Genomic DNA, 70,942 nt, shown 5'->3' on the forward strand with positions numbered 1-70,942 from the left:
ATAACACTGGATTTGGAGCGACGGCACAGGCAGACAAGAATGAGATGGTGGACTTAAAATATTGGAGGGGGATAAATGTGTAATTTTGGTTGAGGAAAGAGGAAGCTTAAGGCCGGGTGGGAAGTCTGAATATGAAGCGGGACGCTTTTTGGATTTGCATCCCAGTTTGAAGACGACATGTTTGGAACTTCACTATGAAATCGATTGACATGGAAGGAGAATGAAGTTGAGTTTGCACACAGAGTTGTGAGCAGCTTCCCGTGAGTTGAATACTAATACACACATGTGTATAATGAAGTTGTCAGCAGCTAACCCAGTAACATGAACCTTTCCCATTTTCTTTTCGAATGTTATAGTATTCTGTTGATTGCAGAATACACTTGAGTAAAATTCATGTTTTTAATATCTCCTTCTTTTGAAAGTAATCAAATTACATTATTAAAAGTCATAGTAACTTGATTACAGAATAGAATTTATATGTTACATTTTGTTTTTGACTCTCCTCCTATACCTGCCATTCTCTCTCTCTCCTTCTCCTTTTCAACCCAGCCAATCCAGACAGATGGCCGTCCACCATGAGCTTTAGGTTCTGTCCAAGGTTTCTGCCTGTTAAAGGGAAGATTTTCCTTGCCTCTGTTGCCAAAGTTCTTGCTCTTGTGGGTCAAGTTGGGTTCTGTCTTTCCCTGCAGGTCTTTCCATGTTATTCCAGATGACTTTCTGTTGTGATCTGGCGCTATAGAAATTGAATGAACAGTTGCATAGATTTTGCTGCTTTGCATTTTCATCACCCTGAATAAGAAGAGTCCGTACAAGTTGCATGTTTTTGGAGGTGGGAGGAAACTGAAGGATCTGGAGAGAACCCACGCAGACACGGAGAGAACATGCAAACTCCTCCCAGACCGGACATTTAGACCATAACGATGGCGGTCTCGTACTAATTGTGACACTGAGCAGTAGCGGATTCCTTGTTTCGGTCGGATATTACACAGAGCGTGGACCGTGGAAGGAAATCAGTGGGCTGGTTATGTTTTTGTAAATCTTTTTTGGGGTGATTCTGGAGTTCCCAGCAGTTCAACCCAGACACCTGACGGATAGTGAGATGGATATTTTGCTAATTCTGTTTCACACACAGAAGCCCTTTCCAATCCTTCAATCCCTCAGGACTGGAGGCCTGAAAGAAGGTGGTGAACCGAGGCCTTACAGGCTCCAGAGCTGGACACGCACCGTCTTCTACTCGAGAAACACACACACACGCACACACACACATTGATTTCACCATCGCACAGCCACTAAAGCCTTGGCAGCGAACGGTACAGGCCCTGCCACCATTTGTTTTAATGAGTGGCAGCTTAGAGTCCATTGCCACTGCCTAGTGGCCAAAAGAGAGGCACAGAGGGAAATGGAGCGAGAGGCCTGATTGAGCGTGGCTGAGTGTGAGATTGGCACGTTCTGTGTGTTTGTGCAAGGCCTTGGTCTGCAAACTGGCCACTGAGCTCCCTCAAGTGATGCTGAGCGGTGATGAAAAACAAAGAATGGAAAAACAACATGAACACAATGGGCTGGGGGGGGGGGGGTTGCTGGTCATTTGTTTGGACAATTAAATAAAATCAATTTCCTGCTGCCTCTGTTCTGTTAAGCCCACATCTCAAACGCTGGCCAGGGAGAGTCCCGAATCCCACGTAGAGAACGTGGCCCAACCGAGGCCGTCCCATCCAAACCACAACCGGCGGGCAGCCTTCGAAGACCTGCTAGATGGAGAAAAAAGACTGCTCTGTGGGCGCTGCAGACAATAGATGGTCTCTCCAACTCGTCTGTAGCGCTGCAGACAATAGATGGTCTCTCCAACTCGTCTGTAGCCCTGGGTAACCAGATATTTAACAGTCATGCATGTAATCAAGGCCAATCCGTCCACCAAATAAAAGCTAAGTATCCAGTTATTTAGAGAACAAAAGAGAATTTTTTCAGAAATAATTACAAAATGAATTATTTTAATGGTTTCTTAGATTCACAGCAGAGGGATGAGAAATGGTGCCCAAGAGAAAAGGAGTGATTTGCTGCGTGTGTGTGTGTGTGTGTGTGTGCGTGTGTGTTTGCTTGTGCGTGTAACAGCAGTGGACTCAATAATGCTGTTTTCTTTGTAACACCTTTTCAAAAAATAAATATGCTTTTTTCATGACAATAGAGAGGATTTGGCCTCTTCTATTTTCTGCTAATTTATTCATTCAAGTCTTAATATCTATGCAATGTGAAAATTATAACACAACATGCAGTAAGCATCCTCGCTGCCACGCAATGCTTTTTCTTCTTTTTATCTTTTTTGGGGGGGGGCGTAATGTAAAAGTCTAGAGATTAGATTTTTTTTTAGTCTTTTTAATCAAAGCTTCCCAAATGCCATTCTACTATTTCTAAGAAAGATAAAATGAATAAAAAAAAAAAAAACTTGGGTTCCGTCATACAGTTAGACTCTCGACATCCCTCAACTCAACGGTGATATTATTATCACGGTATTTGAAGTGGGTTTCAGGGTCCTCAGCTAATGCCAGTGGAGTGGAGACAAATGCAGCGGCAGGGACAGCCAGGTCAGACAGAGGATCATAGGTCATAGCAGACTAGCATAGCGGGTCATTGCAGATTAACAATCTGCTACCCCCCCACCCCCATCCATGCCAGGTGTGTGAATACGTATGAATTGTTTAGAGGGGTCCACCATAGTAGGAAGGTGAAAATGCATAACTTCAGATGCAACTCAATGCAGCTCCCAATCAGGAGGCTTCTTCAGTTCTGACCGGTAGAGACTCCAGATACTTAAACTCCTATTGGAGCAGAAAACAAAGAATGGACCGAAACCACCAAGACAGCTAGAATCCCCAGGAGTATTAGCTGTTCGCCTTATGAATGCTAATGCTCTGAATTATGTTATGTTGTGCTGCTCAGATATATTTTCCCAAGTTAGGCAGGTCTGCTTAAAGTTCACCTGGAGACCTTTAGTACTGTCCTGCTCTCTAAAATCCTCAGAGTGCTGGTAAGGCAGGGTTCCGAAAGCGTGACCCACACACACACGCCTCCATCCGTTGGTGCCCCTTCTCTCCACAGGCCCGGGACTGCTCCTGTGTGGCCAGATGATTAGCAAAATAAACTTTAAAATCACGTAAAGAAATCCCTACGCTTAGCTCCACATGTTAAATCCTGACCCTACGCATGCATATAATTCATTAGCACAGCTCTCATAATGAGCATTAGCTCTGCTTAGCACGGCATGACAGCAACAGCAATTCACTGTAGGGTGTAAGCGTTATGCAAGAGTAAGAGTGGGTGTTCTATCTTTTGGGTTTTAAAACATCTATTTGAAACCTGTGTTCCCCAAATAGAACCGCTTACTGTAGACACATTCAACGTGCTAAGGGCAGTTGGAATCTTCACAGATCCCCCTCAAGTGGACTGACAAATTAATTAGCATGCTCCCATCGGTTTGTGCCAACAATAATTGAAAGAGAACAGAAAAAATAAAATAAAAGAAGAGGAAGCAGGGGGCTGTTTGGGCTTTCTGTTTTTAATCAGAGACGGAAGACTGACACGTCCAATCACAACAAATCATCAGCAGGAAAATGGGCCTTGACAATCACTGTCAGTCCGTCTTACATTGGAAGACCCCCTTCCCTGGACATCAATGCTTTATGGACTGATTGCTTCAGTCATTATTTAATTACAACTATTCATTTATTCAACTACTGAAGACATTTCTACAAGGCCTAATCACTTCTTTGTTCAGAATTTTAAAAAATACTTTTTTATTCAAGTCATTTTTTTTACTTTCTTTTTTCCTTTTTGTTCCTCCATTCCATCTTCAGTGAATTAAATCCGAGTGAGCAGAGCTTCCTGGGTCCTACCACTAATTTCAATAACCAGCCGAAGCTCAGATTATTAGAATCATGTAACTTTGAATGCGAACATCAATGTCATTTAGGTGAATACAGCATAAATATTAATAATGCAAAAGTGGCAAGCTCTTTACAGAAATAATATCCAAAATATCCCTCTCTGAAATCATTTACTGAAATTAAGCCCATTAACTGTGAAATTATTTGCTTTCATTTCAGATGACATACAATCCAATTTGGGCGTTTCTGTGCACAGAACATATTTTTCCAATTTCCCACTCATCCTGCGGAACCAAACCTCCACAAAGAGGTGGCTCGGGTCGCCTAAGTATACAACGGGAATAAGGTAGGTTTGTTAATCAGAATTAGATTGGAACGTTGTCACCATGCTCATTCAAATCCCCTTGAACAACATTTATATTGGTTAACATTCAAAGGTTTTGCAAAAGAAGTCCTCTTCAAACGGCTTAAGCCTTTGCACCCGTTCCTCGCTCGACCGGATCCTGCTCGTCAGTTTGCAGTGGAAGTGGATGCATCCGACACTGGAGTGGGTGCTGTCCTCTCCCAGGGGGACCACACCGACCAAAAGATGCACGCCAGGAACCAGGAGGAGGCCTCAGGGAAGACCATGCTGGACTGGGAACGCCTCGGGTCGGAAATATGGATTTATCCTCAAAATGTTCTCCCTTCGTCTCTTGCTTTCTTTCAGCCCCCCCCACGCCACCCCCCCGGAGGTGTCTGTGGACAGGGAAGTCTGGAAATCCCTGCTCCAGTGTCTCTCCGAGTTATTAGTGTTTTGTCCACATACAGTTTTGAGCTACGCAGTCAATGCAGCGATATTGTAGTTTGACAATCACTGATTGTCTGGAATGAAGGCCGTTGTGTGAAGAAAGCCGATGCTTGAGCTGCGACATTCTCAGGGTGGATGTGAAATTGGTGGTTCAATCATCTATTCTAGGGCACTTTTCCAAATGACTGCAAGTCAGGATATGAGGAAATCAGTCGTGCAACATAAAATCATGTATGCGTTCATCCTCCACCTCAATACCACAACCCCCCTAGAAATACACATTTCCCTCCTCCTTCCCGATTAACTTCTTTTTAAAATTATTTCAATCGAACAGAAGCCGGCAAGAATGGGAGGACGCACTGTTTCTCCAATCGGCGTTTCTCCAATCCTCAAAATGTTCTCCCTTCGTCTCTTGCTTTCTTTCAGCCCCCCCCCCCCTTCTCCACCAATGTGACGTCTCTCCTCCCTCTCTTCTCCTTCATATTTTCAAAGCTTAACTTCTTTGTCTCAAGCCTCACTTTGCTTTTCATCTTAAGACAAAGATTTATGTAAATCTCCGGGCCGGGCTTTAATGCGACGCGCCATGTGAGAAATAGCATCCCTAAACCACGGCATTGTTGCTGAAAATGACAAGGCAGGGCCGTTAATCCCACAATGCGATCATCCAAATGTGCCATAATGCCATCTGTGGGCAGAAGAATCTGAATATCAAAATGATGGCATGCACCTCTTGTACACTGCCTTCAGTGCTTCCATCATTAACATGCTGCCTCCCTCTCTCTCTCCCCTTTCTTTCTTTCTTTCTTTCTCAATCTGCTTGTCATTTTCCTGGCATTGAAAAATATTATAATAAAAGGAACATAAAATGCCACAATCAAAGTTTAATATAGAGCAGAAATCACCCTTCCATTCAACATTTTCTTTCATTGTTTTGCTTGCTTTTACTCATGAAAGCTTGGATTATTGCAGTAAATAGCAATACATCTGTCTAATTGCCTAATTAGATGCATTTGTGGAGGGGAGAAAAAAAGACGGCTTCAGTTTTGTCATCAAGATGCATTCGTTTTAGAAAACAGCAGCTTTGTCATGGAACAATATTAAGATCCAATGTGAAACAAAAGGTCCGGTTTGGTCACTTCATGCACGGGGCAGTAAGCCTGCATTTCTTTATTTAGGATTAAATGTGTCTATTATTCCTCTTTTTTTGTGCGGCAGCATTCTCCACAGGGATCGGACTGAGCCCAGCTGAGGAATGATGAAGCTTTCATTTCTGAAAAGAACTGACAGTGAAAGAAAGGACGAGACCAAAAAGAAACATGGCTGCCATGAAAAGCTGCTAGACATGCCGATCGATTGGACGAGGATGCAGTCAAATTGGACTGTGATAATGCGAGCCAGATCCTTGATTGGTCATGAATCATCTGTCACAATTAAATGCCCCAGCTTCATTGAATTCAAGCATTTGCCTCCTTCCCCCCCCCCCCATCTCCCTACTTACTCCTCTGCTATCCAGCCATGCAAGAAGGAGCCACGCTGATCTTGAAGGCTTAAGACCCCTCCCTACCTGTCAACAGTGCGGCTCTGGCACTGACGACCAATGGCTTAAGTCATTTGAAGTTGCTTCTTTTCTAAATGAGGACGGGAGGAAGCGCAGCGAGTGCTGACAGCCAGTTAGCTTCTTGACATAATTCCATACCTCTGAATAACCAGAGGTGTCTGTTTGACTTAATCCAACCCCCCCCCCCCTCCCACACACACACACTTTAACAGTAACTTGTGGCCCAATAATGAGAAATGGCGACAGAGAGAGAGTCACAATGCAGACTGTAATTCCAAAGCGGATCAGTGAAACGAACAGACTCTGCCCTAATTAAAATAAACACCACTGTTACTCTGTCATAACGAAAATATAAGACTGAAACCGAGGATCCAAAAGAAATATGACGAAACCTGCCTTCGCTATTTTTTCTGGTAATCCGCTGATTATTGTCATCCATATTTCTTTTTTTTTGGGGGGGGCCTGAAAATCAGAAAATTGGATTTAAAACTAAATAAAGGATAAAATAAGTATGCTTGAAAAAATATATGTCAATCAAAAAATCCTGTATTTTACGACACAATTGTTGCTTTATTTTAAACCTCTTAGATGTTGTTTTATTGGTGTAACTGGGCCCCAATGCTGAACATTAGTAGTTGCTGGGCGCATTATTTGATAGGCTGGTTGGTCGAGTATTGTGGAATCTGCTCCCTGATTGGTTCCTGAGACAAACACCATCTCTGTGTTCAAGAGTAGACTAAAGACTCCTTTTAAACAAAGCTTATGGTTAATCAATACAATAATCAATATGCTGGCATAGGCCAGCACTGGTGGCTTAACATCATGACACACTGAGCTCTTCCCTCTCTGTCTGATTATTCATGTTATAAATATATGTGAGTAATCTCTCTCTCTTCCCCGTAGTCTTGTGCTCTCTCTCCCTCTGTTTGTCCCTCTTCTGTCTCTGTCTTCTGTCCGTGGTGCTGCAGAACCTGGACCTGTGACCCTCAACACTGATGTCCATATTGCTGGCAGTAGCATTCATAGCTTTATAGATCTTGTTTTTGTCTGATCCTGCTCTGTCTCTCTATCACTTCCCTATCCATCTTGTTTTTGACTCTCCTCCTGCCGGTCATTATCTCTCTCTCTCTCTCCTTCTCAACCCAGCCGGTCCAGAGAGATGGCCGCCTACCATGAGTCTTATGTTCTGTCCAAGGTTTCTGCCTGTTAAAGGGAAGTTTTTCCTTGCCTCCGTCTCCAAAGTGCTTGCTCTTGTGGGTCAAGTTGGGTTCTGTTTCTCCCTGCTAATCCTGTAAAGTGCCTTGAGATGACTTTCTGTTGTGATCTGGCGCTATATAAATAACATTTAATTTAATTTAATTTAAGTTGAGGATAAAAACCATGTCGATTGAGGTGCTATTCAATTTATTTTAAATATTCTTATTTAATATTTCCACTTGCACTAGTCCAAGTCCAACGTGAAAAAAGTATTTTATTTATTACTTGACGGCTCAAGCTACGCCACAGAAGTGCTCTGTTTAAGAGTTAAATGTTGAAATATGATGATAAAATAAAAAATAAGGGACATCCTTGATCTGTTTCTTCACTCGTCTTTATTTATGTTTACAAATGAAAATATGTGATTAACCCTAACATAATGAGACTGCAAAGAGAGCTTGCATGTCGTCCAAACAAACATTAAATTGTAATTGTTTGACATATTATATATTAAGTGTCTGTTCCATCACATTAAATAATGTATTATTACATTAAATGTATGGTATGTACATGTGTGCAGTAAGATAACATGGCCTAATTGTTATAATTTAAAAAAGAAGAAGCGGACAGGAGGAGTCTGAATGTCATGTTTACTGAAAGAAGTCAATGGCATCCACGACCACACCTCAGTGACATCATCGAGAACATAAGTCATAGCCCATAAGAGTCAGGTCAGGAAATAAAGTGACATCACAAACGTCATCACATCTCTACCCCCGTATCCAGGTCTCTGCGTCGAACATTTACAAATCAAAACGTACATCTTCTCATCTCAGCCCGTTTCTGTTAGCTTTGGATCCAAACGCAAGGAATAAATAAATCCAAAATTGCATGTGGAATTTGCTTGGTTTCTTTGGAATCACCCGGAATTTCATCAGGAAATATGACAACTTCAGGAAGTGTCACTTTCTCACTTCTCTGTAAAAATGCAACAAACTGAGATAGCATCTTTCAAGAGGTGCCGCTGATGGGAACTTCAGGAGGATTTCAGGATTCATCAAAGCATCGACTATTTCCTGTGAGTCAAAGGGCCGTGTAATCCGTACCATTATCAGCATCAGGTTGCTTTCTTCTTTGTCATTGTAGCAGCGGTAAATAACAAAAAAATAAAAGGGGCCCAATGTCGCAAACGAAATTCAAAATTTTAAAAATAATATTCTGCTTAAATAAAGAGTAGATAAATAACAGCGGACGTTTGTTGATCAGTGTGCTTCCATGTTCGACTCAAAGCACCAAGTTACACGAAAGGGACGAAGAGTTCAAAGAGCTCGAATCTGTGTTCTGTTCTTCAGCCAAGGAATACTGAGGGAGGCATGTAGCACAAAGCTGACATGAGATCATAAAGGTCAAACAAACTGAACCCTCGAACCCAACACCCACACACAGGAAGTCACTGCCAGGGGCAGGAAGAAGATGATGAGTAAACAAAATGAAGAGTAGTCATAGAAAACTATTTACATCCAATGGAGTCGTAAACAAATCATCGACCAGTGATTTCTCTTAAAAGGTTTGGAAGAACCTTTTAATCCCTTTCTGTACAATATGATAATTTACAACAGTACAAATTTATTATTATTATTTTTAATCATTTTAAATCATTATCCCTTGAGAAGAAAACAAAACATCATGACAGTCTACTTTGTTGTCACCTTCCCTTTTCCGATATAAGACACACAGTACCGAGGTACGCAGAGAACTCTACTCACAAAAGGATGCACAAAACGGACAAGTTAAAAAAGACAAGCTGCTTGACATAGACAGCGTGTGTCTACGCAAACCGTGAAGAGTAGTCTGCTCGGGATGAAGAGAAGTCAGACTAATGACCATCGATGCACCGAGGCCAAGCCAGCCATGCCACCACCAGATTTAATTTGTTACGGCTCAGTCGCAATTGATTTGAATAATTTAATTCCTTACACCCAATTATAGTTAATAAAACGCAAGTGTTATACAGTATTAGTGACAAAAACAGTTAAGAGACACATACTTCAAATTTTGGGGGAAAAACCTTTAGTATTTTTGTAAAAGACCCAGGAATTCTCCATTATTACAAATACCAGTGTACCTTTATATATATATTAAAACCCCACCAGTTATGAAAAGAAAACATATACACTTTGCCAATTTTGACATTCAGACAAATTTTTGGAGCAACCCTGAAATAAATTGAATCTGTTTAAATCACACATACGAACAAATATTATTTGAACCTTGTACTTGTTTCAGTTATGTAAACGTATCTTACGATAGAGTGCAATTAAATCATTTTTCGCTTCTGCATTTACTGATTCTTGACATTTTTTTGTGGCTGTTGTCAACTCCTGGAATTTTTTTGTTGGGTGACAAGCTCTTGTTCTTATGAATGAGGAATCTAAAATATATCTTTATATAAGTGTGTGCCTTTATATGTACATATACATACATATATACATACACAGACAAAATGATGGGTCGGGAACGAGCTAAAACCTTTACCCAGAATTGTTTGATTTGCATGTATTTAATTTCAAATTAAAGATTTTATTGCAATATTTATTCTGTCGTTTAATTTAGTGTTTGTTGTGTTGCATTTGTCAGAAACCATAAATATAAGGATAATTTTTCAAGGCACGCTCATGTTTAATTTAACAAGTGGGATAAAAACAATTATTTAACTGATTTAATGGCAGCATAAGAAAAATCTTGCCTGCAAAAACAGTGGGCACAATATCCCAAGTTGTGTCTGTGTGTGTGTGTGTGTGGGGGGGGGGGGGGGGGGGGGGTTACAAACTGTTGCTGCTTTCTTCCTGTTCTTACTAGGTCAGGACACTGATAGATCTTTCCTCAACCCAACGGAACTATCGCCCAACGGCAGTGATGCTTGGATCGATTGGGTGACGAATCAAATTATAACCAATTATTTAACAGTAACATCCAAATGCACTGAACCAATGCCCAGCGAGTATTCTAACATAATAATGGATGTGGATTTTTATAAGTGGCAAACATTGTTTTTCTTGTGTATATATCATGTACATGTATACACACAGATTTACCCTTGCTTTGAAGGTAAATTATACTAAATTTAAAATCATGATAAATCATGACCATAAGAACTACTGCGCCTAATAACTTAAAAACACCTGGTGAAATACTTTTGGGAGTATCGGAATAAATGGGGAATAGAAAACGTAGTATTGTTGACCCTGAGATGTCGTTGTGATTACCCTTGTCATGTTCTTCTATCTCTTTTGTGCATACTCATCTTGCATCAATATATATGTGGGAATATATGCAGAAAAGATGATAGATGGGCGAGGAGGCAGGGGTGGAATATCGAGGGATGGGTGTTGTAGCACTGTCAAGAGTCGGTCAGCAGCTGCTTTACCGAGAATATCCTTCTTCTGGCTTGCTGGGAATGATGGCACCGGACACAGAGTTTAGAAACCTTGGGATCGTCTTTGATTTTAGATTTCCCGTCCAATAAAACAACGACACACAGTGCTACACATCCAATTACACCTAAGAATCCGTTTACACTCATTCTCAAGGATTGTTGTCCGCAAATCATCGTCACGTAAATAATTCTAGTGTTTCAAATTGAAGACTGAATTCAGCTTCTTTTCAAGAAATCACACATTACCTGGATACACAATTTCCTACAAGCAGCGACCCAAAAACAATTTGTAAAATTATTATTTTTTTCTTCTTCAATAAAACACCCAATAAAAAAACAGACAAGATAACAGAAATTAAAAATTAAATACCTTAATTAAAAATGGACCTGCACATGCCAAATACAAAATCCAATAAATACAGAAATTATTGCACAATTATATGATCCACATAAGTTAGAACTCAGCTGATTGTTTAAAAGTGAACCCCAAATGAGGCAGTTGTGACGGCTTTCACGTGGTGTTAAATATTTTTCACTTGTCTTCTTAGTTGGCAGTTGTCAAAAAAAATTAGAAAAAAGGTATCGAGCTACCCCACTTTATTTTGTTTGTTTGTTTGCTTGTTTGCAGTCAAATGTTGCTTCAGGTTCTCTCTGCTTGTTCGATTTTGACCTCATTGGTCATCAAATGTTCCCCGTGCCACTTTTTCATATGTTTCTCTAGAGTGCTGTAGACGCTGAAGGGCATTTGGCAAATGTCGCAGCGGTAGACATCCTTACCAAACTGGCCGTGCGTCTTCATGTGGCGCGTGAGCTTGGAGCTCTGAGCGCAGGCGTAGTTGCACAGGTCGCACTTGTAGGGCCGCTCTCCAGTGTGGCTGCGCCGGTGCACTGTCAGGTTGCTACAGTTCTTGAATATCTTTCCACAATATTCGCAAGTGTCAGACCTCCTGCTGTCCTTGGAGCTGGGTCGACCAGGACCAGGGCCACAGCCCAGATGGGGTGTGCTGCCTCCACTTGCAGTGCCACTACGACCTGACAGACCACCATCCAGGAGGTCGCACGGCGGTGTTGAAAACCGGAGGCTGCCGTTCTCAGAGGAGTGCTCAGAGGAGGTGGCAAAGGGAGATTGTCTGGAGTCAGTGAATCCGAGGAAAGGGTCTTTAATGAAGTGGCGTGAGGCAGCATAGCCCACCAACCACTGGGAGTACACATTCTCAGATGGGATGTGGGGTGCTGGCGGAATGTCCAAATCCTTCTCGAGCTTGATCCTCTTCATAGATGAGATAGACAGGCTAGGGCTGGCGACGGGATTGGGTTTTCGGGGGAAAAGACCTGAGAAAGAGTCACCAGAACCACAGTTACGGCCATTTATTCTTGTCCTTTCTTCTTGCTGATGGTTGTCCATCTCCCCAGCCACAGAATCCTCACCCCCCATGTCCCGCTGGGCATCCGAGCACCTCTTGGAGAATGGAATCCTTTTGCGATTGTCAACTATCAGATTATTGTACTGCTGTATGGAATTGAGGCCCACACCTTCCACCATCTTTTCGAGGGCAAACGAAGACTTTTGTGATGGTGGTTTGCAGCAATTCTCCTTGTGTCGGTAGAACTCAGACTCCACACTGAAGTTGGATTCTGGTCGGCTCTCATTCTCAAGTTCTTCTTCCTCCTCCTCCTCTTCTTCTTCTTCTTCATTGCCTTCTCCGTGGAAGTCTCTGTCACGATTCTTTGTGCCCTCGCCTGTGACGTCACTGGTGCCTGGCTCTGGGGAGCTTGTGGTGGACAGGCCATCATCTGAACGCCCGGTCAGGGATCCAGCCTTGTGCATGTGGGTCTTCATATGGCGCTTCAGCTTACTTGCCTGAGAACACGCATGGTCACACAGCTGACACTTGTAAGGTTTTTCTCCGGTATGGCTGCGCCGATGCACCACCAAGTTGCTCTGAAACTTGAAAGTCTTACCACAGAACTCGCATGACTTGCTTTTGTTTTGTGTCTGGGGAGGTGTGGTGCTGTTTGGGGGCATCGGTGGTAAGGGAGGAGTGTTCAGAAAGGGTGATTTCGTCCCAGGCTGAAACGGGTTAGGATTTAGCAATTGATGCATAGGGTTGGCCCTGCCGGGTGACAATGGGGGTGTGGTGCTGTTGGAGTTCCCTGCCAACTCACGTAACCGCCTGGAGAAGTCCATGGACTGGGACTCCATGGCCATGGGCGTTAGCCGCATCACCCTCTCAAAGGCACTGGGATGCTGCGCAATGAGCCCCATTTCCTCTGCACTGAGACGCTCCAGTCGATGGGGGTCAAGATGGTGACGGGGAGGTGGGCTGACAAAGGGTGGCGCGTTTGGCATCCGGTTGTCCATGAACCCTGGAGGAGGCTCCCGGAGCAAAGGGGCCGTCATTCTCAGCAGGTGGAAGGGGTTGTTGTCTCCGAGGAAGTTGGTGAGAGGCGACTGCGGGACGGCGTCACTGACGATGGGTGGCGGCATGGCGATGCGTGGGGTAAGGGCAGCGGTGGAGGGGTTTGACTCCAGGTATATGCGAATGCCGTGGTTGTTCTGAGCGTGCTGCAGCAGGAACCAGGCACTGGGAAAGGGCTGCTTGCACGTGGTGCAGACGTAGCTGGAAGGCTCATCCCTCCCACCTGCAGAAAAACAGAAACAAATTTAATATTACATCCGAGTGCTCGTTTCAATACAAACTGCTGAAACGTCAGTGAATCATTGACAAGCGTGTCTGAAATGAAACGTACTTCCCAAGAGTACAATTTGATACCTTACCGTTTATTAACAATATTCATTATTTAACAACAGCAAAGCGGATTTTATTTGAGTAACAGTCAAATGTAATTATTCTACTTAAATCTTGTGTGAAAATCCTCGTAGCTGGAAAGGATCTGACTCATGATGATGCTGATCGTCTACTTTACAAGTGCGTTTTCAGCAACACTGGATTGAGTGCGTGTTTTCAGGGCAGTGACATTTCTGCCTCCACTACGAACAAACCTTCTGCAGTGCTAAACGTCACGATGAGACGGATTCCTTGACTCTCTCTCTCTCTCTCTCTCTCTCTCCAGATCCTGTACATGGTATTTCTCATCTGCTGAGATGAGTCACTAGAAAGGCAGCTAATGTTGAACAATTAAGAGTATAGGAATGTGTGTTTGTGTGTGCGTTAGTGCGTGTGTTTGTGTGTGTGTGTGTGAGAGAGAGTGGGATAGTCTGTATGCAATGAAACATCATTTATTTCTGATTGCTGTGCAAGGAGTGGCTTGTTTCGTTTTGTTTGGGGCATTTTTTGTGTGTGTGCGTGGGTGTGTGTGTGTGCGTGTGTGTGTGTGCGTGTACGCACTCCCAAGGGAGGGGGGGGGGGGTCCAACACAGATGGCAAATAAAGCATGCAGCCCGAGGCGAGAGCACATTATGTTAATTCTAATGTCAGCTGTACTTTAATATACGACTCTATTTAATCACCCCATTATTTCCTATTTCCATATTATAAAAAACACCGACAGAGGGATGCTGTGTGCACGTGTGTGTGTGTGTGTGTGTGTGTGCGCGCGCGCGCATGTGCGGGTCAAGCTTTGTCGCTGTCCTGTTGACATCGGTAGCTCTGGATTCTTAAAATCGTCTTGCAACTCAGATGCTACACGTCAAACTCCACAGCTTTAAAATGGATTTAAACAGTGAAAAAATAATACAGCCCCCCCCCCCCCACACACACACGCGCGTACTTCAGCGTATTCTGTCCCCTGCATTCGTCCTTTCAGGTTCAGGTTCACATGGAATAAAACTCCCATTAGTGCCTGACTCCAGTTTTTATTCTGCTATTATAATTTCCCATAATTACTCTGGTTGCGCCTCATCAAAAAAAGAGAGAGAGAAGAAAGGGAATGGCTGGAAATCAGTGTGAAGGTCAACCGCTAGTTAGCGGCGTTCATGTAAGTGTAATGGCTCCATCTCCACCCCCGCTTGTTCCTCAATAAATATTATTGGGTTAAACAGGTTAAATAGTTTGATTAAATCACAGCAATTACCCATTAGGGTGGGAGAGAGAGAGAGAAGCAGAGAACAGAAGAGAGAGAGAGAGACAGAGGCAGAGAACAGAGGAGAGAGAGAGTCTGTACGGTTGCTTTTAAAATTAGAATCACTACAAAGTGCACAATGAATCGAACGCTGGAGACAAACGCTGGAGACAAACGCTGGAGACAAACGCTGGAGACAAACGCTGGAGACAAACGCTGGAGACAAACGCTGGAGACAAACGCTAGAGACAAACGCTGGAGACAAACGCTGGAGACAAACGCTGAAGACAAACGCTGGAGACAAACGCTGGAGACAAACGCTGGAGACAAACGCTAGAGACAAACGCTGGAGACAAACGCTGGAGACAAACGCTGGAGACAAACGCTGGAGACAAACGCTGGAGACAAACGACAAGCGGCAGCAGCATGAAACCCGACTGATCTTTCATCTTCCAGTCTGCTTACGTTCTAAAATCAATTTGACGTTTCACTGCCCTCAGATATTCTATATACTCGCTCAAACTGCTGCTCGTTTTGTGGGAGTTCATTTAGTATTTTACTGATATTTAATCACAGAGCCAAGCAGTACAAATTCACGGTTACGTCTGAGTATATTTATCCGACTTCAGTGTCACAGATCCAGTAATTTAGGGACTTGGATGGAACTTAAAGGAAGGAGGGAGCGCACATCTCCGAGTGTCCCGGATTGAATGGTCGCTTTGATCTTGAGATCTTAAATTTAAATTAAATCTCTGTACAGTAAAGTAGCCTGCGTTCACCTGACCAGTCAAAGTGGGTGTGAGTCATCAGTAAACTGTGCAGCTGTGCAGGAATTAAACTCTAATACTGCGTCTGTGATGAAGCCGTTCTGGCCTCCGGCGCCTGGCCAGACGGAAACCCCCGAGTCGTCATCGCTGAGGTCACGGCACCACACACACACACAGCTGGCTGAAGAACAAGAGGGATAACCCCTGAGTCATCGCTGAGGTCACGGCACCATGCACACACAGCTGAAGAACAAGAGGGATAACCCCTGAGTCATCGCTGAGGTCACGGCACCATGCACACACACAGCTGGCTGAAGAACAAGAGGGATAACCCCTGAGTCATCGCTGAGGTCACGGCACCATGCACACACAGCTGAAGAACAAGAGGGAGACCCCAGAGCGGCGCTGCCTTACATGGTCGAGCGGCGGCGTGGAGCTTGTTCAACGTGTGGCTTCAGAAATACGATTCATTCCGCGGTTATTTAGTTTGTCACCGTAAAGACAAACAAAGACGTGACATGGCAGCGTTGGTTTCCAAGCAGGGGATCATGTTTTATTGGTGTTTAATAATTATAACAAATCAAGTAAGTATGATAAATGAGTATGTTTAAATAGGGGGGGGGGGGGGGGCTACCGTGGGACACTTCAGCAGGTCTGCTCACACGGTCGTACACAGAGCGGTCCATTTATTCCACCCTGTGGCGTCCTTGCTGAGGCTCCTCCTCCTTCTGATGTCATCGATTATAAATGCTCTGATTCGGTAAATCCTTGTGTCCGATGAGAGTTTGTCGGCTGCCTCCCTCCAGTGTTCACCGGGAGGAGACGGCCGGCGGTCGGAGCTGTGAGCCGCTCAAAGTGTGTGTGTGTGTGTGCGTGTGTGTGTGTGTGTGGGGGGGGGACTTACATCCCTCCTTCTTTCTCTCTTCCCCTGCCGCGCCTGCATAAATTACCGTGCCACACACACACACACACACACACTCGTCTTCTTGGTGTGAAGAAGTAAAGATCTCTCTCTCTCTCTCTCTCTCTCCCTCCACGCCAGCGTCACCCTTTCAACTGTCTTTAAATGTCACCGAGAGCCGCCTTTGATTTAAACGCATCACGATGACACAACATGATCAGAGAAGACATGTTTGAGTCGACTGACTTCACCTGTGGAAGACGGAAGCAGGCAGAAATGGTTTGCAGAGATGGAAAGGGCGGGGGGGGGGGGGGGAGTATATCCTATGGTCTGAGTGCTATGGTCAGACTCCACTTGTTTACACAATGGCAGCAGGAAGGGAGTCTTGGTGAGGGGGGAGCAGGTCGAGGACAAGAGCAGATCCAGACCAGATGTAGATTAGAGAGGAGCATGGAATGGGGGGGTCCGTGTTGGAGGCCTTATAAGGCCTGGGTGTCTTTGGAACCTGCAGAGGCTGCTGAGCCACAGCAGAAGCATAAATACCTTCAACACAATATTCACGATGGCTTTATTGTGTTTTTCTAATGGAGGAAAACGGAGATTTGTTTTTTTTCCTTACCCTGATGTCCATTCCGTTGCTCTTTTTCATGACGCAGCATAGTATACTTACTCCTTTACAGTATTTCTACTGTAATACTGTGTTTGCGTGTCTCGTGGTTCTGTCTGCACTGAGGTCTGCAACACACAACCGTTTGAGCTATCGGCTAAAATAAAGCCAGGAAATCCCCAATCATTCTGATATGGCTTCATTTTGATACCGTCCGAGCGTGCAGATCCACCTTCATCTTTCTGACCACCTGAGTTTAGGACTGTCAGTGGAGGAGAGAACGCTCTGATAGCAATGAAAGGGTTCGTCATTCAGGGGAGTAGCCTAAGCCCCGGCTTCATCGAGAGCACCTGATAACAGTCTTCCAGGTGAGTGAAGAAGAGCGAGCAGAAGCGGGTCGTAAACTCTGAACGCATCGGAATCATTGAAATGAGATTGAGCCGACAACCAGCAGCAGCTCGTCGCAACGTGCTGAGGAGACTTCCAGCGCTTCTTTAAGACCAGTGGAAGCATAACTTTCTATGAAAGAGAAACTCTGTTCAGTGATTTGGTCCTTAGAGTAAATTAGATTTGGACTTTGAAAGCTTTTAACAGAAGCATAGGAATAAGATGGAATTTTTGATGCTTGAGAATTTAGTTCCCTTTATGCAATTTTTGAGAGCTGCCATGTTTTTTTTCTTTCTTTCAACTGCGCTGTCAGTCCTGCACTGTATTTAAAACGTTGCCACACACTTACACGGCATGGTGTCATGTCGGAAATGAACAGTGTCATTTTGCGGGGGAAAAAATGCCAGATAAATTGGCTCGGCTTGTTGATCAAGCATTTCTGGCTCAATGCATTCCTGGTAGATCGAGCGTTCGCCATCGACCCTGACGTTACAGCTAATTGGAGGTTCCTCTAATTACAGCAGTGCTTGCAAACGCTAAAGCATCACTTATTGCGTGGATAGAAAATCATGAAGTTCACCGTGGTCTTTATTCTGTAAAACTCATTGCTGCTTCCAGGGAAAATTTGACCTTTGCAATCGTTTTATTTTATTTAAGTGCTCCATTGTCTGTTGAGTCAGTTTTAGTGAGTCCATATTTTAAATGACGATAGCAGCATGTCGTGCTTCATGTCCACTTAAATCGCGATACTACAGGGTCAACGTGTATTTGCCATGCTGTACCAGTCTTGGCTGCATGCACATGCACACATACCAATACACAAGTACAAGGCAGCAGACAGTAGAGCCGATGAACCTCAGCGCCCCACCTTTGCCTCGGACACACAAAAGCCTTCGATTCCTTGTAATTGAGCTTTAAATCCTTTCCTAACATCCTTGAATCCATAACTCTTCGCCAAACATGGCTTGATCCAACACAAGGCTGCTAATCCAGCCCAGTTCAACCAAGTGAGAAATTAGCTTTTGTTAAGTGGTGATTTTGGCTGGTGCTAAATGCCAGCAGCCCATTGTGGAGGAGAGGGGCGGTCACGCAACCGACCCTGTGCAGCAAAAATACGGTGGTAATCCCGTCCTGTCCATGCAGCAAGGATGGAGGTGTTGATCCTGCTATTACACAATAACATTACATTCATATTAATCCAGACAGTAAAGACGTCCCCAAACTGAGCATTCGCTCTAAAGTTACAGTCTTAATTATATGTATTCACCATGAATTCACCACGGATTCACCACGGATTCACCAAAAAATCACCACGAATTCACCACCGATTCACCATGTATTCACCATGGATTCACAACCGATTCACCACGAATTCACCATGGATTCAGCATGGATTCACCACGAATTCAGCACAGATTCACAACTGATTCACCATGGATTCACCATGGATTCACAACTGATTCACCATCGATTCACAACCGATTCACCACGAATTCACCACAGATTGACAACTGATAATCTGATCAGCTATAAATTAATTAATTGTCATTTCCCATCTACTTTTAACACTTACTACATATTTCCATCTTCATACATTTTTTTATTTTATTTTTTGGGGCGGCGTGCTTAGCAATTCATTTCTCTTCTCATTTTGCTAAGAATGGAAAACATAACCTTGCAATGGGCGAGAAGCGAGGAACACCCCGGAAGCGTCGCCAGCGCATCACGGGATCCACACAAAAGACACTCACACCTCCGGACAAAATTTGGTCGGACCTGATCCGATGAGGTTCTAAACTAGCAGGTCGTTTTACCCAAACGCAAACTGACAACAACTCAAATAGCTGCTAACAAGCCCGTCGGAATATTCTTCTTCTGGATATTCTCTAAGTCAGAATTCAATGCCGTCTGTTGGGTAGGTGGGTTTCCCAGCATGCCTTGTGTTTCAGATCTCCATCAGTGTTACTAGTTGTGCAGCATTTGTTTATTAGGTTTGAAAATGAGCAAAACTTTACATCTAGAATGTGCAGGTGTGTGTGTGTGTGTGTGTGGGTGTGTGTGTGTGTGATAAGTGTAGACACAATTAGCCGGAGAGAACACTGCAGTGCATCAGAAGCACATTTTGTCAGAGTTATGGGCCGACGTAGAACGACGCTTCCTTCTGCCTCAGGAATTAACCACAGCAATCGGTCATCAATTTCACAACACTTCAAGCCAGCACGCCGCTCTACCTCTCCTGTCTCTTTCACTCCTGTCCAGTCTTCATCCTCATTCACACACACACACACGCACACACACACACACGCACACACACACGCACGCACTTACGCACACACACACACACGCACGCACAGAATCTCTTCCCTTCTGCCAGGACATCAATTTCTGCAAGTTCCCAGAAATTACCATGCGTGAATGCAAAAAAAAAAAAAGGCTGATCAGGAGTAATTAACGTGGCTTCATATGCAAATTGTATTAAAGCAGAACTACAAAGTCATTATGCAAATGAGGGTTTCATCAAGCCTCTTGACAAATACTCCCGGCTCCAGCCATCCAGCAGCCAGGATGGATGATGTGTCTCAGTTTAGACTGGAGGGTTGCATGTGTGTTTTATCCTCGCTATCGGATTAACACTGGTTAGCGCTCTTGGCTAGCTGCGAGTGTGTGTTGTGTGTGTGTGTGTGTGTGTGTGTGATTAGAGAAGTGGCTAATGGCTCCGTGGCAGAGTAATGAACTTGAGATCCAGGGGATGCAGGAATGAGGATTGAGGGGGGGGTGCATATTTATTTGCAAAGTGATGAATGTGGCAAAGATGCGATGCAAAAATCACAAAAAGTGGCCTTTTGAAAATGCTAAGAGGCGCATGAGACGCCGGCCGGCCTCCCGGTGCTCTAGAAAGGGCAGGAAGTCTCTCCTTGAATTGTTGCAGATCGCTCTGCCTCCCCAGACGCCTGGCGAGATATTTTAGTATTTTTGCCATGTTTTACTGTATATAACAACAACAACAACAACAGTAATAATATTCATCCATCAATCCATCTTCTAGCGTTTATCCGGACTCAGATCTCGGAGCCAGCTGTCTGAGCAGGGATTCCCAGAATTCCCTGTCCCAAGACACCCCCTCCAGCTCTTCCGGGTGAATGCCGAGGCGTTCCCAGGCCAGCTGAGAGACAGAGTCTCTCCAGCGGGTGCTAGCTCTTCCCTGAGGCCTCCTCCCGGTGGGACATTCCCGGAGCACCTCCCCAGGGAGGCAGCCAGGAGGCAGCCAAAACAACAACAACGGCAATAATAATAATGTTTGTATTGATTAACACACCGGAATGCACAGGCTGACCTTAAAATTCACACACACACAAAGAATTTCAACTGATGATACTCTGTAAAACTAGAAAATGCTTATTTTATTTTATTTTTTCGGAAGCACAGGATTTTATGCCAGTGTTCGGATTTTAAATTATGAGAAGCTTGACAGAATGATGAAACGGGAAAATGCCAAAGTCAGACGGGAACGACAACGGGATGCGAGGAGGGGAAAGCGGCAGTAAGGAGCGTCACACAATCACACCATCACACCATCACACCATCACACAATCACCGTGCACGAATGGCTTCCTTTCTACTCCGACTGGACCTCGATGAATGTCTGCATTAACCCCTCGTTGACGAGGCCGTCCTGCAGTGAAGCACGCTGCTCATTCATGTCAGCTATTTTCCTCTCTCGTGTTTGTTCCTTCTCCAGAGTGTCAAGGTTCCACTCCTGATGAGCGCCCTAACTGGCATTCACCCGGGAGACTGCATCGCATGCGAATGAAACACACTCGACAAAGGCAAATGTCCTCATGAGCAAGGAGAGCCTCATCTGTGCGCTTGTGAAACAACGGCCTGCTAACGGAGAACAAGCTCTGGTGGCTCCAATAAAGTATTTACAGTATTTGACAGTAAAGACTAAATAAAAATACGTGCTGTCATCACATTTGAAAGAGTATAAGCATCTGAGGCGACCTGCTTCTGCCTGCCGCTGATTTGGGCCTGTTTGTGCACTTGGCTCTCCTTAAAACGAAAAGCGCCTACCTGCCACTGCGTTTTCCTGCTTGGGGAAAATTCCTTTGGCCGGCATCCTCTCTCTCCTCTCCCCTCCTGCCACCTCCTCTTCCGGCGTCACCTGGATGCCGACCTCGACCGGCTCCACCACCTTCCGGTGCTGGTGGAGGCTCTGCAGGCCTGGGCTCCCTCCACCTCCGCCCCCATCTCTGTTATTCATCTTGTCGATGCAGCCATTGGCCAGCGGGGGTGTTTGGCACTGCTTCTTCTTGTGCTCGATAAAGAGGAGGATGTCGCCCAGCGGCAGCGTCATCTGACACTGGCCGCAGGTCAGCAGGTCCAGGTCGGCGTGCAGGCCCGGCGGCAGAGCGGGGGCCAGACCAGGCTCCAGCGGGCGAGGAAGCAGGCCGAGCGAGTGAAGGGGTAAGGAGGAGTTGGAAGGCATGCGGCCATCTGGATAGTGAGCCTCCGCTGTCCAATGAGAGAGGGGGGGGGGGGGGGGAGAGAGAGGGAGAGAGTGAGAGGGAGAGAGGGGGGAGAGAAAGAGAGAGAGAGGGGGGAGAGAGAGAGAAAGGGGGAGAGGGAGAGAGAGAGAGATGATATAACATTAATTGAATTATTAATCATTTCAATCATCTTCAAAACAAACTGAAAAATAAATACATGAGAGGAGATAACGGTTACATCTTCTTTTATATCATTATTATTATTTGTTTATGTCGTTGCCATGGCTACAGAATTCATTTGTGGGTATGAGCAGGTGTAAAGTGTCTGAAACTGTTCACCCCACATTTCCAGTTTCCAAATCCAGTACATTGTCTGTTGCATGTGCACGTATAGAAGTGTGTGTGTGTGTGTGTGTGTGTGTGTGCGTGCACACGCCTGTGGCCTGCAGGCTGCAGCATCTGTCTGTCATGTTGGATGTAATTTTACAGCAGCGTTCATTTTAAAGAGAAATGACAGCGACCTGCAAAAAGTCCGTTCCACAACAAGAAACAGTCGATTATTGATTATTGATTATTGATTATTGATGTACTTTAAAGCAAAACAGCCACATTTCAAACACACGGCCGACTTGCTCTCTGTGAGGCGACACGCCGTTAACTCTCGACGAGACGATGCAACCAGAGAAATATCACACACCTACACACACGCACACTCACACGCACACACGCACACGCACACACACACACACACAGGAGCAAATGTTGGCAACACACACTCACACACCTGCAGATTAGATCTGTCACAGCTCTCAGCACACACACAAACACGAACACACACACAGAGAAAGAGAGAGAGAGAGAGAGAAAGATCTAAAAGGTTAATAAAATGTGAACTGTCTGTAATACTCATATATAATCAGCTCCTGAAGTATTTAACAGCAGAAACTTCACGACTATTCTTGTAACTTTTATTAGAATAATTTTGATGAACTAAAAATCACAACATTTTCTTGATGTTAAAAGTTCCGAAGTTCTGACTTCAAATTTGACCTGATTTCAAATGAAAGTCTGCGTGTCAAGATGAAAGCAACTCTCCCAGCCGGGTCCAAGTCAGACACGGATCGGCCTGATTGTGGTGAGAGGATGCAGGAAGAGGAAGAGGAAGAGGAAGAGGAAGAGGAAGAGGAAGAGTCCCCTCTGGAGTGGAACCAGCAGCAATTCTCACAAAACAACAGCAAAAAGAAAAGCTCCAAGCAGCAGAGCACGTTTCCTCGCAGTAATAAATCGACATGATCAATTACTGAAAGAGCTGATCGTATATCATCGAATAATGTTTGATTTGATTGCTCTGAGACAGAAAGAGAAAAGATTCACAACTTGCAAGTTGTAAATAAGGACAGACAGGAGGACAGACAGGAGGACAGACAGGGGGACAGTCGTCTGCGTTGTCCTGACAGCTAAGAGGACAACGTGCTATTGATGGTTCTGAGGACATCTGATGTGATTAACACACTCACACACATTTGCAGTCTACTCCCAAAATACACAAAATAAACACAAAATAAACAGACATAATAAACATAAACACCACACAAAATAAACACAAAATAAACATAAACACCACACAAAATAAACACAAAATAAACACAAAATAAACACAAAATAAACAGACAAAATAAACACACAATAAACACAAAATAAACACACACAATAAACACAAAATAAACATAAACACCACACAAAATAAACACAAAATAAACACAAAATAAACACACAAAATAAACACAAAATAAACACACAATAAACACACAATAAACACAAAATAAACACAAAATAAACACACACATCCTGCAAATATTAAACTGCTCATTTTCATCGTGTTGTGAAATCCAACTTCAGAACGCTCCGACTGAACTCCCAAGTCCAACAGATCTCAGAACAGTCCAAGAAAAAGACATTTATGGGAGGGTGATTCCTGTGAGTGTGTGTGTGTGTGTGTGCGTGTGTGTGTGTGTGTGTGTGTGTAGGTGTGTGTGTGTGTGTGTGTGTGTGTGCACTCAGGCATACTAACGCGGGGAGCGTCTCATTGGAGCAGTGAAACATCACACTGACAGCTTAGACACCCCCCAAACTACATTTACACTTCACACACACACACACACACAAAGCAACAGCCTCACTCTGCACAGTCTTCTGACTGTTGTTTATCCGTTGCCATGTCAACACAATGTGACCCCAGGAGAACCTCGGTGTGTGTACCAAGTGTTCCACTGATCTATGGGTTCCCAAGAGAACCTCTGTGTTTGTACCAAGTGTTCCACTGATCTATGGGTTCCCAAGAGAACCTCTGTGTTTGTACCAAGTGTTCCACTGATCTAACAGGGTTCCAATGAGAACCTCAGTGTGTGTACCAAGTGTTCCACTGATCTAACAGGGTTCCAATGAGAACCTCGGTGTTTGTACCAAGTTTTCCACTGATCTACGGGTTCCCACGAGAACCTCAGTGTGTGTACCAAGTGTTCCACTGATCTAAGGGTTCCAATGAGAACCTCAGTGTGTGTACCAAGTGTTCCACTGATCTAAGGGTTCCAATGAGAACCTCAGTGTTTGTACCAAGTGTTCCACTGATCTAACAGGGTTCCAATGAGAACCTCAGTGTGTGTACCAAGTGTTCCACTGATCTAACAGGGTTCCAATGAGAACCTCAGTGTTTGTACCAAGTGTTCCACTGATCTAAGGGTTCCCACGAGAACCTCAGTGTTTGTACCAAGTGTTCCACTGATCTAACAGGAAACACAGCGTCTAACGGAACGTCCAACGCCGTCCTTTACGGTTTTACACCGGGAACGGACGCCTTTGGAACCCTCTGTGAGAGTTGGTGCCTTTCGGCAGTGTGGCGCGCGCGTGTGCTGCTGCACGTGGGCGCGCGTTTACAGCCACATTGGTGAAAGTGATCTAAGAAGTTCAGCGGCTGCCCTGAAAGAAGAAGAAGGCAGATCTCTGGAATCATCGGCTCGGTCTTCAGATTTGTTCCATGGAAATGTGCTGATTGTGTTTCAGAAAAATAAATTGTGAGGTCTTTCATTTCGCCAAATCAAACACACAAACACACAAACAAACACCATATTAATAATTAATCACTTGAACTTATTATTTTTTTTTTTTTTACATGACACGCTGCTACGCGCACGGGGGATATTTTACTGTCAATGTTTGCGTTAATCCAAATCTAGAAATAATAATCTGCAACCACGGAACGTGGAGCTTCGGGATTCATGCACGCGAAAAAATATCGTGAAAGAAATAATTAAAATGAAATAGAAACAGGCCGTGAGGAGTCTACTTTATGTATCCAATAATAAGTGCTCTGATCCTTTATTTTATTATTGATGAATTTTATCTGTTAAAAACTGCGACATAAATACAGTTCATGAAAATATCAAACTTTTAACTGAAGCGAGAGACGCAGATAATTCATGAGAACTAAATCGAATTATTTTTATTAGCGTTGTGAAATCGAGCCGCTCGTCGGGAATGATCGATTTCTGAACATTATTTTAGCAGTAAAATTTGTAAAAGTATTTTTAAAATGTGATTTAATAAAAAAAAAGAAACAAATAAAGCAGACAAATAAAAACGCCACGACTCGATCAACTGTCGGGACCGACGCGCTTCTTCTTCCAGCTTTAGGAAAGGACAAAACGCGAGGACATCCGTCCATCCAAAACGCGAGGACATCCGTCCATCCACGATTACAAACCAAAACAATTATTAAAGTAACTTAAGGCCTTTCTTTCATTTCGCCATTCTTTTTTTTTAAAGCACTTCGTCAAACTTTCTGCTCCAAGTTTGAAATATTCACATTTCCACGCGCTGATCGAACGTCCTTCGTGAGAAGTGAAGTGTCTTCCCGTGGCGCTCGGGGGACACGCCTCGCTGTCCTCTGGACTTACCTGTTGTCTCTCTCTGGGACAGGTGCTGCGGCTTCCCTTGCTTGCGTCGGGACATCGTCCCGGCATCTACTCTGGCATCGCCCGGAGAGCAGCGCTGGATGGTCGGCTCTCCTCCTCCTGCTCCTCCTGCTCCTCCGGGACACCGACTCTCCCAAACCGGTCGCTGGCGGACCAAACGTCCCCCTCGGGTGACCCTCCACGCCCCCCCGCCCCCACCGCCCCAGCCGGCTCTGCTGCGTCGGAGGTCGGTGAAGATGTCGCGCTCCGCTCGTCCTCGGTCACAGAGATGGGCAGGGAGGATAGTCCGACTCTGTGCGCGTCGTCTTCACATCATCTGGGAGCGTGGGGAGGTGCGGGGGGGCCGGAGCGGGGGGGGGGGGGGGGGGGGAAGCGGCACGGCGTCCACCTGACGGTCAGTCGCTACCTGCGTCCAATCTCGGACCACTCCGGAGTCCGCGCGTCCTCGTCTGGAGGAGGCAGATGAAGTGTCACCAGTTCACGCGTGGAAGTGAACACGATCCGGATCCAATGTTCTCCTCCGCACTTCTGCACCGGTCGCGTCGCGGGCACTTAGTTGATGCTTGATGCGCAGCGTCCGGCGGCCACGCGCGTGGGTCAGACTTTTAACTGGATGAACCAAACACGCGTAAAGTGTTGCGCTCCTCTGTGCTTCGTGCGAGCGGCAGGGTCCCGCATCCCCCGGGCTGCTCGCGGCTCTGTGCGGGTCTGTGCGGGTCTGTGCGGGACGCTGCGGGTCTGTGCGGGTCTGTGCGGGTCGCTTCGGCTCTGTGCGGGTCTGTGCGTGTCCGTGCGGCTCTGTGCGGGTCTGTGCGTGTCCGTGCGGGTCGCCGCGGCTCTCCGGCTTCTGCGACGGCAGAAAACTCAAGTTCAAGTGCGGACGTGACGTTCAGTCTGTGGTGAGGAGGGAGAGTGGCGACTGAAGAGCACTGGGGGCGACTAGTGGTGGCTTTCACACACACACACACACACACACACACACACACACACACGCACGCACGCACGCACGCACGCACCATTAGCACAACCTCTCGGGCGCGCAGACCGCAGTGGTCTGATTGACTTAGTCTTTGCAGGAGTTCAATCAATAGTAATGAGCTTTATTCAGTTTAATTTCTACCTGGGGGGGGGGGGGGGTCGTCGTCTGGTCACTCCCCACACGTTGGACTGCGTGGCTTCTCACGGGTCATTACTCGCGTTATTGTTTATGATAGCCAGTAATTATGAAATATGACACGTGAGAATGACACGACCAGAATGACGTCATTTCCGTGTTCTTGTGTGAACATTTTGTGTGGACCATGGTCTGTTATCAAAAAAATAAAATATTCAGGGCATTTGATGGAAGGCACCTTACAGCTACTGTATTCAGATTTGCAAAATAAATTGCAAACCATGAAATAAAAATGACAAATTTTTATTTCAAAAAACTAGAAAACATGAAGCTGAATTAAGAGTTCCTTCTTGGTATTGAAACGGCGCAACGGGGTTCAGACAAAGTTCAGTTCTGTTCATCAAACTGCTGGAACGTTCAGGTGTTTCAGGTCTGTTACCCGAGTTACCCGAGTTACCCGAGTTACCCGAGTTAGACGAGTTACCGGTTTCTGATCAGAACAGTATTGATCCACATCCACAAGTGACGTTGCGGTGACGCGGGTTTCACCAAATGAAGGAAACGAACTTCAGGTCTGAGTGACAGAAAATCTGTAAAATGATCAAATCTAAAAATATATAATTTAGCAGTTAATAAAGGAAAACTAAACTATTGATGAGCTGACAACAGATCAGCTCTCAGGATCCATGACGTCATCGTCACCTGTCAAAGAGTGAATCTTTTTAGTTCCGTTCGGGATAATGAAAAGCAGAAAGTCAAATGGTTTCGAGCTCTTTGTACCCAAATCGTGATGCAACAGCGCCCTCTGCTGGTCATCCGCTGCTACATGCAAGCAAGGAGCCTGTTCCCATTGTGTGTGTGTGTGTGAGAGAGAGAGAGTGTGAGGACACAAGCGTTACAAGACAGTTTTATGCACCATTGTTAGAAACCTTTACTTGCGAGTGTGGCGCCGCAATTTGCTTGCCAAACTGAAATTCTTACCAAAAATAGACTCATGGGCGGTCTCCAAGCCGTCCAGCCGTGACAGAGAAACCAGACTTTGATGGTTTGGAGGAGAGACAGGGACTATATCGGTAGAAGGATGCTGAGGATGGACCTGCCAGGGAACAGGACTAGAGGTCGACCCAGGAGAAGATATCTGGACGTAGTCTGTTCCGACAGGTCTCAGTCGTGAAGATTTCATGAACTCCTTCAGCACCAAAACCGAATCTATTAGGGACGACATTCATCAGCATCCGCCTTTGCGTGGCATTGACCCCTCCCTGAGCGATGGAAGTAGAGATACGACTGTTACTCGTGATAGTTACTTGGGTAGTTTCACCCCCATTAACTTGCAGCAACACAGAAGTTTCAGTCCCAGATAAAGCACGCTTCAAGGACTGCGTTCTTTCACCTTCGGAATATTTCAAAGGGCAGGCACGTACTAACCCGAAAAGATGCAGTCAAATTTGTCCCTGTTTCTGTGACTTCCAGACTGGACTACTGCAACTCCTTCCTGTCCGGCTGCTCCAAAAGCTCTATTAAACATCTCCAGCTGATCCAGAACGCAGCAGCTCGTGTTCTGACAGGAACCAGACATTAGCATTCATAGTTTTATACATCTTGTTTTTGTCTGCTCCTGCTCTGTCTCTCTATCACTTCAGGTTTCTGCCTGTTAAAGGGACGTTTTTCCTTGCCTCCGTCTCCAAGGTTCTTGCTCTTGCGGGTCAACTTGGGTTTTGTCTCTCCCTGCTAATCCTGTAAAGTGCCTCGAGATGACTTCCTGTTGTGATCTGGTGCCGTAGAAATAAAACCGAATTGAATGAGGGAGGACATGAGAGCGGCTGGCGTTGGGGAGGACGATGCAAAGGACAGGGTGAAGCGGCGACTGTTGGGTTGCTGTGGCGACGCCAACCTTCCCATCTGGGAAGCGGTTTGATCCTCGGCGTGATTATAGGCAACTTTAAACGTGCCAAAGCAAATCTCATCGGAGCTCATCGGCTTCCCGACATCCTCGTTCCTCCACCTCCACCTCCACCTCGCTGGTCATCCTCCCGGTGACGGTAGGACGACCTGTCAGGAGACGTCGCCGGGAGGACAGCGGTGACACAATCAGCTCAGCTCAGATCACGCACACACACACACACACACACACACACACACACACACACACACACACACACACACACACACACGCCCTGCTGACCAGCGAGCGATGAAGAGGCCCAGTGTCTGTGTCCCACCTTATCTCCATCAGACCTCCCAGCCCTGACCCAGAATGTCCCGGCCCGGTGAACCTGGTGTCTGATGTGTGAGAGACGTGATGTCCTTTGGCGTGGGGGGGGGGGGGGTGGCTCTCCTGCCCAGCAGCCTGACTGTCAGGGCAAATATCCAAGGAGAGAAGAATGTCAGGATGGAGGAGGTGGTTATTTTGGCCGTTGGGGTCCTCCCTGTCTCTCCTCCAGTCCCCCCAGTCCCCCCAGTCCTCCCAGTCCCCCCAGTCCCCATGCTAATGTAGAGCACGATGCTAAACTGCAGCTCATTCCAGACGGGTCAAATGCAGGAAAGAATTTCCCCTCCAGAGGTAAAGTCTCCAAAGTTTATAAAATGTACAAGCAAACCGTGATCTCTTTGCTTCGTGTCGAGGTCGGGACGTTTAACAGGCTGACTTTGGTGGCGCTGTTGCACACATCAGATGCCCTGAGGCGACAGCGCTACCCGCTGCGCCACAGTGCTGCCCCAAAATAACTTTTTTTCCTCGTGACCATGCCCCCTGCAGGGGGGGCTGCTTCGTGTCTCTTCCACTACCGTGTCCCCGACCCTGAAACTGCTCCGTGAAGGAAGCCTCATCGCTTCTGACCTCGCTCTTCTTCCTCATCCTCAACCTCTCTGTCATTCAAGTCTTCCTCCACTCCACTCAGACCCTCCTCTTCCCCTTATTCATTCTCCTCTTCGTCATCCTCACCCTTGTCGTGCAAATATATATACACACATATACACACATATATATATATATATATATACATACATATATGAGCTCACACACCATTAACCATATTCAGAGATTAAAGGCTTTGTTTTAGAGACCCATAAATTAAGCATCTGAAGTCTCAAAACTCGATTGAACAAAAAGAAACGAGCGTGATCGATGAGGCTTCCTTCAAGAAACAGTTTCAGGGTCGGGGACGCGGTCGCCGCCCCCCCCCCTGCAGCAGAAGGAGAAGAGAGGGAGGATCCCTTTCTCTCGGGTCAAGGAGAGATTCTTGATTCACCAACGGACAGATGAAAGACACGACACGTTGCAGGTGAGAAATCAGACGCCGTTTAATCTCTGCCAGGCGGCGACGCCGCGTCTCTCTACGTCCACGGAGGCCGGAAGTACGGCGTGCAGTGAAGCGGTGGAGCGTGGCTCAGATAGCTAGCGATGCGTCTGACCGAGACGTGTGAAGCGTACGCGTGAAGCTCGCTCAATCTCTCACACACACACACACACACACACACACACACACACACACACACACACACACACACACACACACACACACACACACACACAGAGAACCTTCCACAAGTCTTTAGAAAAGCGGCGTCCAATCAGAACGTTCCAAGTAAGTCCGGCTCAAATTACACGATTCATTTAAAAATACTTTTAATGGAAAACGAGTGACGCCAAGAATCCGATGCCGAACCGGAGCGTCATGCGGTTCGACCGGGTCAGCGCCCGCCGGACGAAGACGCCACGTAGAGAGGGAACAACACGGCTTTAGAACTCCACTTCCTGCCGGCAGCACGGCGCCGTTAGGCTCGGCGTGTGCACGGCGACCGCCTCGCCCAAACACGGAACCCTCGGACCGCACTTTGGGTGCAAACCTCTAGAGTTCATAAAACGCTGGTGCCGCTGCTGCTAAAAGTCCACACCAGCCTTCAGATAGAAACGATCTGAAGACGCTGGAGCGACTGAGCTCTAATCTCTATATTCATTTCGCACTTTTTGAAGCTCTGATTCATCGTTTTTGAGTTTTTTTCCAGACGTTAAGTCGTGTTGAAATGAACAAATGAACAAACTGCGGCGCCGTCGGATCGATCGGCTTTACTACCAAAAGGTAACGGAGAGTCTTTTGTTGCCGTAGCGATGCCCGCCGGCCGCCGAGTCGCTCCTGGCGACGTCGTCAGGAAGTCACTGCGGCACACAGGTTCACCCAGAAACAGAAAACGACGGACAGACGGACAGACAGGCGGTTTGGCTGCAGGTGAACAAACGGCCGGAACGATTGTCGACACAGACTGCGCTAACCACTGAGCCAGGCCGGATTAACAGTCCGACTACATTATCATTGAACAAGTTTGTCGCGTGTCCTTTTTCATTTCTTCTTAATCTAACGTCGATGAAAGTTTCAAACTAAAACCGAGGCCAAGGTCAACCGAGGGTCACGCCGGAAGCGTCCCATCGAGGGTCACGCTTCCAGCGTCCCATCGAGGGTCACGCCGGAAGCGTCCCAATCGAGGGTCACGCCGGAAGCGTCCCAATCGAGGGTCACGCCGGAAGCGTCCCATCGAGGGTCACGCCGGAAGCGTCCCTTCGAGGGTCACGCCGGAAGCGTCCCATCGAGGGTCACTACGGAAGCGCCTGAATGGAAACCGGAGGGAACGCCATGCTGAGTCAGGACAGTCTTTTTAGCTTCTATATATATCTCTCTCTTCTGTTTTAAGGGACAAAGGGAACTGAATGGCGTCGCCGTGGCAGTAAACAGACTAAACGTCTTCTCTCTGGGGGGACGTCCTCAGTTCCACTGGACTCCTCCCCCTTCGGCCCTTCTAGGGCGGACTTCCAATTAAGTCCAGAGCTGAGTCACCGTCTTCCCTGACCTTCTCCCGACCCTCCTCTTGCTCCGACTGTCCGTGGAACTCCATATCCATTTCATACGCGGCCTCCGCCTCGCTAAGGCGCCGGCTGCGCTCCTCCAATGGGATCGCCCGGCCTTCTTCCACGTCCTCCAGCTTGCGTAACACAATGGGCAGCTTCGCGCCGGCGTCCGCGCCCTCCGTCGACGCGACGTCGCTCTCCTCGCAGCGAGGCAACGGCGCCCCGGCCTCCAGCTTCTCCTGGAAGTGCAGCCGTTTGTCTCGGCCGCAAGCCGAAGCGTTTTCCAGGATCTGCTTCTCCGCCAGGCGGAGCTGGATCACCATGCAGGAACGGAGCGACAGATCGGGCTTCTCCAGCGTGGAGCGGTCCTCCTGCGAGACGCCGGGGCAGGGGGGGGGGGGGGGGGGCAGGGTAGATCAGAACAGATTAGACATCAATTCATGATTTCAGCTTGGAACAGAACTCGCTTTCCGCCCCCCGACCTCCGACGTGGTCTTGTAAGTCTTGAGAAGAAGAGCGGTCCGGTTCTCGAGGAAGGTCCACAGCTTGATCTCGTTCTCCCAGCTGACGGGGAAGTCGCTGTTGCCCAGGGTGGAGATCTTACTGGCCGCCTGGTCTCCAAGGAGACACTCCTTCAGCTCCTCTGAAAGCAGACGGGCTGTTAGCCTCTCAGCCAGGGGCGGGCGGCGGGGGGGGTCGTTAGGCGAGAACCAAACGGGCTGCCAGTTCCGTCGTCAGGGGAGAGATCTTGCAATGAAAGTCGGACTTCATGTGAATGCGCTCGGACCCAGCCGTGCACAACCCCGCCACGTGCGCGTTCTCTTCCATCTTGCCGCATCAATTACTAAACGGCAGCACAGACACATGAAGTATGTGCCGCTCCCCTCACGCAAATCTGCATCAATAATTCATCTGCAGATTAATTCAAGATTACGGCCCGACTACGGGAGTCAGGCCGATGAATCCTGCAACCCCCCCACATCCGTTTGCCTCCCCCCGGCGTCTTACCCTCCGTCATGCAGAAGACTCTGAGGAAGGCCAGCAGCTGGGATGAAATGGGCGGCTCATTGCAGTGCAGCGCAAAGATGCAGGACCTGCAATCGTAAAGCACAGACGGACGTTAGGATCCAGAAGCCCCGCCCGATTCTCCAGCTCCACAGCTGGACGGAGAACAAAGGCCGCTGACTTCACTCCGGCTTGCGTTTCTTAGTCTAGATGTTGTTGGAGTATCTGTGCAGTTTTCAGGGACTTCAAATATAGATTCATAGTTTGGTGTAAACTATTGGGTTTAAAGGTCCCATATTCTACCCTTTCTCCACAAGTTAACGCAGTGGAGGCACTCAGAATTATCTGTGACAGCCTTCGGTCAAAACATCAAAGACGCTGCAGGACAGCGTCCCTCATTTCTGTCTCAAACAGAAACGGTCGCAAAATGGGGAGACTCTCACACACACACACACACACGGCACGATGATCCGCCAATTATCTCAGCACGGAATAAAAATGCCCAAGCAGGGCAGCCCAGACTTCTTTTATCACCCTGCAGCGTCCTAAATCGTACTTCTATTCTATATATGATTATAAGTCTGTTATAACACGTACGCTTCTATGCTATATACGATTATAAGTGTGTTACAACACGTACGCTGGGATGCCGGCCCGAGCCAGCACCTCGGCCTTCATGGCGTAGAGCCGTTCGCTCTTACTGACGCCCAGCTTGATCTTCACTCGGTCGTGGATGTTGTCTTGGTAGAAGAAGCCATTGTGGATGACGAACTCGGCGTTCGACCTCGTGCCGTAGAAGATGTAAATCTACGGTGGGGGGGAGGGGGGGGGGGGGCATCAGTGTCAACAGCATGAAACAATCATTCTGGAATCTAATCTGGACTGAAGCGCCAAATTCACAAGACTTTTACACTTTCAGTTTGACAATTGACGTGCGATGACGATTAAAGATGATTGTGCAGGTAAGCGAAGAGGGAGGAGCTAACTGGAGGACAGCAACGTTGCCGTGGAGACGCTTCACCTGCTCGTTTTCCTTGTAGTCCTGCAGCGCCACACATTCACAGCGATCGTCTTCCAGGTTGTAGCCGGTGGTGATCTGCAGACCGAGAGTCTCAGTGGATCAGTCCACCCCCAGAGACAGTGTGTGAGCGGGGGACGGAGACATTACCAGTCCAGTGGTGTGGTTGCACATGTCCCACAGGGGGATGAGGGCCAGAGTGACCTGGCTTCCGTCCTCAGTAGGGATCTGGTTCTGGCGGGTCATCACCGAGGACACGGCCCACCTTTCACACACACAATCCTTCTGCAGCTCACACAACAGAGGATACGACACGAAACGAAGGCGAAGCGTCTAAAGGACGCGACTAGTAACCGGAGCTGAAGCGGATCGGCGATTCTGCAGCTGAAGGCCGAGTAGCGACGGAGCGTTGGGTGGCAACATGCCTGAGACGTGACGGAGGTGCACGTAAACTACAATTATTCATCCGTATGTGCAGCAGATCGAGCTGCGCACACACTTAAACACACACAAACACACACAAACACACTCACCTGTAGTCGTCAAACGTAAAGTTGTCCTTCAAGGGCAGTTTGCTCGCTGCCGGATGAGTCTGAGGATGGAGGGAAGGATGTGGATGAGAGGAAGAAAGGGGACAAGGACATGTGTGAGTGCGTGAGTGCGTGAGCGTGTGAGTGTGTGAGAGTGTGAGTGTGTGAGTGTGTGAGAGTGTGAGAGTGTGTGTGTGAGTGAGTGTGTATGTTAGTGAGTGTGTGTGAGTGTGTGTGTGTGTGCGTGTGTGAGAGTGTGTGTGTGCGTGTGTGAGAGCGTGTGAGAGCGTGTGAGAGCGTGTGTGTGTGAGTGTGTGAGTGTGTGTGTGAGAGCGTGTGAGAGTGTGTGTGTGAGTGAGTGTGTATGTTAGTGAGTGTGTGTGAGTGTGTGAGAGCGTGTGAGAGCGTGTGTGTGTGAGTGTGTGTGTGTGTGTGAGAGTGTGTGTGTGCGTGTGTGAGAGCGTGTGAGAGCGTGTGTGTGTGTGTGTGTGAGCGTGTGAGTGTGTGTGAGTGTGTGTGTGAGTGTGTGTGTGAGAGCGTGTGAGAGCGTGTGAGTGTGAGAGCGTGTGAGAGCGTGTGTGTGTGTGTGTGTGTGAGTGTGTGTGTGAGTGTGTGTGTGTGCTCCTCGCTCCATTCCAACATACATCACTCAAAAAAAAAACACGCATCAAATTCAAAAGTCTGCTTAAAAGCTAAAAACAGGAAACGGCTCCGGGCATCAGGGGACACGAGCCGTGCCGGATCCGGATCCGGAGCCACGTCGGTCTCCAACGGTCTCCGGATCTGATAGACGTTATGACTGATCTGCATCCACATAAAAAAAAAAATCAGTCACACGGGATGTCTTCAAGGGCTTGCATCAAGGACGGACGCCCAGTTTGTGAGACACGAGGAGACACGTCCAACTACGCTGCTCGCTCGACTCCGTGAGTCGTGCGTCGCCCGACCGGGCTGCAGGAACGACCTCGTTTGACGAGGACACTGAAGTTGCACCGAAGCAGACGTAAACGATCCACAAGGACTTGGATTGGACGGACGGACGGACGGACGGACATCGACACCGCGGGGAACAAATGCTCCCCGACTTTGTTCCTTTTTCTGGACTCACTTACAGATTGGTGCGTCCACATACCTGGAACAGCTTGTAGAAGTAGGCGTACTGGCGTGCCGTGTTCTTGTACTGGTTGAGAATGTCCTGCATGGCCTGCGTGCCCAGCAGCAGCTGCACCTCGGCCTGCTGGCAGTACAGCGGGGTGTCGTATTCCTGGGGAAGGCTGCGGATGTACGGCAGCCAGAAGGTGTCGGGGTCGGCCCGCTCGCACAGCAGGTGGAAGGCCAGCGTCACGTTGCCCATGGCCTGCAGGATCCGGTGCTGGCTGCACAGCGGCCCTGAGGAGGGAGGGGCGGAGCTCAAAGGAGCACGAGGCCGAAATCACGCGTTGCTGAAGCCGACCGTTAAAACACGCCACAGTGACGTCATTTATACGGAGTTAAAATATAAAGATGGCGCCTCCTTTCTTTCTGGCGCTTCTCGTTTTCAGGCCCGGGACGTATCTTCATTCGGGGTTCTGTTTTACTCGCGCAGCACGCGGCGTTCGATCGTCTGTCTTTACCCAGCACAGAGTTCTGGGCCGATTCCACCGTCATTAGCATCTTCCTGGGAATCCACAGGAAGAGTTCCTCCGCCTGCAAACGCACGCACACACACACACACCGGGGTTAACCGGCCGACTTCCCGTCCACGCATCACTGTAACCGTGACTACTAAACCGGTTGAGCCCACTTTGATGTCTCTCGTGGCCCGCAGGCCGAAGCCCTCCGTCCCGAAGTTGGTGACGGTGAAGCAGTCGCAGGAGGCGCCGTTCTCCTGAGCCCAGGACATCAGGTCTGGGAAGCTGTCCTCTCTGCTGCCCTCAAAAACGGCAGACATACCTGCAAAGAGACGGGAACCGATAATCCAACCCCTAGTTACAAATCGAATTCTGCTCATCCTTAAATGAGTCGTCCGTGTTGTGGAATAAAAAGACCTAAATGGGCGTGGCCGTGTCCTCACCTTTCTGCTTCTTGCGGATTTTCTCCACCAGGCCTCTGATCTGGATGTACTCCTCCCATTCTCTACCAGCGGAGGGCGCTGCACTGCTGCATTCTGGGAAACGCACGGAGACAATCTCCTGAACTTGGTCATTCAAATCACAGCAGGGTAAATCGGGTCCAGATAACTATTTGTCACATTTGAAGCCCGAACAGAAACAAACCAGAGCAGCTCCCAGAGAGCTCAGACCTCCCCCAAGCAGCTCGCTCCCCTCCTAACTGGATCTGCACCGTCACCATGGTGATCTGGATCAGCACCAAAAGGTTCTAGATTGTTCTTGGTATCTTTAAACCATGAAAAGTAAACGTGAATCAGCTGATTTTTGAATCTATAAATGAGGTTTTCAATGTTAAAATTATTATTTATTGGCGCCATTCTGGATCCAACCCAGATGAAATTCGGTGGCGAGGTAGAGACCCCCCCCACCCCCCCCCACCCTACATGACCGTGTCAAATTCCATAAACATCGGTCAATAATCAACGGAGATATTGAGGAACACATTCTGAAGCTCCATTGACTGCAGTGTTAACGAAGATTTCAAAGTGATCCGGAATCCAGAATCTCTTCTGGATCATCACCAAAATGGAATAATCTGTTCCTCACAACAGCCTCAACAGTTCCTGGAACTTCCAGTAGGTTTTGAGTTATCCCGCTAACGAATGGACGGACGGACGAACGAATCCGGACGCTGGATCGGATGGACGAGCAGGACCGGAACAGGAACTCACTCTGCAGCAGCTCAGAGATCAGATTCATCAGCTCCTTCGGGGGCGCCACGGCGCCGGCTCCTGAACCCGACTTCTGGATCTTCACTCGACTCTTCTTCCCCATGACGACGGACAATCAGGCTGAGGAGACGAAGACGAAACGTCAGCGACGCGTCACGGAGGCACGGAGACGGCGGCCATTTCATCAACGTTAAAAACGTGAGGCGAGCAAACGCGCCTTTCATTCGCCGTGATGAGACCTGCTCAGTACAAACGGTTCAAACTCCACTAAACTGACATCCATTATGGGATGTGAAGGCAGAGCCTGCTTCAGGTCCAACCTTCATGGGAGACCAGCAACGATTACTGGTTTGACTGGTTCTGATGGATCATTTAAATCCATTTGCTCTAATCATCAACCACACAAAGAGTCCAACGCAGAATCCAACAAAGGTTAGAAAGACACGAGATGATAGGGAGACCCCCGGCCCCCGGGGCGGAGCTACGCCAGAGGGGCAGAGCTACGCCAGAGGGGCAGAGCTAGAGCTACGCCACCGGGGGCAGAGCTACGCCACCGGGGGCAGCGCTACGCCAGAGGGGCAGCGCTACGCCAGAGGGGCAGCGCTACGCCAGAGGGGCAGCGCTACGCCAGAGGGGCAGAGCTACGCCAGAGGGGCAGCGCTACGTCAGAGGGGCGGAGCTACGCCAGAGGGGCGGAGCTACGCCAGAGGGGCGGAGCTACGCCAGAGGGGCAGAGCTACGCCAGAGGGGCAGCGCTACGTCAGAGGGGCAGCGCTACGCCAGAGGGGCAGAGCTACGTCAGAGGGGCAGAACTAAAGCTACGCCAGAGGGGCAGAACTACGTCAGAGGGGCAGAACTAAAGCTACGCCAGAGGGGCAGAACTACGTCAGAGGGGCAGAGCTAGAGCTACGCCACCGGGGCAGAGCTACGCCAGAGGGGCAGAGCTACGCCAGAGGGGCAGCGCTACGCCAGAGGGGCGGAGCTACGCCAGAGGGGCAGCGCTACGCCAGAGGGGCAGAGCTACGTCAGAGGGGCAGAGCTACGTCAGAGGGGCAGAACTAAAGCTACGCCAGAGGGGCAGAGCTACGCCAGAGGGGCAGAACTAAAGCTACGCCAGAGGGGCAGAACTAAAGCTACGCCACCGGGGCAGAGCTAGAGCTACGCCACCGGGGCCATGAGGCAGGAGCCACTCCCTTGACAGCATGCCTGCCTTGAAAATATTCCTGTACTCATCAGTAAAATACAAATACTGCATTTAATATTCACTCAGCTTTGCAAATAAGGCGTCTCTTTCAACCTGTTGGATCTTGAGATGTGTAAAACAAAAGGAAAATGTTCAATTGTTCCAGAGAACCCGTTTTGTTTTAAAGCTTTTTACAGTCTGGGCCTGTTGGGCCTGCTTTCTATGGGTCACCAACACGAAGCAGGATATTATACACAACCAAAGTGGCAGATTAGCTTGTTGTACAACAAAAACCCAAAAAACAGACCGGTCACCTGAAAATCCTTATGTCCGGTGGTTTTGAGCTTCTTTGTTTTGACCTCTCACCTCTCTGAAGCGGTTTGATAATCAATAGTGGCTCATTTGAAATGTTCTGGTAATCAGAATCACTCAAGCAAATGTCAATTACTGCAGCTAAAAACAGACAAACACGCCTCGGAATTCTCCTGAATCCCACATTTTAGCTACAAATCTAATCTGAGACCGGATTACTTTCAGAAGAACAGAAGTGATCAGAACTACTGGCCAAATATTAGTGGATTTCAGGGACGAGGTTCGACAGCGATGCCCCAAGTCCAGCTGCTCCTGACCCGAACCGGCCCGGTCCGGTCCGGTTCTGTCCGGTTCGGTTCGGTTCGGGTGATCTGGGTCCGTGTAGTCACTGCAGCAGAAACAGCAAAGGCGCTGATCTGCACCTCAACTCACGGATGATCTGTTAGCTCAAGCAGCTAACCTGCTGTATCAGCCGGCTAGCTGGCTAGCTAGCTGGTGCTAGCTAGCCAGCTGTCACTCCATTCACTCAACCACGGTGACACACAACAACAACACAACAACAACACAACAACTCACAGCTGCACAAAGCGAGGCGCGTTCACTTTATCACACTTTTCTTTAACAACAGCGGCAGAATACCAGAATATCCTTCAGTGACACAAACCTTCTTCTTCTGCTTCTCCTCCTTCTTCTTCTGCTTCTCCTTCTCCTTCTGCTTCTCTTTCTTCTTCTGCTTCCGCTGCTTCTTCGTCGTCCTGCCTTCGGTGTGTTTTACCGCCCCCTACTGGAGTGGAGTGTGATTAAACACATGAATAAGCAATTTTATGTCCAGGGTTCAGCTGTGGAATCTTTTCCCAGTTTGCTTTGCCTCTTTGCTTCTTTGCCTATGATACTGTAGTATTAGTACTGTAGTACTGTTGTGTATTCTAATCCAGTGGCCTTCAAATTAAACAGGCTACGTTTGTTAAAACTCAGATTATACGAATGATTTGTGCACTCTCCATCCTTCTTTAGGCGTTCGGCTCTTTAGAAAACAACAACACATTAATCTTTGTTTGTTATTTATTTCAGACCCAGGGGGGGGGGGGGGGGGGTCTAAATCTGTGTTTTACATTTATCCACGTGGGTTGTTTAAGCAGCCATTAGTTTCCTGCCGTCCACGCGTCCCTGCTGCTGCGTCACCGGTAAACAAAGGACACAGCTGACCGTGACGTCAGAGGAGGGACATTCCGGGGGATGAGTGGAGTCGGGACAAAGTCCAGACAGGAAGCTTGTTCTTCCCCGAGCTCCAACAATGCGGCGGCTGTCCCTCTGGCCGATGGGGGTCTTCTCCGTGTTCCTGTTGAGTCCCGGACCCGTCCTGCCGCACCCGCAGTGCCTGGACTTCCGGCCCCCCTTCCGCCCAGTGAGGGAGCTGCAGCTCTGTGTCATGTACAGGGAGTTCGGCTGCTGTGATCACGACAAGGACCAGAAGCTCATGTCGAAGTACTACCAGATTATCAATCGCTTGGATGACAGCGGATACGCCAGCTGCGCTGCGTCCGTCCTGGAGCTACTCTGCCAGGTAGGGCGCGTGGACAAAGGTCGCTTGTCTTCAGCCAGTAGGGGACCGGTGTGGTCAAAGCAGCAGGACGATGTGTCCTGTATGAGGACACAATGGTCAAAGATAGTCTCTCTCTCTCTCTCTCTCTCTATCTCTCTCTGTGTTTATTATGTGTGTGTGCGTTATTTGAACGGAATATTCTCATTTAAAATGTGATGAAAACGCTTCGAATGAGTGGGTGAAGTTGGGCGGGGGGTGGGGGGGGGCAGCTCGGCTCCCAGCCTCCTTCACTCCGGGGCCACGCTGAATGCGGTTTGGCACCGCCCGGGATGCAGGTCCCTCTCCTCTTTAGCTCGTGTAACGCAGCGTCCGAGGTCACCCTAAATGACCTCGGGGCCTCTCCTGAGTCTCCAGCTGCGTTGCCCCCCCCCCCTCCTCACTTCTCTTCCTCTGCCCAGGAATGCTCTCCCTACGCAGCTCACCTCTTCGATGCCGAAGACCCGAGCACCCCGCTCAGGACCATTCCTGGCCTCTGCCCCGACTACTGCGCCCAGTTCTGGAAGGCGTGCCGTTCCACTGTCGCGCACCTCACCGATGACCCAAACGTAATCGGCGTGGTGGACGATCGAGCGAAGCTGTGCGCGCAGCTGGAGCTGGACGACGCCGACTACTGCTACCCGCGGCTGCTCAGCGACCGGCGGCTCACCGGGGGCCTGGGCCGCGTCCAGTCCGACCGGCGCGGCTGCCTGCAGCTCTGCCTGGAAGAGGTGGCCAACGGCCTGCGCAACCCGCTGGCCCTGGCGCACGCTGGCGACGGCACCCACAGGTTCTTCGTGGCGGAGCAGCGCGGCTTGGTGTGGACGTACCTCCCGGATCGCGCCCGACTGGAGAGGCCCTTTTTGAACATCAGCGACGCGGTGCTGACGTCATCGTGGGAAGGCGACGAGAGAGGCTTTCTGGGACTCGCCTTTCACCCCGAGTACAAATACAACGGGAAACTGTACGTGTATTACTCCGTGGAGGTGGGCTTGGAAGAGAGGATCCGGATCAGTGAGTTCCGCGTGTCGGCGAATGACGTGAACGTGGCGGACCATCGCTCGGAGCGGTAGGCACGCACGCACGCACGCACGCACGTGGTCTGAGACTTCTCAGAACAGAAGTTTAACCTCGAAGCATTTGTTCGTGCCCAGAGTTATCCTGGAAGTCGATGAACCGGCATCGAACCACAACGGGGGGCAGCTTCTGTTTGGGGTCGACGGCTACCTGTACGTCTTCACGGGAGACGGCGGGATGGCAGGAGATCCGTTTGGAAGACATGGGAACGGGCAGAACAAGTGAGACCCTGCACAGGAGGGCTCTGAAGCCGGACCCGCAGCTTTTGGCTTCACGTGCTTTCTCCCGATTTGCCACGTTGCCTTAGGTCGGCTCTCCTGGGCAAGGTTCTCCGCATCGACGTGGACGGGAACGAGAAAGGCCCCCCGTACAGCATCCCCCCCGACAACCCCTTCATCCGCGAACCGGGAGCCCGCCCGGAGGTTTACGCGTTCGGCGTCCGCAATATGTGGAGGTGTTCCGTGGACCGCGGCGACCCGGTCACCAGAGAGGGCAAGGGGCGCGTGTTCTGCGGCGACGTGGGTCAGAACAAGTTCGAAGAGATCGACATCATTGAGAAAGGCCAGAACTACGGCTGGAGAGCCAGAGAGGGCTTTTCCTGCTACGACAAGAAGCTGTGCGCCAACAGCTCCCTCGGTGAGTCGCGCCGTGCAAGCGAAACGCGTTGACGCAGACGGCAACTATCATCTGGGTCGGATCCAGAATGGAGTCAGCAACAAATATTTAATTTTAACATTAAAACCCCATTTACAGATTAAAAATCAGTTACAAATACACATCAACTCTGATTCACTTTTACTTTTCAGCATTTTACAAAAACAAATGTCTGCACAAAACTCTCGCGGGCCACAAAAAATAACATGGCGGGCCACATTGGCCCCCGGGCCTTGAGTTTGACACATATGGTCTAAAATAATGTCATCTTTTGCGTAAAGACGGCCGTGTGAAAAAGACTTGGGGGATAATGGAGGTGAAGAAATAAAGCTCTAGACCAGCAGCAGAGCAGGAGCTGAAACCAGTGACGGTACTGGTTCTGTTCCACAGGCGACGTTCTGCCCATTCACGCGTACCCGCACAAGGTGGGGAAGTCCGTGATCGGCGGCTACGTGTACCGGGGCTGCGAATACCCCAACCTGAACGGCATGTACATTTTTGGAGACTTCATGAGCGGGTAAGGCCCGATCTCGTAAATATAACAGGTTCTTTTTGTTTTTGCATGTGCAGATGCAAGATGGCCTCTTTTTATTCAGTGATTCTCTTCTTAGAATATCTTATGTAGATATTGAAGCGTGGAAAAATGCTGATTCAGGCAGTAATAAAATAAAGATCATTTTGCCCAAGGGGGTACTTTGAGTGAAAAATTATTCTGTATTATTATTAGAACCGTCTCCAGCCTGCTTTTTTTTTTATATCTCATTTCATTCTTACGCCATCTTTGTGGCCTTTTCTCACTCGTCCTCGTGGATTAAAGAGTTTCCTCTTCCAGGCGTTTGATGAGTCTCCGGGAGGACGCCAGCACGGGGCGGTGGAAGCACAGCGAGATCTGCATGGGGCAGGGCCGCACCTGCGAGTTCCCCGGGCTCATCAACAACTACCACCCCTACGTCATCTCCTTCGCAGAGGACGAAGCCGGTAAGACTAAGACGCTAAAGACAAAAAAAAAAGAAAAATGGCCGCTTGACGTGACGCTTTGTGTCCAGGTGCGCTGTACTTCATGTCAACCAGAACGCCGAGCGCTGCGTCAGCTTCGGGAGTCGTCTACAAAGTGGTCGATCCCTCCAGGTGAATGCTCCTCTACGTCTCGGGTTACTCAGAGCCGGGTCCCCGTGCTGACGGTATGTTTTGGGTGTGGGGTTGGTATGGTATGGTATGTATTTATTTCAGGCAATGACAAAAGCACACAAAACAAAACTACCCGTGCCACATCGCACGAGCCACATTTAAACAATAAGTAATATTCAACTCCTCCTGAGGACCTGGGGACTCCAATTGTCCACTGGTCTCTCGGGGTCCTGTGATGGACTTGTCCGAGGCGAGTCCCGACCTCCCAGGAGGGGCCGCTCTTCTAAGCAGCGGCATTTAAAACGTCTTGCTTTCCAGACGCGCTCCACCGACTCAGTGCCGCTACGACCCGCTCCCCGTCAGAGTCAGAAGTCGACTCCTCCGGTTTGTTCCTCACGAAAGTGAGTCCACTTCCAGAACACTTTTGACCTCAAGTTAAAATCCTAATTAAACATTTCACATTCCTTTTCTTCCCATTAGCTTTGATCGGCCTTAATACGCCAAACAACAACGAGCCTGAACCACAACCCACAGAGTCGTACAGCTGGCTCCAAAGGCTCATCGGACCGGCACCAAGCCCGGCGACCACCAGAGCACCCGGGCACAAAGGCCGGGGCAGGAAGAACAAGTCCAGAGGACAGGGAGCTCCCAGGGTCCATAATGGAGCCGTGAGACTGGCTGGAGACGGGCGAGGACGTCCCGACCGTGGAAGGGTGGAGGTCTTCATCGACGGGGAGTGGGGCACCGTCTGTGACGACCTGTGGGGCGTCCAGAACGCCGCCGTGGTTTGCCGCCAGCTTGGATTCTCGCGCGCTCTTAAGGCAGTCAAGAACTCAGAGTTCGGGGCCGGGAGGGGTCTTCAGATACTGTTGGACGACGTCCAGTGCGAAGGGACCGAGTCCAGCCTGCTGGGCTGCAGACACGCCGGCGTGGGGACGCACAACTGTGCTCACCACGAGGACGCCGGGGTGATCTGTGGGGACGCGGGTTCCGCTCCGGAGGTCTGAGAGTCGGGCCGATGCTAAACCCCCCCTGGGTGTACTGCAGCGGCGCTAAAGGCTAAAGACAGCGTCTTCATCAAAATAAATGTTCTAATTCCACGTTAGACACGCCTGGTAGCGCTGCAGCATCACAATCAATTAGTCTTGTGATTGAGAGGTTGCCGGTTCGACTCCCAGCCCTGCTGTTGTGTCCTTGGGCAGGTGAATGTCGGGAGGGCCGATGGCACAAATCCGTTTGATACTTTGTCCTTGGAAATGTGTTTTCAATCGGCCCGTTTGTGAATTATAAATTGACCGACGTGTTTTATTCGACGGGAACCTTTCGCGTTTGTAAATCGTGCCTTTATTTGCAGGATCTAACGTTCCTATTTGTGAATCGCTGTGCATTTGTTAAGAACATTTGGTGTTTGTAACACATTGGCAGGAACTGAACTTTGGGTTCTGCCCACTGCCCGACGTCTGCGAGGACAGAAGAGTCTTCCTGCGACTGAATCAATGAAAGATGGCCGACGACTCAGGTTCAAGTCAATTCATCCAAACAGCAACTTCGTCTGTTTCCGTTACATTTTGAGGTGATAGATGTTTCCGTGCAGCCTCCGTCGTCCACTCCGGGGGCGTGGCTCCGGCACCCGGACACCCTTCAGGTCAGAACACAACTCCGGGTCCCTCCCTTCCAGAAAGAAGCAGCCGTTCTTGATGTCGGGTGGTGACGTGGAGGAGGCGGGACTTCTGCGCTTCATCGGTCGAGTTGACTTCCTTTGAACTGGCATCTTTTTTTTTCTCAACTGCTTGACAGCCGCGACGAAATCACGCGAGACGTGAGGACATCGAATTGAGACACTTTCAACTCCTCTACGTAAAAAATTAAATAAGTCCAATCTTTATCAAAAGACAAAAATATGCACAACAACATATAACTGTGCAAACATTTTATGACACGCTTTAGGGGGAACACACAGAACGCGTCTGAAGAGGCTGAAGAGCGCAGGAGACGCAGACGTCTTCTCTCCGTGCCGCCGGACATCACGATGGTGGTTCCAGCCCGTCAGCGGAGACGCGCAGGCTCTACTCTCTGCTCTTGTAGTCCTCCAAATGGGACAGGATCCATCCGGACGGGCCCAGGATGGCCACAGCGAACACGCTGATACCAATGACGGTTTCCTAGGCAACCAAACAGAGGCGTCAGGCAATTCCTTTGAAATGAATGCAGATCCTGGGCATGCTCTTTTCAAGACTCTGGCCACAGCACCAGGACGCTGCCTCCCCCGTCCATTTTCCCTTGGGGGGGGGCACCTGGCTAATTTTACGCTAGGCAACAAACAAATGTGAGAAACGTGTGTGTCATCACGCCGAGATAAACCTCTTCCTGAGACAACGGTTACAGAGAAAGGCCTTTTCAGTGACCCTGCTGCGTAGAGACATTTTGATTTTTAGTCCTGCTCATCTGCTACTTCATGGAAACACGGATCTGGAACCGGTTCGTTCAGTCCTCAGTGATCCTGGAGATACAACCAAAGTCACTAAAATCACGACTCAGACCAGGGCTGGGAGGAACGCAGGTGGTGAGAGGTGAAAGGTGAAATCCTTATCTCTCTCTCTCTCTCTCTCTTTTCTGCTTCAATAGCAGGTCTGTGCTTTATGGCTAACTGTGCATTAGCTCGGGTCTGTTTTGGCTCGGATTGGTTAAAACAAACCTCCTTTGACAGCAATACGTGACAAGATGAAATAGTTAAACTCAAATTCGTGATTTGGGTTCTTCGTTCAGGTTCGAGCTTGTCTTTTACGCGGCTGCTGGTCTTGACCTCGTCAGCCAAGGACGGCTAATGTTTGCTAGCTAGGAGCCAGTTCAGCATGAGGCTCACGGATCGGACCACTTACCAACGGGCCGACCGTGTCCTTGGCCGGCTTGGTGTAAATGCTGGCCCTCTGACAGACGGCGCGTGCCCGGAGGACGGGAGCAGCACGGCGGGCGACGGTCCTCAACAGCAGCGGCATGCTAGCGTGCGACAGCAGGAAGCTCCGTTCTCGTTACGGGAGAGAAGCAGCGAGCGGATATGAGCAAAGGCCGCTTCCGCTTCTCTCGTTGTGTGATTGGCCGCTGGTAAACCAGACAGAAGGCGCATTACCGCCATCTAGCGGCCGGTGTCTGCAGCTGCAGCGCCTCCACCAAACGGACTGCAGAGTGGAACAGGACACACACACGCACACACACGCACACACACGCACACACACACACACACACACACACACGCCCCTCAGCATCCATCCAGATGCAGAATGTGCCCTTTGTCTTTTTTTTAATTCAAATATCATTTCGAAGGTAGAGAAGCGTTTAGAGAGCACAAACCTCCACCAAGCAGCTCGTTCCCCTTGTAATTGGATGCGCGGCATAAATTATCGTCTTATTTATTATTTAATTTACATTTTTAGATTCAATGACCATAAAACATTCACATTGACATTAGTTCAGTAGTCAGAAGGCAGGAATTATCCACATCACAGTGCCGATTACAGACGCCACACTTTGCAATCGCGCCTGTTTGTATGACGAACAGAGCGTAGCTGCTGCTCGCGCCCCCCAGCAGCAGTTTGGGTGAGGTCTATCTGATGAAGTGTTAGGGTTAGGGTTAGAGGATGACGATGGAGATGAAATTATCCATCAACGTGACCGTGGTGTCCGTAAGTGATGGGACACGCCAGTACGAGCGGAGTACATCGAGAAGGAAGATGTCAATAACACAAAGCCTTCCAGAGGCAGAACTACTATGTCTGAGTTTATGTACGTGTATCTGTAAGGTACAATTACTGTATAAAGTGTCTACGTACCATCAAACATCCTCCTCTCTTATTTTTTTCTTTTCAAATACAAATAAAAAAACAAGACACTCTTGCACTGCTAACTCATGAGGGAAAGGACAAAAAAGAAACTCTGTACTGAATACGTCGTTCCCATGGTTACATAGCTTCACTAATATCTCACAGTTTACCAGCCACTTCCTGGTCTGTGGCTGTCAGACAAATAGTCCGAGCTCCTCCCTCAGGAATCTTACAGGAAGAAGACGGACCGACGGACGGATATTCATCTCTGTACCCACAGAGTTTACAGTTTGGGTTGCTTCATCAATATCAACAGGGAAGACTTGCTTTTATGAAATTAAAACAAAATGAATGGAAAATAAATGTTAGTGACGTTGATATTGCGCTGCATATAAATATATATATAATTAGTATATATAGTATAAGTATCAGTCTTCACACCTTCCACACGCTAATAAAAAGCCATCTTTTCTTTGCCCGATTCTCAGATTTCCTGAATAAATCAATTAAAGTCTCTCATGGCCTCCAACCAAAAGAAACATCATTGAGTCAAACTTCATCTGCCACCAGCGGCGCTGTGGCTGGTTTCACTGCTGGGGCTCAAGCAGCAGCAGCAGCAGCAGCAGCAGCAGCAATGAAGCGTTAATAACATCTGGAACATCTGGAAAACATCAGACTTAAAGCTGAACTTGGAGCAGACAAATAATCGAGGGCCCGGTCCGCTGCTCAGCATCATCTCTGGAGCGGCTGCGGGAACGAAGCTTCTCCGCTCTCCAGCTGTCCATCCCATCAGCAGCTGCTTCCTATTGAGAAACATAAAAAAACGTACGCAAACTACGTCGAGATATGAGGACGCATTTATGGCCGCGGCGTGGAAATCAAAGGCAACAACGCAAAAAAGATAAAAAATAATAGCAAAGAATGTCCTTCAAGGAGGAGTCGAGCTCAGGATACGATAGCGATAGCGCTAACGAAACACAAGGACTGGAGCTTAGAGGAAACGCGCTAATAGAATTAGCTTCTCTATACAAGCAGGTGAAACTGTCATCACTTTGGCTTCGCCGCGTTTTCGCAGGAGTCGCCCATCCATCCATTTGACCTCCATCGTCTCGTCCAAGGTCACGGGTGGAGCCGGAGCCTATCCCGGCATGGCTACGGGCGAGAGGCGGGTTACACCCCGGACAAGGCGCCAGTTCATCGCATGGGCGGTGTGAATCGTATACAGAACTATATGTCTGAATGATATTTGCAACCGTGCAGTACTATTTGGAGTAATATTGTAGTACTGTCCATCCTGGAAGACAATCGAGAATTCACAAGTGCTATCAGCAAAACTCCGAAGACGCTGCTGACAGAGAACCGTTAGCATGTTAGCTTTGTTGAGTGACAAGATATTCAAAACAAAAAGTTTGTAAAAAATAAAATGAAAGTCTTTGGAATCCTGAAGTCTTGCTCAGCAGCTACAGGAAGACTATGCAGGAAGCATACCTACTATGAAGTGGGAGCTAAAACAAAAAACATGTTCCAAGAAACATTTATCTGCACCACGCAGCCCATTGCTGCAGCAGAAATCTGTGAGACGTTCACATTCTTCTCTCCGAACAGAGCAGCGGCGGCGCGCACACATTCCCACGTTCAAGCCCGCGTGTTCTCACATTGAAAGAAAAAAAGAAAAGCCAAACAATTAAAGAACTATCTGTCATCCAGCTAATAACAAACAGCTTTAACTGACATAATATATTGCCTGGATGACAAGCGCAGCCCCAGCGTGTCCCCCCCGCCCAGGCCAAAGGCTTGGCTTTGATAAATGGAGGCCTGCGCTCGGCGTGGAGGTGAAGAAAAAGGGATCGGCCTGCCTCGTCTGTGAAGCTCAACACTTGGAGCTGAGCGCTCCCAGGACGCTTGTCTGTCTGCACGCAGCCGTGACCGATGCGAACCATCGTGGCCTCCAGGCGACTGGCTCAGGCCCCGGCCACACGGCGGTTAGATGGGGAGTCGGCGCTCTTCAGCTGAGACGTATAAAGACGTGTCGTATTTTTAACTCGCTGTGCACGTCTTGCAACCTGCCCGTCCGCGGCTGCTTTTCCAGAGCGATCTGGCTTTGCAGCTCCCCGTGGCTGGCGAGGGAAGTCCATGAAAGCCGCCCCCCCTGCGCAGAGCGCTTCCTGCGGCAGCAGCAGCTCGACTGATGTTCCCAGCGAGGAGAAACTGACGTGTCCTCCGTTTGCTCTTATTATTATTAGGAAATGTCGACTCCATTCCGGACCCAGCTGCTTCTGCTTACCGATAAAGTGAACTGAATAAGAACATGGGCTGAGCCAATTAACTTCCAAAAAGTCCAAAAGGTCCAGGGGGGGGGGGGGGGGGGGGGGGGCTGGCTGACCGGACGGGGCTGTGCCAGTCGGCCCTGAGCCGAGCATGCCAGCCGTGCCGGTATATCAGATGACCACAATCCATCTGGACGGGCCGAGATTAAAGCAGCGAGAGCCGGTGTTCCTAATGTCATCAGAGCTGTCGACTCCAGCGCCATCACATGATGAATCTGTACAGGAAACATTTCCATTCGATCTAGATCATATGTGATGCGGGCAATTAACAAACATGGTAGCGAGGCGGCCTGGTTCAACAACACGACTCCTACGTTCTGAGCAGCAGCCTGCTTGGGAACCGGCTACCGGCTGGCGTTGTGCGCCCCCAAATACTGTCCCGTCTCCGCAGCATCATTACTAGTCACTGGTTAAAGCTGATGACTTGTTGTTTTTTGATGGTTAAAATACAGCTTCAGATCTTTCTAACAAGCCCCTGATTGTCTCTGCGTGTAAAGAACTCGGTTTAATAACCCCGTGCGTAAAGTGTGAGATGTTTTCATCAGCATCACACACGCTCTCACACTCACTCCGCTTGCGCGTACTGCTTAAACCGGAGCACAGCGTGCCAAAACGTCCATCTTCGCTTCAGTTAAAAGCGTCTCCAACTCGCTTCCTGTAAAGTTCCTCCTTTTTTCCGTGCCTCTTCCTTTTTGTTTTAAGTTTCTGATCGCGCAGAACAGGGGATCTCGTGCGCAGAGGTCATTTAAATATTATTTGCGTATGTAAATGAAGGCGTTCAAATGGCTACTCCAACATATGCGCTCAGTTCCACGTAGATTGGGACACACGTAGGAAAAGTTCTTGGAGTCATGCGGACAACGTTTTCTGGATTTGAGCACATGTTTGAGTAGGAAATCCACAGAAGTCTTTCTACATGAGTCCCCAGACGTCTCACCCCAGCGCCCTCACCACAATGTTAAAGATATTAAATAAAATAATCCTATATTTATGTTTTAGGCAACATCAGGTGGGGTGTCTCCTTCCACTATTGTTATTTTAAATGTATATTTTGCTGCCATTTTATGCTTTATTCGAAATGTATCAGGAGGAAACAACAAAACACAGGAAAAATAAAATCCCCTCACTCCAATCCAAGCAGAGATATTGTGCTTTCCTGCACTAAATCCCAAATGAAGCAAAATCTCTTTCTTCATTATTCACAAGGTTCATCCCTCATTTTGACGACAGCAATGCTGACACGGACTGACTGTTTGGAAGCGCATCAGCTCTCACTGTCAATATGAACACGTGTCGACAAATATCTCGACCAGATGAAGTGGGGAGTGAGACCCTAACTGTCGTTGTTTACCACAGACACCCCCAGACCGTCTAACAGAAGACCCCAGCTTTGATAAACCGATCCAGACCACTGTCCATCCTTCCGTCTCTCCAATCAGCACGAGGCCTGCGTTTAGCAGAGATTAACGCGAGGGGGATACGTGGTAACATATTTTGCAAAGCACAATTAGAGCGCTGTAATTTGCCGGCTGCACCAATCCATCATATGGGCATGTAATGTCAGCCTGGGCTGCATCACGGGCTGCAGCATTCGCCGAATCTCTCCCTCTCTGCTCATTGATTTGCACTTATTACCCACTCCAGAGTCATTTTGGGGATATGTAAACAACTTAACAGCAGGCTTGTTCCTGTACTGTGTGGATGACTGATTATGCTTGACTGAATTTTAAGCAGCACACAGACCACGGTCCGCTTCAACCCCCCCTTCTGCTGTAGACCCGACTCACCCTCGCTCTTGTTCCGCTCAACGTGAGGGAAGTGCGATCCGCTGTAAAGTGTGGTAGCCATTTTCCGCATTAACACTTTGACCCCCGCACTCACTGTTGGTTCTGATGTTAATCAGGTTTACAGGCCAAGCAGAGAAATGGGGAATGAGGGGAAAAAGCTTTTGGGCGTGGGAGTTCACAAGACTGTAAAGTCTGTGGTAGTTCATGGGGGCTTCTGCAGTCACTTAGTCAGAAGATTTTAATATGATCCACTGCTCGGAGTTTAGATTTAGAAAGATTCAACACCAATAGCAAACGAGACTATGAGAAAACACAGGTGTGTCTTACCTTTAGGCTGGTCTGCTCTCGGGTTTGGATACCGTCAACCTGTGTCCGGGGACTGGCTCAGGAGGATTTTACCGCGTGTGTCACAGCCTTGGCTGCAACTTCTCGCATCCGACTCTTCTCACAAGATTTATTGTCCAATGATCGATGCATTTCTGCACTGTGAATATTAAAAATCTAAAACGTTTTGCAACAGGTTTGACCATAAAGTGCAAATGACATTTAAAACTAGTCTGTGGGAAGTTTCATTGCATGGCCAAGAAAATAAAATAAAAGATGAATCATTGCTATTGATTAACAAGCCTATCAACCACGGCAAATATATGATGCTCATTAAGAGCTGTGGGCCAATGAAAACCTTAAAGAGTGTTTTCTTAAGAATTAGTAGTATCATAACAACAAATCCAGAAACCGACGGTGGGAAAAGAGTCAACAGCCAACGCTCAGTGATATTGATGTGACAGTTTGCAGTTAGTTCTGCAGTATGTGAACTGTAAAAATAACACTTCCACAAATCATACTTTGCTGCTTTGAATATGTCGCCGTCACATCATGCTTCACCTGTAATTTTATTGTCGCACTTCATTCCAAGTTCAACATCACGTGCTTTTGCAGCTTGGCTTTGTTTGATGGACGATGCACCGAAGGAGCAGTCGGGTTCCTTTTACGCAGAAGTAAACGCTCGTGTTTTCCTCTGCTGTCGCTTTGGCCTCATCAGCGTGGAACAGAGTCATTAAGATCGTTTTACTGTGGTTCACATTGAATGTTAAATATATGTATGTGTTTTCTATCCTATGCTATGAACTTTATTCATCATAGGGGTATTTTTTTGAAAAGACTTGGTGTGGACAGCTCAATAGCACATCTGCATCCTCAGACTAGATAGATCGATAGATCGATCTTTGTTTTTATATGTTAATGATTGGGGAGGACCGAGCCACGGACAGATCCTTGCTTGTGTAAAAATTTCAAGTCGATTGGGTTACTAGTTTTTGACTTATGCGCTCGGACAGACAAACAAACAAACAGACGGACCCAATTGCATTACCCTCGCCTCCCCTTCGGCGAGGGTAATGACACATTCCTACAGTAGTCCCAAATGAGTCCCAATCTGAGAGGCATCGTAGGGTCTGTGGCGCTATGTGAATGCTGAGCAAGCAAGCATTCACACCAAAAAAAAAAGAAGCCACTTAAGTAATTAGTGACAGATAAGTCTTATCTGATTCTAAGCTGGCGGTCTCAGTCTGGTAGAACTGGAACGCACCATTTCCTCGTTTCCACACTGCCGTGCCAACCAAGGAAATAAGCACAAGCCCGAAGTGCTACAGGCACGTTGAGCACAAGCAACCTCAGAAAGGCTCCAAGGTGGAATCAAACCTCTTGCTGTGAGGCCACAAGTGCACCATCCGTGCCACCGTGCTGCCCTGAACGTGTACAATCAAGGGACTGACCTTCTGCTTGGCCTGAAGCACGGATTAAGGTTGAGCTCCTGAGTGTCACAGACCGGCCCGGCCCCTAACCCAGCTCGGTTTGGATGCACCGTGTGTGATGCATAGGGGACATCAAAGTCTGTGTGTTTATGTTTTGTTAACTCTTTCGTTGTGCACTGGGGCACCGGGGCTGTTTGAAGATGCTCTACGGGAACAGAGAGGAGAAGGGGGGGGGGGGGGGGGGGCAGTGACGATGCAGAAACAGCTTTCTCTTTGACTCTAGAAGACAATATTTCTTCAGCGTTGCGACCTTGAATTAACAAACTAGCTTAAATCAGTTCTTCATAAACTTGCCTGTGTCATCTGGATCGCTGCAGGCAGCATCCACCCCTTACCCGCCCCCCCCCCCCCCCCCCCCAGCCCCCCGCCCCTCACGCAGGATCTGCTCCTTTTCAGAATGCTTTGGACGAGAGGAAGCTGAGTCAACATACAGGCTTTAACCCACAGCCCGGGCGGAGGAGCCGGTGGAGGAACGCATGACACTGAGGTCAGAGGAGGAAGTGACAAGAGACTGGGGCAGGATTACGAAGGCCGTTACTCTATGCTCTCCATTATGAGCGCCTTCGTTAGTCCGGACGGTCAGAAGGAAGTAGAACCATCATCATCATCTGTGTGTGAACAAGGAACACGGCTCACGAGCCTGATCTACGTGGGTCGTCTTGTTGAGGCGGTAAATCCTCAATTTTCAAAATAAAGTGATAAATCAGGTGTGACATAACAAGACAAGCATATAAATAATTAACATGATTCCTTATATCCGAGCCGCGGGGGCTGATCATGTCGTGCAGCTGCTCTTTTTCGAGTCGGAGCCACGCTGGGCAGCATCCGAACCACCTTTGCACCATTCCACTGCTTTTGACGCGACTGGGTGAAGACCTTGAGAAAACATCGCCCAGGTGCAGAGACGCTTCGTGCACTACTCCAAGTCCACCAGCAGCTCTCGAATCGGACCGTCGCAGGCGGCGAAGACCCCTTTGATGGTCCGGCTGGAGGCACCGGATGGACTCAGCTGTCCGACCGCTAGGAACAGTCTGACACAAAGGCATGCGAACCCACCAGTCGAGAAGCAGCTTACCGATGCGACTGAGCAAAACAAAGGCCCCCCAGACACAAATAAACCTCGGTAACATCTGCAGAAAGAGAGCGGCGAGCTGTGGGGAGGCTAATTGCTGCGACCAGACGAGGGGCATGTGACCAGCGAGTAAATAAAGCGACCAGCGTGAGGTGGCGATGCCGCGTGGATGCTCTGCCCTCCATGGTAGAGGTCTGGCCTGCGAGGGGACAGCTGTGTTTTCACTGTGTTTGTTCCTGAGGGCCGCATGGGGAGGCTTCAATAACCATCAACGTCTCTAAGATGACTGTGTTCCATTGCACGCACACACACACACGCACACACACACACACACACACATGGCCAGAGCTAAGACGAGCCTCTCCTCACATTCATGTCTATCCGAGATGCACCGAGCCGTCCCGAGCTGAAGCCGCTTTAAGGCGCTGTTCACGTTCTGTAGATTTGTGGGATGTGTCTGATATCCATCTGCCAGAGACTTTAAATCGAGCGTACCCTTGTAGGGTACGCTAATATTAAATTACTCAATTGATGTAAAATAACAATAAATTAAAAAGACACATAATATGTACAACGTAGGTGGACAAAAAAAGGGGGGGTGGGATTGATCCGGAGAGAGTCGTGATGACTATCTCCGTTTCTGCCCCCCTGAAAGGTGAATTTTTAGGGCCGTTTTGAAGGAGGCCAAAGAGGTGGATGTTTTGGATGCATCATTTAGGCATCTGGAACCGTCAGGGTCTAGAATTGAGACAGCTTTGGAGGTATATCTTGATAGTATTGCTGATTTATATCTTGATAGTATTGCTGATTTATATCTTGATAGTATTGCTGATCTATATCTTGATAGTATTGCTGATTTATATCTTGGTAGTATTGCTGATTATATCTTGGTAGTATTGCTGATTTATATCTTGGTAGTATTGCTGATTTATATCTTGATAGTATTGCTGATTTATATCTTGATAGTATTGCTGATTATATCTTGGTAGTATTGCTGATTATATCTTGGTAGTATTGCTGATTTATATCTTGGTAGTATTGCTGATTATATCTTGGTAGTATTGCTGATTTATATCTTGGTAGTATTGCTGATTATATCTTGGTAGTATTGCTGATTTATATCTTGATAGTATTGCTGATTCTTTTTTATTCTATCCCATCTAGATCAACCAAAGCAGGTTGTGTGAGTCTTCCTGCGAGCTGATTTGCCAGGCTATTGTGTTTCAACAGCTGAGGGCAGCCTTTGCCGCGGTTTGAAGGCTGTCTGACAGCAGCGACTCAGAGACCCGGGCCTGGACGGAAACGCCGACGCCATTGCATCGTCTCCAGCTGCTGCAGTAAATCGTTTGTAGGTGCAGAGTGTTGGGAAACTCAGTATTGCTTCTTCACTGCTCATTCCTGCTCAGATGACCATTTGGATGTAGAAGCACAACGTTATTCACTCATCTTCTTAACCGCTTTGTCCGTTAGCGGGTCGCGCCGGAGCATGAACCGAGCAGGCAACGGGTAAAGGGCGGGGTTACACCCTGGACAAGCCGCCAGTTCATCGCAGGACCACACACAGACAGGCCATCATTCACACTCACACTTATTGGCAATTTAGTGTAACGAATTCACCTGTGACCTTCTTGCTCTGAGGCGACAGCGCCGACCACTGCGCCACCGTGCTGCGAGATTCATCCTTCGTGGTTAACGCCTCCCGCCATCCCCCAGCAGGGGGCAGCACGCTGGCCTTCCGCTCCCATTTGGTGTTCTGAGGCGGGACTGTGCGATCTCGCCATGGACAGAAAAGAAAATGGGACTTGACATCTTTAAAAAGCGACCCCCGTTCGAATGATTTCATAGAAATAAACATGCTGCAGATCCCGTGGGAGATAGCGTCTGCTCTTTGGGAGTGGGAGTGGGCAGCTGCTTGCAATTGAGAACCAAAGAGCTCAGCGCCAAGAATGTCCCTGGTGCCTCAAAAACAGAACAGAAAACACAACACAACATTAAAGGCACCAGAGCATGCGGGGCTGGGGGGCGGGGGGGCTTTGGGTCCCTCATTGACTTCGTTACTGGGTTTTTATTTCTTATTTTTCCCTGTTGGGGTGGGAAAGGTAATGCAGACTATGGAGGAGGCGCAGCAGGTAGATGGCAGAGCACAAAGTAGAGCTTCCAATGCTGAATGACAAAAATGAAGAAACAAGCAGGCGGTCAAAGGAGTACATTTTAATCTTTGTTTTCTTATGGTCTTGTTTTCTTATGGTCCTATTAATTTGCCTTTTTGCCATTTCCCAAAATACAGAATTTCCAGTCTTTTGTTTTTTATGAACCTAAGTTCCCAGTGTCAAAAAACAATTGCTCAAAAATGCACATTTTTAGAGCGCTCCAGATACCCGCCTGGATTCCAAATTTTGTTTTCCCATTTACTAATAATGGAAAGGAATTCAAATCTTGCAAAATATGCATACTATTAACTCGCAAAAAAATCAGTCATTAAGCGGTCCGATATGGGTCGGGTCCCACTCCTCTCATTGTCGACATCATCATCATCATCTCACTTTTCTGCTGCCTCATTTCTGCAGCCCTGTAGTTTAAACGTTCACCATTTTAGAGGTACAGACAACGTGATGGAGGAAGAGCTCTCATGGGCCTTCATCAATCATGCAACAACTTGTGCAGCTTCTTTCTTCTGGTAGAATTTGAAATGTTTACGTTATTATGATTATTGTTGGGTCATTCCTACAATTCGGTGCCTTTTCAGCTTTGTGACTTTTAATTATTATCTTTTTTAACTTTGCAAGAATGATTCATATTGTCTGAAGGAGTGCTTATTAAACTACAAGAAATTTATATTGGCTCAGGATATAAATTTTGCAACCTGGTCCAAATGTCCAGCCTGTTACAGGACATCTTTATTGATAAGAGGTCTGAATGCATGGTCATTGTGCTTTTTAGATTTTTGAAGAATTAAATGTCCCTTCTTTGATCAGTCAATCAAATATCTTGGGAAAAAAAACATTTCATTTTCAATGTTTTTAACTGATTTCAGTTTCCCAATTCATTCACCATGTTAATAACCACAAAGACAATCAATATATTATTACATTTTGGTTAATTAATGTAAATAATACAAGGGTAACAGGGTGGACAACATGTAATCCCATATAGGGAAAATATATATACACAGTATACGGATGGAAAAGGATTGTCTCTTACATGCCTTTTTACAAAGGGTGAATATTTTGCCTGGTTCTAAATACATTTTGAATACATTTTTATAAAGTTGCCATGATTTAAATCGCGAGGAGCAACATCGACACATCAACTGGACTCGTGTTCAACCGAACTCGAGCGAGTCCAACAACTCTTTCAGAACGGAAGAAGCCTCCTGGCCGGGAGGTGAAACGTCTTCATCTGTTTGTTGGGAGCTTGCGGTCCCCACGCAGTTTCCAACGCGTCCGCGTCCGAGCGAACCGATCGTGTTCCGGACAAACTGGCGAGTATTGAGCGTGCATTCCTCTGCGTGTCTCCTGGTGACGCCTGTTGATAACATCAGGCACCTCTGGCGCTCCGTGTGCAGCTAATGTTCACACTCATCTGTCTATATTATCATTACAGTGGCTTTTATTTCCACACAGCCGAAGCGATTTGTCAAGCTGCCGATGTGTTGATGGCTGATATCACCTCCTCGCGTCCAGGTGGGGGACCTCAGAGCGGGCCCTGTCGTCCTGCCCCCCCGTTGCTATGGCGAGCAAAGGTCAAAGAGATTACGCGTGTAATTTGTCTGTCGGCGAAATGTTTAACCTCTGACACTGAAATTTGTGTAATGCGGTGCAATAAATCTTGTCCGAAAGTGGGCGGGGGATCATATCTCTGCTGCGTGACAGTCGGAGCCCAGTGAAAACTTCACTTCTGTTTCCACACCCCAAAGTTCCAGCTTGAAATCTTGGTTCCAAACTTCTCATCCGTCCCTGGAGAACGGGAACGTGTTGCTTTTCTCCTTTGTGAGAGGAAGATTTTGTTACGCTGCACTGTGGGCGTGGCTTGTGTATGATGCGTGAGACAAGACTCCGCCTCCGCTGTGACTGTCCACAGCCTCGGATGGACCGGCTCCTCCAGCTGACGAAGCCGTTTACGATGTAACGCCTTTGACGTCTGACCCGTCGCCTGATGGGAAGCCTGCAGCTGGTGTTTTCCGGTGTATTTGTTTGTTTTTTCCCCGCTTGCCTTCGGACCCTCAGCGTGTGGACGTGGACACAGAGACACTGAAGACGGCCTCACACAATCCTGAGACGTTTATAGAAACATTTAAATTCCTAATTTAGAGTCGGATACATACAGAAATTCACCGAGGCCGGGGTTATGTAATCAGTCTCTCTGTCTGCCTGCCTTTTGGCAACATAACTCAAAAGGTTACTGGCGGATATTGATGAAATTTTCAGGAAATGTTGGGAATGTTACCAGGAACGGATTATTACATTTTGGTGATGATCCAGAATGAGGTCAGGAAAAAAATATTACATTTTAACATTGAAAACCGCATTTACGGATTCACTTTGACTTTTCATGGTTGGTGATTAAAGATACCAAGAACAATCTAGAACCTTCTGGTGCTGATCCAGATCACCATGTGGACGGTGTAGATCCAGTTAGGAGGGGAACGAGCTGCTTGGCAGAGATCTGCCCAATTCAAAAGTAAAAAATAAAAATAAAATAATGAACAATTAGCTTTTTTAAAGTTTTTTTCAGAAAGCCAATAACAATGAAAACCATTTGTATCATCTGTTGTACGATGAGTATGTAGATCACATCCATTGCTTGGGAGACGGGGCGCACCTGTTTTTATTCCGCTGATATCTTTGGCTGCAGCTCGATTTCTCATTAGATGTGGTCATGTGCTCGCCGTCTGGCATGGTGTGTGTGTGTGGGTGTGTGTGTGTGTGCTGGGAATGTACACAGTTATTTGTTTTTTTAAAGGGTCATAAAACGGTAAGGTAATTGGGAAAATATGCCACAGTTCTCGGTGCCTCTGGTCCAAACACACGATGCTTTCCGAGCTAATTAGAATGAAATGCCGCCTCTGGCTTCGGGCCACTGCCGCTAAAAGCACAACAGTTTTCAACATCAGACACAAATGTTTTCTCTCGGTTATTAACAATGGAAATTGCTGCTTTGGCAGCGTCTGCGACTGCAATCAGCTCACCTAATTGTCAGGCATTTTAGTCGCAGTCGAGCTCGCGCTGGCCCGGTTCTGTTCACCCAACATGCCATTACTCAGCGCGGCTTGAGCTGCGCGGAGAGGAAACGCTTTTCCTCGTGCACGGCTTCCGTCATTAACTGACACAAACAGGGCAAATGACACTTTGACTGATGCTTGTAATTTAAGATGGCGTGCAACTCCATGAGCGAAGGGTTAATGAGAGGCAAGGCGGCATCGCGTTCCTTTCATCCGACGCTTAAACTGCAAACCGTCAAACATGGACTACAAGTGGACGACTGCAAGACGATCTGACGGCGGAGACATCGGCTTTTCTCTTCCGCCGAAAGGAAAGATGGAAATATCCGGTTCACTGGTACTAATGCTGCATTATTAGATTTAAAGTGATGCAATCTCTTCAAAACTCAAAGTAGAAAAGCAAAATAAAGACCAACTGCTTTAAATTGGCTGGCTGTCGTCGCGACCTTGAGTCCGAGGAGAGGACGTCTCTTTTGGAGCTGTTGGACGAGGCCCGTTTGAAAGACAAAACACTGAACTCAAACCGCGTCATCACCAGTGCGTCCTTCAATCACAAACATCTGGCATGAAACAAATGCTTCTGAGAGCAGAGGGCGGCATGGTGGCGCAGCGGTCGGCGCTGTTGCCTCACAGCAAGAAGGTCACAGGTTCGGACCCAAGCAATTGAGTTTGTGTGAGAATGATTGCCTTGCTGTGTGTGGCCCTGCGACGACCTGGCGGCTTGTCCAGGGTGTTGACTGCTGGGATCGGCTCCAGCGCGGCCCCGGTAACGGCCCCGGTAACGGAAGAAGCGGCTCGGAAGGTGAATGAATGAAGACTAATAATAATTTAAATGATCTTAGTGTCGGCTGAGAATAAACGAGCGCAGAGACACATCTTCACATTTAAAGTTCAACAAGTTTAAATAGCTGATTATTGTTTATTTATTCCATTCGGAACGCAGCCGCTTGACTTTAGCCTTGTGCTAAATCACAACCTTTCATGTCGACAACATGCAGTGCGAACCGTCCGTCCGTCCGTTCATCCATCCGTCCGTCCCATTCACTTGTGTTTCACCATCAGCACTTACTCATAAGTGTTTGCTGGCCAGCAAAATGATTGATGACTGATTGAGTAGCTTCTCTTTCTCCATCGCTCTGTGTGTGTGCGTGTGTGTGTGTGTGTGTTCGTGGGGGCAACGGAGCCTGGGAGTTTGTGGAGTGAAGGAATTGTTAAAACAATAGTCATTTGGCAAGTGGAAGCTCACATGTGCAGGTCGCCGTTTGCAGCGCTCTGCCAAAGGAATGCTGCGCTCCGAATGGTTAACATTTCTTGGCCATTGCAAACGAGAGCTGAATTAACAATATGTGAAATTTTAAATAAATATCCCGCATGTAGCCAATCGTGCTTGTCAGCGCCGCTCAAAAGCCTTAATGCTCCCTCGGGTCTAATGTTTGTCTAAACCCGGAGCTCTGCAGGCCGAGGTCGTCACAAGACCATTAAATTCCTCCAGAGGCTCCCGGTGAGCAAACAAAGTGGAGCGGCTTCTTGCTCTCCTGAAATGGAGGCGGGCGCTTTTATTTAATTCAGGTGTGTTGTGAGCCCCTTTAGAAAAGATCATTGAGATACATGGACCCAGTCGTAGGTTTCTGCTGCCACTAGGTGGCGTGCACGGAGGAACCAAATCCTCACTTTGATTTGGTCTGGAGGAACCTGAATAAATATAAATACTGACAAAATGCTTGAAACCTTGAGTTGGATTTTTTTGTTTTTTTATTGACTAAACTGGATTCTGTGAGGTGGAGATGAGGCTAGTGGAACCCGTCCTGATAGGCTGGACCAGTAAATAGACCAGAGTTTAAATTGCAATGGCTCATTCATCCATTTTATGGTTGCAGGACAGAGCATCCCTCTGCGCTTCAATCAGCGGCGTCATCACACGTGGACTGAAACGGCGCTTCAGACACCTTTCAGCGCACCTCCAGTCGTTTGGATGAATTTCTTCTTCAACCATTCGAGGAGGATCTTTGGAACAAAAACAACGTTTTTTGTTTTCTTCGAGCCGCAGGAAGAAGCGAGAACATCCACACGTTTGAAGCCACAGAGGCGGTGGAAACAAAGGCCCGAGTGTTTACCTGGTGAAAGGACACGTCTTCAAAAAGCTCATTGTGGACATCGCTCGCCGCGCTTCACCTCATTACTGATTAACACGTGAAAAACGCTCTTTGACTGGGGAACTTTCCTAAGCACGGAGAATTAATGACGCCTTTCATCTCGTTTACACATCAAACAAACAGTTTGCATTCACGCCGAGCCAACTTGTTTCCTTTTGAACACGGACAACAATGCATCCGTGATGCGGCGCCGCGTGCACGGCGAAGCCAATGGTGGAAAAGTACAACGCGCTGAATAACGGCGACCTCTCCGTGACTTTTCTTCTCGTTTTGAGGAGAGACCTTCTTTATGTTCTTGTTTTTCTTCAGCAATTACAAACGTTGGGGAGGTAAGCGTTGTCAGCGGGTGACCTCCATCCATGGAGGATGAAGGTTAGGAGTCTTCGCACTGAGCAAGACGCTGCACACCGCAGCTGTCCGGCTCCACCACGCCCGTCACCAGGTCCGCTTGGGGACGGGGTTGCTTTAATGTCCCCCTTCACTTCAGAGGCCTGAGGTCTCACAAAGACACTTAATCAATGTTTCAGCACGCACAATTTGGTTACAAATGGAAATGGTGGAAATAAAAAGTAATGGATTCGGACGATCAATGCAAACCGTAAAAACACGTAACACACGCTTATAAAAAGCGCTAGATCTAACAGAAAGTTATCTCAAGGGCCTCTACAGGTGTAGCAGAACCCAACTTGACCCACAAGAGCAAGAACTTTGGCGACAGAGGCAAGGAAATACTTCCCTGTAACAGGCAGAAACCTTGAACAGAAACGAAGTCTCATAGTGGGCAGACATCTGTCTTAACCGGTTGGGTTGAAGTCTCATAGTGGGCAGACATCTGTCTTAACCGGTTGGGTTGAGAAAGAGAGACAGAGGTAGAAAGACAGAGAGACAATGACAGGGAGGGAGAGACAGAGACAAGGACAGGTCGGAGGAGACTCAAAAACAAAGAGGGGGAGAGAGAGACAGAAAATGCTGTGATATAAAACTATAAATGCTAATGCTAGCGATAAGGATGTCCGTTTTGACAATTTGACATGAGTACAGGAAATGAAACTTTCATTACCTGCATAGACAGATGGAAATACATCAACTAGACTAGAGACGAGCCCAACCCCCATAAACAAATGCAAATGAAAGCTCCACAGACACAAACACAAACAAAATGAGGACGAGGTGAGCCGTCCAACCAACGGCCACAAGCACCTGCCTCGTCTTCCACCCTGCATCGTATGCAAATTTGTGCTTGTAAATCTTTTTCAATTGAATCTCAAGTGCCAAATATACAAATATTAACACTACTCAATCTGAATAAAGTACTGTAGACAAGTAAAAAACAGACCTATTAGCAAGTATACTGTAAGTCAGGCCTGCACTCATTTTATGTTACGAAAGAAAGTGGGGGGAAAAAAAAGAGCGCCATAAAGTTATGCTGGTGCAATTATTTTTCTTTGCCCACATAAACCAACAGCTGTTCAAAAACAAACTCACTTTATCTGCTTCCAGATGACCTGGTGCCAGCTTCACCGCTGAATTTATTGCACTGCAGGCTAAAATGTGTGCCTTAATTGTAGTTTTGCCGAGTGCAGAGTAACAAAAATCAGCACCCCCCCCCCCCCCCCCCCCCCCGCTAGCGTTGTAGTTCTCGAGCTCGGTCTTCGTCTCGAGAACTCGGACAGGGTGAAGTTGGGATTTTTGACCAGGTCAGCACTACTGTGATAAGTGAGATACACAAAATGCAGCAGCTGCACTGCCTTCCCAGTGTTACCTGGAGGGACACCTGGAGGGACACGCCCCCAGCACACAGATAGGGGATGAAGACGACTGGAGACTTGAAAATTACCCATTAAAAGTGCCGGCAAACTCCTCAATCATTAAGTCTGGTTTCCAAAACTATAAGGACTTCATCTGCAGAACGACATGTACGCGAGGACACTCTGCAACGTGCAAAGGAACGGCTGGCACAACGTCTAACTTTTATTGAGAGGAAGCATAAATTATTCCTAGTTAATTCATGCTGTGATTTTCAAAGTTAAAGAAATGTTCAAGAAAATTATTTAAAAAATACCTTCCTGAAAAGAAATATCGGGGTGATTCTTTTTTCATTTAGGTGTTATTCCTTGACTTTTTCTTAAAAATGTTCTTTGTAAAATGATATTTGTTGTGTCAGGACAGTTCGGTTTTAATAAGTATGATTGCATAAATTGGAGAAGTGAAAAAACAAATTTGCTTAGATTTGAGATTTGTTTCATTTTGCTGGTTCAAAAACAAAATGTTTGTTGAAAAATTAAAGAAAATAAGATACTGGTCATTTTGTTCTGTTTTCTTTTGATTTTTCTTTGACAGTCTCTGTCTCGCCTCGGCCTCCGAATGTCTCTGCCTCGTCTCGGCCTCCAAATGTCTTGGTCTCGGCCTCCGAATGTTTCGGTCTCGTCTCGGCCTCCGAATGTCTCGGCCTTGTCTCGGCCTCCGAATGTTTCGGTCTCGTCTCGGCCTCTGAATGTCTCTGTCTTGTCTCGGGCCTCCGAATGTCTCGGCCTCCGAATGTCTCTGTCTCGTCTTGGCCTCTGAATGTCTCGGTCTTGGTAACGTCTTGGTCTCAACTACAACACCAGCAGGGGCCCTGCCTTGAGGGAAAAACAAACTCCAGGATGGCAACGAGTCCACGGCTGACAATCAATCAAGCAAGCAACACTAAGGTTCTACCGACACCATAGAACTGATAACCTGGCAGAACCTTCACAGCGAACGTTGTGCCAGATTGGACTGGATGAATGCCATTCATGCATGGCTGCATGCCACAGCTCCATTGTTTAAAGGAGCTACTCGAAGCTAAACTGTGAACAGGAGCGCCTCACGGGAAGGAGCATGAAACACGCAGGACTGACTTTCATTTGTCAAATGTAAATGAGACGGACAGGCTGTAACCTGCTGTCTCTCAGACGGACATCCGGGCCACTACAATGCTTTGATGCGTTGCATTTGGTCACTGCCACCGCCTGCAGCATGGACCACGTCCCTACCTTTAGCGACTGGTCCTGTTGCCGGCTTTGGACCAGCAACCACGTTGTGCAGTAGCTGCAGGGCTAATCTCAGTTGCTCAAGCGGGCGCACAGAATGCCACGCCTTGACTTTTTTGGACATATTTTGACATGAACCGCGCTCCAGTCTCTGCGTTCACTCACAACATGTGCTTCCGTGAAGGTGGTCTGACGAGGACTCGTGCTGTCAGTTTAATTAATGAAGCATGTCTGTGTATTTATTTATGATGCAGTCGTGTCTGCCATAATGATCTCACGGGCCCCTGGGGAGACGATCCAAGCACAATGAAAAAAGCAGGTGTGTTGGGAAGACTCCAGCACAAACTTCTCATGCATACTTCTGACTTACTGCTTAACCACTCCAAAGACACGAGCGGTGCGTACACACACACACACACACACACACACACACACACAAACACGCAGCAGGAAGCACTTAAAAGTGGATCGCTGATTGTTGAGTCTTGTTCCCAGGTCATCAAATATACCAGAGCTGCACCCCCCACCACCTTTAGGTATATTTAATGTGGAAGATCCTCACTGCATGTGACTGTGAGGAGTAAAGAAGCAGTGGTGGATCCGGCAGGACGCTAAAATTACCAATGCAATCCCGATTATTAACAAACCAGAGGTGGCATAAAGCCATGCCGCTGTGATTTACAGCGTGCAAGCAAACGAGCCGTTGTGTGCAAAAAATAAAACAGAGTATTATCTTAAACTTGTGCAGCACTTCCTGAACAATGGAATAACTTGTACTAGCTTTTTTTTAACCCTTTAAAGACAAACGCATCATATTTGATAAACTTGGCCTTTCACGATTTTGAGATTTCTACTTCAGAAGTCAAGCCAACACATGTGTCTGCATTTTCCATGACATTTTTTTCCCCTAGATTTAACAAAAGTGAAATTAATTACGAACTAATATATAAAAATGTACGTAGATTTTTTTGGGGGGGACAAATTTATTCGAAGGTGCCATGAAAAGTTTTCTCACAATTACTTCATGGTTCAGGCTTTAAAGGGTTAATCTGTATATTGTGGTCTGAATTGGCTCTATATATATTTGTGTCATAAATACAAATAGGCCATAATGATTTCTATTTTACATTACAGGCAAAATGCAATTTCAGTTCCAAAAATAAAATACAATCCATGAAAAGGAGTTTTAGAATAAAGCTGAAGAGAGTAATAGTCTCTAAGGGTGTTGATTCAAGCGTCCCTCAGCAACTCAACACGTCTTCCAAAAAGAACATTCAGCGGATTTTTCTAAGCCACCATCAGAAAACAAGCTTGAAAGGATTCTCTCCCTTCATCTTTAAATTCCCTGCATCAAAAGAACAACAACGTGCATGCTCGGTGAAAAAGTGGCCGTCTGAAAAACAGCATGTCTCACACGTGCTCTCCAGAGTCAGCTCCGTCCAATAAATGTGCAGCAATGGTAGACATCTGGAAAATCTGGCACCTTGTCTGTCCACGAAAATGAGCAACCCACCTTTAACTGCCCCTGGTACGAGACAGGTGGTCTTTATTGTTCATGCCATCTTCAATTAATCTGAAAGTCAGACTTGTACTATATTGTGTTGGCGCATCATGAGAAAGTAAAATAATTGTTTTGCAAATAAGCCAAACATTTGAACCAATTCTGTATTTTGACACAGATGTCCAGAGCTGCATAGACAAGATAAAGATTTTTTTGCAGGGAATGAAAAGCGTGATTTATTTCTAAAATAAAAGCTGATCTCCAATTTGAGTTTTTTAAGTAAATTAGAGATATTTACATTAAATGAAAGATCTTCATCAATCCATATTCCCACATATTTGTTGGAGGACAGTTTTGCAAACAATGTGCCTCCAGACCATAGAAAATCTTAGATTGTCAAAGCTTTCCAATCGGGCATACGATAAAACCCTCGGAACCAATTGTCGTCCTACGTCAACGACCCCCTGGAACTGAAATGCTGCCTGAAACTCTTCTAACGCCTGCAGTGCAGAGGGAGCACATGTATAGACCAATGCATCATCCGCATATAAATACAGCAGGAATGGCATCCAACATAAAACTTTTCCAGAATTAAAAATGCAATCAACCTTAAATCCAGATCGGTTGATGGCCGGGTTAACAAAGACCGCCATCAACACTGTTGACTCATAGGGCACAGGTGGAAAGTGGATTAAGAAGAAGACTAACGCAGAGCAGAGGACAAAGTGGTGGAGACTGAAAAATGAAGACAGTCGTGTGGCTATCAGGGAATGAGTGAGAGAGAGTGGGCAAGAGAGGCTGTCAGAAGAATGGAATGCAACTCAACTACATTAAACCACCGCTGCTACTCCATCCCCTATTCACAGCATGGAGGAGCCCATGCACTTTGGGAGAACCCAGTTGGATGGAGCTGAGTGGGAGTGACGTAGGAAGGATCTACTTGTGAATGTACTACGGGGAACCAGGCAACTTCCTCGCCTCATGACCGCATCGCCAAAAAGCGAAGGCTCCTCAGTTAAAGGGAGGACACTGATGAGCTATCCTGCTGCCTCCCCGGTCCACCTTAACTGCATTCTGCTGCAAGGTAGACTATTCCTGTCAGCATGATAGCAAGCAGTGGGGCAGACGACAGCTTCCTTGACAAAGAGCTCTGTGTCCAGGCTAAGATCCTACTTGAGACTTGTTTTGGCCCCGGATGGACAATTTCTGCTCCTTGTGTGGCGCTCAAAGTTTGCATAGAAACATTACGCTCGTTCGATATGCAGACTAGATTCCATTTGATGCTGATAAACATCGAACATGACGCTGGCGACACATACGGAGTGTACCCCGCCTTTTGCCCGTAGTCAGCTGAGATCGGCTCCAGCGACATGTACAATGTCGTTGATATATAATCCCCTTTAAATATAGCATTCGTGTAGAAGAGTTGATCAGTCGTTTCATCCACGGCCATCCATCTTGGTTCTTCTGGATCCTATCCCAGCTGGCTACGTATGAAAAGCAGGGTACACCCCGGATAAGATGCCGGCTCATCGCGGGGCTTCGGGAAAGACAAACTGTGCCACCATGCACTGCACCGCCCTGCTAAAACGTGTTACTCAATTAATTATACTTTTTCTCGGATCATTTGAAAATGTTTCCAGGTGAAATGACATAGACGAATCCCATATTTTCTCTTTCGTCTTCTCTTTCTCGTGAAGTGACGTGCGTTCTGTCGCGGGAGGCGTGCAGGAGCTGAGAGTCGACGCGGCTCTAACAAGAGTGGAAACAGCACTCGCCAGTGGACGCAGGCGTAAATACATGGATGACAAAGCGGTGGAAAAATTCAAGCAGATGAGTTTCCTCTTGGCGGGAAGCCAAACTAAACTGTGCATGTTTTATTATAGGCCCCGTGTCTGAGGAGGACTCGTGCCTGCGCTCTGACAGGGTGAGAGAATGTTAAAAATCAGCAGGAAAAAATCGCTGCTATTACAACATATCTTCAAAGGAAGCAGTCTTGCAGTTGATTTCTCTGAACTTCATTTCATTTCATCCTCTACTCTAGACTTGTACTTTAGAAAGTCCATGCATGCATCAGTATTGTCTTCAAATACCTATCCCGACACTTTCCGGAGTTACAGGGGAATCCGGCAGTGATGTCGGCCCCCACAGGCGTGTGAGGGGCCCCCCGGTGCTCTGTCCCAGGGGGCTGTTTGAGCCCCTACTGCAGTTAATTACCGGTAGCTGTTTCAACGGCAGTAAAATGGCGACATTTCAACACGGGCTGTGGGGATCCACACAAAAACAGTTTCAATCAGTTCTCAATCCAAACGTAAGCGATGCCGTGCGGTGATGTCATCACGAGAGCAGCAGAGAGGTTGGAAACCAAAATGTCTTCAAGCAATTCAAATGTGTTTGTTTTGCATTTTGCTTTTGAACTCGATCAAAGCCGTCCTTTGACACCGACTGAGTATCCCTCCATTCAGCAGTGTTTGCTTTCTGCCACTGAAACTCAAACACCCGAGTGCGTGAAGTGTGGGTGACGCTTGCCCGTCCACGCCCCACTAACACCTCGCCATTATAACCAGTGACTCAACAGGGAACTGAAAAGGGTTGAAGAGGCCGACACACCGAGGAGCCGGGGTGTGTGCCGGGGCCCTTCAGAGGCCAATGCGTCACCAACGCTGACAGCGGGCAGAGTAGGCCCTCAGATGAGCTGCGAGTCGTTCTCGCTGAAGTTGAACCGCAGTCAGGACACTGCCCAGAGCTAAATTGTCCGTAGGTGTGTGTGTGTGCGAATGATTGCCTGTTTTTGTGTGGCCCTGCAATGAACTGGCGGCTTGTCCAGGGTGTGGCCCGCCTCTCGCCCGTTGACCGCTGGGATACGCTCCGGCAGGACTCGCAACCCGGTAACGGAGAAAACGCGGTCAGGAAGATGAATGAATGAACGGTGTAGGGTTTTACCAAACCCTCTTCAGGTTCTTGTTCTCCATAGTGGGTGCGTAATCAATGAGGAGAATGTGGGTTAAGATTAAGACATTTATATAATTAACAGATCAGTACAATTAGTTCAGATATCAGCGCTGAGATTCCAACACAGCTCTCGTGCCCGCGCTTCATTGGAATGAAGACGCTTCCTTCTTCGTCCTCACGTCATTCTGTCCCCTGAAGGCGGGACTTTGCCCCAGCCAATCTAAGCCCATGTTTATCTGTGTTGTGTGATGTCACTGTTGTGATGCGTTCAATTGAAATCAGTCATTACAATAACAAACTAAACGTGGTGCGTCCCTGTTGTTCTGTCGGCATGTAAACACGTTGTGGAATCCCATCTACTATGGAAATTCCCTACAACGGTTACTCCAAATCGTCTGCAGTGCGTGAGTGTGTGCGTGAGCGTGTGCGTGAGCGTGTGCGTGAGCGTGTGCGTGAGCGTGTGCGTGAGCGTGTGCGTGAGTGGTTGTGTGGCCGAGCGATGCGCTGGCGATTTGGTGTGTAGCCGCCTCCGGCCCATAGCAAGCCGGGACAGGATCCAGCAAAGCAGAAGAACTATTGTTTTCCTGTAGATGATGATGATGATGAATATATTCAGCTCCCTCAGAGGTTTGTTGGGCTGCAGTGGGCTTCCCAGTGAAGCTGCCCGTGTGGCTCACGTGGTTCGCTGTGTGATGTAAAAATGAGAAGACCACATAATCTATTCCTCCAAAAAACGTAAGCGTGCAAACCTCATTCAAAAATGGTGCAAACCGCATGTGACTGTTTCTGGTTGGAAGGATTTGCGCGCTGTAATATCAGAGCTCTGAAGACGTTTGCTTTGAATCGTCCCGGACAAAGATATCCGCGACGAAGTGCGTCCCATCGTTGCGTCTTTAATCAAAGTCAGACCCGTCGCTGACGTTCACTTGCAGGATCCGGACAGAACAAACGGCCGGTTACAAGCTGACAACTGAAAGACACACTATACCACAAACACCATAGGGTGAGCACGGCCTCTTGAGCCCATGTGTCAGCAGCGGGGGGGGGGGGCAAGCGCTCAGACTCACATTGTATACACAATCCTACATTTCAAACAGTGGCTCTCAGAAGGAATTTCTTGTGAAAACATTCGTGGTTTTGGAGAATGAATCTGCCGGATGTCCCACAAGTGTCTTCCTTTGCCAGAAGCTGCGTGTGTCAGATCTCAAGCTGGCCTGTCTCTGCAGCAACGGCGTTTACATAGCCAGAGGAATAATTCCCTGAACAGTCCTCTGTTGCAAGACGCTAGTGTTGTGTCAATCTTCTACCGTTAGGAAGTTCTTGTCGTCCTAAACTTTGCATTTCAGTAATTTCTTTATAGACTGAATTCTTTTTTTTAACTGTTAGTTTTATCAATTTTTTTGAAACACTTGTTAAAATAGATTTAGATTCTGTATCGTAGCTGCGAGATGGAATATGAGTCTTTGTCATTCCACATCTGAGCTGGGAGCGGAGGGTCATGCCAGTGTCTGCAGAAATGCTGAGGGAGGTGTTGGAGGCGTGGCCTCTGGCTGGAGTATCTCCGCTGCTGGCTCAATGGTGGACCATCAATGAAGCCCCATTAAGCCTTTGAACCTTTTCGTAAACTCTGAAGGTCCCACCTTAAACAGGCTGTGAAGGAGATGGAGATGCCCCAACTCTGAGTCTTCACGCCCCCGGTTCCTAATCCGTCCAGCCAACTGGAGGTCAGTCCATCCATCATCTATTTTCTTGTAGCCGAGACGACCAGTATTGTATCGTCGACAGCCGTTTATCCAACCTGCGGGTCACAGGTCTGCTGGACATCCCGGACAGGATGCCAAATCATCGCGGGGCCACACTAATTAGTCCAATCCCCATTTCCCCCATCAACTTCCTGTCATCCCAGCTTCCCAACTATTCCTGCAATATAGCTTTGTACTGTATCTATACAGCGGTTTATTCTTGTTAGTGAAGTGTCAGTAAACAGAGGTAACAGGTAAATCTGATCCCTGGTCAG

At 47.8% G+C, this 70,942-nt stretch overlaps 4 protein-coding genes across 4 annotated transcripts; 1 reads left to right on the forward strand and 3 right to left on the reverse strand.

The window, feature by feature from the left end:
• Positions 1-11,499: 11,499 nt before the first annotated feature.
• bcl11ba (BCL11 transcription factor B a) lies at positions 11,500-21,946 on the reverse strand. The gene is made up of 2 exons (XM_068751751.1): positions 21,612-21,946; positions 11,500-13,495 (listed from the first exon to the last, which is right to left on the reverse strand). Exons 1-2 carry the CDS (start codon positions 21,896-21,898, stop codon positions 11,500-11,502), a joined length of 2,283 nt encoding a protein of 760 aa, XP_068607852.1. The 5' UTR covers positions 21,899-21,946.
• An 8,455-nt stretch (positions 21,947-30,401) lies between these two features.
• setd3 (SET domain containing 3, actin histidine methyltransferase) lies at positions 30,402-39,543 on the reverse strand. Its single transcript, XM_068751883.1, has 13 exons — positions 39,493-39,543; positions 37,334-37,453; positions 36,566-36,658; positions 36,296-36,444; positions 36,126-36,198; positions 35,645-35,901; positions 34,516-34,574; positions 34,133-34,247; positions 33,986-34,060; positions 33,605-33,771; positions 32,968-33,053; positions 32,442-32,602; positions 30,402-32,330 (listed from the first exon to the last, which is right to left on the reverse strand). The coding sequence occupies exons 2-13, from the start codon at positions 37,434-37,436 to the stop codon at positions 31,911-31,913; spliced, it is 1,758 nt and encodes a 585-aa protein (XP_068607984.1). The 5' UTR covers positions 37,437-37,453; positions 39,493-39,543; the 3' UTR covers positions 30,402-31,910.
• A 579-nt stretch (positions 39,544-40,122) lies between these two features.
• hhipl1 (HHIP-like 1) lies at positions 40,123-44,361 on the forward strand. The gene is made up of 9 exons (XM_068752023.1): positions 40,123-40,392; positions 40,830-41,476; positions 41,562-41,705; positions 41,792-42,120; positions 42,529-42,655; positions 42,971-43,116; positions 43,185-43,266; positions 43,585-43,667; positions 43,747-44,361. Exons 1-9 carry the CDS (start codon positions 40,123-40,125, stop codon positions 44,271-44,273), a joined length of 2,355 nt encoding a protein of 784 aa, XP_068608124.1. The 3' UTR covers positions 44,274-44,361.
• Positions 44,362-45,181: 820 nt separating this feature from the next.
• cox8a (cytochrome c oxidase subunit 8A) lies at positions 45,182-46,331 on the reverse strand. The gene is made up of 2 exons (XM_068752306.1): positions 46,146-46,331; positions 45,182-45,428 (listed from the first exon to the last, which is right to left on the reverse strand). Exons 1-2 carry the CDS (start codon positions 46,260-46,262, stop codon positions 45,333-45,335), a joined length of 213 nt encoding a protein of 70 aa, XP_068608407.1. The 5' UTR covers positions 46,263-46,331; the 3' UTR covers positions 45,182-45,332.
• Positions 46,332-70,942: the final 24,611 nt, after the last annotated feature.

Source organism: Brachionichthys hirsutus, chromosome 18, assembly GCF_040956055.1.
Source record: "Brachionichthys hirsutus isolate HB-005 chromosome 18, CSIRO-AGI_Bhir_v1, whole genome shotgun sequence".
Taxonomy (NCBI): domain Eukaryota; kingdom Metazoa; phylum Chordata; class Actinopteri; order Lophiiformes; family Brachionichthyidae; genus Brachionichthys; species Brachionichthys hirsutus.

Excerpts from the sequence above, each read along its gene's own strand:
- hhipl1 (XM_068752023.1), top strand. The coding sequence starts at position 40,123 with ATGCGGCGGCTGTCCCTCTGGCCGATGGGGGTCTTCTCCGTGTTCCTG. Across the intron at positions 40,393-40,829 it reads TCCTGGAGCTACTCTGCCAG|GAATGCTCTCCCTACGCAGC; the intron begins GTAGGGCGCGTG and ends TCCTCTGCCCAG. Across the intron at positions 43,668-43,746 it reads CCGGTTTGTTCCTCACGAAA|CTTTGATCGGCCTTAATACG; the intron begins GTGAGTCCACTT and ends TCTTCCCATTAG.
- setd3 (XM_068751883.1), bottom strand. The coding sequence starts at position 37,436 with ATGGGGAAGAAGAGTCGAGTGAAGATCCAGAAGTCGGGTTCAGGAGCC. Across the intron at positions 36,445-36,565 it reads AATCCGCAAGAAGCAGAAAG|GTATGTCTGCCGTTTTTGAG; the intron begins GTGAGGACACGG and ends GTCTCTTTGCAG. Across the intron at positions 36,199-36,295 it reads GGGCCACGAGAGACATCAAA|GCGGAGGAACTCTTCCTGTG; the intron begins GTGGGCTCAACC and ends GTGCGTTTGCAG.
- cox8a (XM_068752306.1), bottom strand. The coding sequence starts at position 46,262 with ATGCCGCTGCTGTTGAGGACCGTCGCCCGCCGTGCTGCTCCCGTCCTC. Across the intron at positions 45,429-46,145 it reads AGGACACGGTCGGCCCGTTG|GAAACCGTCATTGGTATCAG; the intron begins GTAAGTGGTCCG and ends TTGGTTGCCTAG.
- bcl11ba (XM_068751751.1), bottom strand. The coding sequence starts at position 21,898 with ATGACGCTGCCGCTGGGCGACATCCTCCTCTTTATCGAGCACAAGAAG. Across the intron at positions 13,496-21,611 it reads GAAAACGCAGTGGCAGGTAG|GGATGAGCCTTCCAGCTACG; the intron begins GCGCTTTTCGTT and ends TGCAGGTGGGAG.